Here is a 72089-nt window from a genome sequence, read left to right on the forward strand (position 1 = left end):
GAGACAAAGATTAATTGTATGGTTTTCCTTTAGCTTATAAACATTTTGGATGGTGATAAGTCAGTGAAGTTACAGAGAGGGTAGAGTGGTCTGGAGTAAGAGAATGACCATGCTGCAGATTATTATACCCAGCATCAGGAACCCGTCCCTGGGTAGATACTTGGTCCTGTTGGGGGTCCAGGTTGGTCCTCTGGGGCTGGGGGGGACTACAGGGAGAGAGATACTCATGAAACACACAGATTATATTTTACTGTATGAAAAGCAACCTAGTTGAAAGACAGGTGTACCTGTGAGAATATTCTGTTACAACAAGATCCTGTAATGAGAAATGCATATTATAATACTGTTTTAAACTTTTGTAATTAGACATTTTTATCCTAAACATTAATGAAAAAGTTAAATGAGAAATTATAAAAGTCTCACCTTTGGCTTTTTTATATTGACACAGCAGTACCAGGAGAATGGCCAGTAGAACACCAGCAACAACCAGGCCCACAACCACTCCTACTAGGACTGATGTAGAGGGTCCAGGAGTTACGCCTGGAGAGAGAACAGCAAATCACTATCAGACTCTGAGGTAGTTGTAGAAAATAAATAAAGTAGTGGACAAAGCAAAACATTACTACACATTTCTACACAGACATGTGAACACACACAACATCATTCACAGTGATAGTGACAGGATCACTGATGATTGATGATATGGATCTGGACTGGATCTCTCCCTGACACCAGTAGAGACACTGGTCAGACTCAGCAGCTCTACTGATGGTGAAGGTGGCTCATGTTTTAGTGTGTCTGTCAGACAAGGTCACTACTTTCTTAGTGTTGTCTTTGTACCATGTATAGCTCCAGCCACTGTCAGACCCCACTGAACATGTCAGAGTTACTGTCTTTCCAGTGTATGCAGGGTTTGGATTTACGGTCATTGTAATTTCAGGAAGAGGTAAGAAAACAAAGACCAAAATGTCAAATCTGATGCATGCTTGGTCATTTAAAATATTTTTTCTGTTGCAGTTAAGTTTTGTTGAAAGTTGAGTTTACATACTGTAGGGGTATGTTGACTCCATTCAGTTAGAATTTACAGTGTTTACAGTACGGTATTTACATTAACCAACCTTGGATCAGAATTCAGAAAGTCCAGATATTGATTGAAGATAAATAATGAACTCATCAGTGACGTTGATGTGGAGAGATAAGCTGAGATATGAATTTTGGTGCGGTCTTGTCCTTGTCCCCTCGCACTGGTACTGACCAGCCTGGTCAGAGAGAGAGATGGTGATGGTTTTACTGGTCTGACCTGAAATCTGTTCTTTATTTATAAACCAGTGGTAAGTCCAGCCTGTGAAGTCTGTCACAATGCAGCTTCTATCAGATACAGAGGTACCGTACTCTGGAATTCTTATCTTCACATTGTCAAAACCTCATCATCCCTCAATAACTTCAAGCGCAGACTGGGGGTCAGCCTGATGAACCAAACTACCCAATAATCCCCTTCATGTAGCCTAACTCTCACTCACACACACAAACATATAATCAAATATGTTTTGTCTTGTTTACTGAATATATTATGTACACTTATAATTAATATGCTTTGTTTAACTGATTTAACAAACATTTTTTTTTTTTACTTATATTTGTGGTGGTGTTTTTCATATCAGCCATTTTGGGCTTCTAACCTCAATAAATAAAAGACAGATAGACAGTGTTGGCCTCCCCTCAAACTGTTGCTAAGTGGCAAGCCTAGACAGCTAACCTTAGTTGTCCCCCCCCTCCCCCTAAAAACACAGAGTGTAGTTTAATTTTGCTTCACATCATTACATTTTGAAAACATGAATCCATAGTTTTTTTTTACTATTTACCTTGTAGTGTGTAGAGTTTACATTTACATTACATTTACATTTCAGTCATTTAGCAGACGCTCTTATCCAGAGCGACTTACAGCAGTGAATGCATACATTTCATACATTTTTTCTCCATACTGGTCCCCCATGGGAATCAAACCCACAACCCTGGCATTGCAAACACCATGCTCTAACAACTGAGCTACATGGGACTCTACATTGCAGATGAGCTGTCATCAATGACCTTGGACCACAGAAGGTATTTGCACTGGTGACAGACAATGCTGCAAACATGAAGGCTGCTTGGTCTAAAGTGGAGGAGTCCTACCCTCACATCACACCCATTGGCTGAGCTGCGCATGCATTGAATCTGCTCCTCAAGGACATCATGGCACTGAAAACAATGGATACACTCTACAAGAGAGCCAGGGAAATGGTTAGGCATGTGAAGGGTCATCAAGTTATAGCAGCAATCTACCTCTCCAAGCAAAGTGAGAAGAATAAGAGCACCACATTGAAGCTGCAATGCAACACCCGTTGGGGTGGTGTTGTCATCATGTTTAACAGTCTCCTGGAGGGGAAGGAGTCTCTCCAAAAAAATGGCCATATCACAGTCTGCCGATATGGACAGCCCCATCAAGAGGATCCTCCTGGATGATGTATTTTGGAAGAGAGTGGTAAGCAGCCTGAAACTCCTGAAACATATAGCAGTAGCCATTGCGCGGATTGAGGGAAACAATGCCATCCTGTCTGATGTTCAGACTTGCAGATGTAAGAGAAGAAATCCATACTGCCCTGCCCACTTTACTGTTGCTCCAAGCAGAGGAAACTGCAGTTCTGAAATACATCAAAAAGCATGAAGACTTCTGCCTGAAGCCCATACACGCCGCAGCGTACATGTATGCTGCCAAGAGCGTCCTGTCTGGTGCAGAGATCAACAAGGCCTATGGTGTCATCACTACAGTGTCTCGCCACCTTGGCCTGGATGAGGGCAAGGTTCTTGGCAGTCTGGTGAAAGCAAGGGCTTTGGGATGGAGATGCAATATGGCAGTCGTGCCAACATATCTCATCAGCCACCTGGTGGAAGGGACTTTGTGGATCTGAGGCTCTTTCCCCTGTTGCTTCCATTATCCTCCAAATCCCACCAACAGCCGCCGCCTCAGAGCGCAACTGGTCCTTGTTTGGAAACACACACAACAAAGCACGCAACAGGCTGACCAATACATGGGTTGAAAAATTGGTGGCCATCCAGGCAAATTTGAGGCTTTTTGAGCCTGACAATGAGCCATCCTCAACAAGGTTGGAAAGTGACAGTGAAGATGAGCCCTCAGAGTCTGATGTTCAAGAGGTGGACATTGAGGAGGTCAAGGGAGAAGACATGGAAGCCTGAGAGGAAGACAACCAAAGCTTTAGTTTCATTTTAAAGATGTATGTTGAAAATGTTTTTGGGAGATGCGATGGATCATTGGGGATCATTCAATATTCCATTTGTCTTGTTGTTCATCCAGTGAAGAGTCAACTCATTTAATTAAAGTTCAATTCGTAACACATTTTATTTTTATTTATATTGGAAGGATTTAATAATTTGCAATTATGTCTACATATGATAAGTTAAAAGGTTTATGTTTGTCTCGGTAAATATATCCAATGCAAAAAACATGTACATTTAAATGGTATTAATATTAATTTGCATATTCCCGTTAATTCCCAAGGAAAGTATCCACCTCTGAATATTCCCCATAATGTGCAACTCTAGACACACCTACTCATTCAAGGTTTTTCTTATTTTTTTTTTACCATTTTCTACATTGTAGAATAATAGTGAAGACATCAAAACTATGAATTAACACATATGGAATCATGTTGTAACCAACAACAACAAAAAGTTCAACAAATCAAAATATATATATATTTTTTGATTCTTCAAAGTAGCCACCCTTTGCCTTGACAGCTTTGCACACTCTTGGCATTCTCTCAACCAAAATCCACCAACGCTACACATAGTTTGAGACGCTGTATGAAGAAACAAGGTAAACATCTGGGGTTTCTTATCGCCCCCTTCAGGACAGACCTGTAACTACTCCACATTCTTGAGGAACACAATATAGAAACTAAGATGTGATTGGTAACATAGCAACAACATAACCCCTCAGTCTACTGGGTCTGTCCCCTTATTCCTTCCTCTCTCTATGTCATCATATTAGTTTATATTATATGTTTCTCAGGCTCATGCTACAACCTGATTAAAAGCTGTAGTGACCAACAACTCCATTACTCTGCAGTCGGTAAACACAGTGTAACCAAACAACGTCATCATCAGTTACCACATTTATTGTGCATATATGACATACTTCATATTCTATGAATGAAACATATTCTTGTCCAATAAAGGAAATAGTTAGCTAACAATATTCAAAATACAGAGAAATACATGAATCATCATCATCGCAGAGTTGCACATAAAGTGTACTCCATTCTAAGCCTCTGGCAAGTCTTCCGGACCCCTACAGTTCCTGTGGCTGTGACACGAATGGGGCTTTGACAGAATTAGAAAGGTACAGATGCTTAAAGAGAAACAGAAAAAATAGCATCTGATGTCATGTTCATCTCTACACAACTTCCTCTTACTGTAAAAGTAAATGGAAACATCAGCACGGTGGTCTTTCTGTGGGAGGAAGAGAGAACTATAGTATATATCAGAGAAAGAAACTTAGTGGGTAAAACATAGTTGTACAAAAAGTGAAGTCAATATTGCATTTATCATACCTGGTCATGTTCACATGTTCAGTACAATCTTTAATGTTACTAAGAGAGGTGTCAAAGGTTTGACGTCATGGCATGTTTATCATTTGGTTTATGTTGTAGCTATTTGGAGGTCAACTGCATGTAGATGTTCTTGAGTTACAATCTGTCAACTGTTCAAAGTAATAACCCAGGAAAGTAGTGATCGATCGAATGTAAAAGAGAAATGAATAAGTGAACTATTTGTAAGTCGCTCTGGATAAGAGCGTCTGCTAAATGACTTAAATGTAATGTAAATGTAACTACAGAAAATGTATGCTGAAAGAACATTGTCATTCTTCTCTCTGAAAAGGACAGAAATCCCTGCACAATTTTTCATGTGTACTCATCAGCCCAGGTTTTTGCGATATGAATTACAACCAATTCTCTATGTGACTCTCTCTGATCAAGGTGGGAAAAGACAGCTTCACACAGTGCCTTCCTTCACAAACCCACACTGCTAAATTTGAAGAGAGCAAACCATGACCCCTCAACTATGACAAACAAATTACCTAATGTGAAGTTCCTCAGCCTTTTAATTTCATACACTTTGCACTGGAAAAAGTCAAACTTAACCAATTGCTTATTTAGCGTTATTATGCAAGTTGAGTGGACTTAAAAATGACAAAAATTTGAGCCAAAGTGTTAGAATCTTTAATCAACAAACTCTGCTTGAAGTCAGTTGTATTTGAACAAGCTTGTTGAGTAAAATACAAAAGGAATCTTTGCTCAAAACAACTCAGAACAACACCAATCATCATCATTATCATTATTCCAGCATGATCTCTTGCAGGTTGATTTTCAGAATAGTTTGTTTCAATACCTGTGTATTTGTATGTACTATGATTGGTTGATTAATCTTATGCTACACAAACATAGATAACATAGATCTTTCTAAACTAATCCTATCTGTTACTAGTTGGACTTATTTCACACATTACTGATATGTTTGTTCCAGTTCATATGATTTAGATAGTCTCAATAATCAATCTTCTCTACCCCAGCAATCATTCTGAATGCAGGTTGTGTGTAACTGGAAGTTTAAATTGTTGGATATCCTAACTTTGGCTGGATTCCAATAGAAATGACACATCCCTTTGCAAGCCGGCATAATTTGACTAAACCAGGAGTTTCAGACCAGTGTGTTAGGGTATAACTAGGCCCTCAGGGGCTTTATGATATATGTAATGTGTTGTCATAATGAGTTAAATTTTAAAGATAACATATCCACTTAGACATTCACTTGGTGAAGGCTACAGTACTGAAAACCATTCAATACAACAATCGTGTCTCTGTCGCTAACAAATACAGTCGTGAGTGGTAATTACAATTCACTCTAAATGCAAGGCACTCAAGGTATGCAAATAAGGTAGAATCATTTGTTTTTCTCTGAACAGCATATTTTTTTAGAATGAACTGAATTCCATCTGGTTATTGGGACAGACATGAATGCCATTTTGGACATGCGGACAAATCAAATAAGACCATCTACAATCAAAACGCAACCAAGGCTCCTCAGCAAATACTCTCTGATTACAACTTCATTGATGCCTGGCGAGCACATAATCCTAACGCAAAAAAGAGTACACTTTCTATTCACAGGCATAAATCAACCTCACTAATCAATGTCATACTATTAACTAAAACTATTTTCTTTAATCTAGAAAATAGAAATTCGACATATGGGCTTGTCTGATCACCACGCCTTCTACAGCCTATTACACATTACCGAATCTTCTAATTGTATCTAGGCCTTCAAAGAAAGGTATAAGGCCTTATGACATACTGTATATATGACAATCATCAAAGGGAGAAGGAAATAAAGCAAATAGTGTAGGTTGTAATGAAATTTAACAGTAACATCTAGGCCTATCTACAGAATATACACGTGTAAGATGCAGAGGATGCAGAGGGTTACATATCTATGGAAGGCCCAGCCTATGACCACATCCTGTTCAGCTCACAGTACTTTCTGGTAGGGAGAGGAGGGTGTCTTCTGGAAGTCCAAATGTAATCTTGTCATACAGAGTCTACAGCTACATGTGACAGATAATCAAGAAGAAACTATTTCAGCATCAAGAAAGGTAGTGACTAATCTCAAAGTAGACTACATAGTCTTCCATTCAACCACAGACATTTTACCATTATGACCATTTATATCTTACCTTGTTCAATCTTGGGATAACCAGATCATTGACAGTTTCATAGATGGATATTGGGTATACCTGACTATTTGATCTTGTCTGGAATCAAAATACAGCCCATTACAATACAGTACATACAGCTTCCACACATTCAGATACATAATAACGACAATACATACTTACATCTCTAATTCTTGTGTTGTCCATAATATCAGCATATATTGCGTTATCAGTTTGATCTGCTGTGTTTTATAAGAACAAAATATCAACCAATCAGAAACATTTTATACAGGATATCAACAAACATACCCAGGAATTAATGAGGGGTCTCACTCTTTTTCTCATTTCTAGCAAATCCCCCCCAAAAATCATATCAGCTGAAGAATACTTCTAGAACAACCTGAAATGTCACTTTAAGTATAGCTGAGGCCCCTAAGCTGTACATACCTGTGTTACTTCGGCCCCTGCAGTAGCACACTGCCACTGCTACAGTGAGGATCATCACCACAGCTCCTCCTACTGATACTCCGATGTAGATGGTAAACCACACCAGTCCTGTCACATAATGTACAACACACATGATTAGACTATACAATATGATAAAGACTAAATGGCTCTATATCATATACATCCAATGTAATCACATGCATTACATATTATATTTGACAACATAAGCATATAAGCACACTGAAAGTGTATGGAAGGGATTATCATGATATCTAGGTACCTGGGGTGGTTGTGTCATTAATACACTTTACTGTCGTAGAGGCAGTTTTCCAACTGACTAGGTTGGAGGCGTTGCACTTTACGCTGATGTTTAACTCTGCTGGTGTGAGAGAGAAGTAAATCTGCTGGGCGTCCCCGTACATCTCATTGTCTCTCTCCCAGGTGTAGGTAATGTTGGGGTAGCAGGACACGTTGCACACCAGCTGTACCGTACAGGAGTGGTTGGCCAATAGCTTGATGTCTGTCTGGATCGCCACCTTGGATATAGGCTCTAACCAACCAGGAGAGAGACAGAGACTCATAATCAGTCTTCTAAATGAATCCCACCACAGCCATACCACCAGGAGAAAGACTTGAAAATGTGATGGATATTTAACAAAGCATGGTGAGTAAGGTCAGTATATAACCACAAAAGCTGTGTTATAGTTTAAAGATCATCAGCCATCGTTATGGATATAAATAACAATGATATCAAAATAGGATGCAAAAATGGTGACAACAGCCTACCGTGGACCTTCAGAGTGATGGTCTTACTGCCAATCTGACCTTTGTCCCCTTCACCTGTAAGTAGAAAATCCCCTGAGTCTTGCAGTGTCAGTTCTCTGACTGTTAAACTGAAGTTTTTGGTGTTCATCTTTAATCTCCCCTCAAACTGGGATCCAGGTGAATATACAACTTCTGAGTTGAATTCTGCAATATCCTTTCCCATATACTTCCACACCAAGGATTTGAAATGTCCCCTCTCTAAGTCTGCCAGCAGCTCCACGGAGTCCCCAACTCTCTTGTTGATGATCAGAGGAACACCTACACCTAAAACACACAAATACACACGTTATTCTGACATCAATCAATGGTTGCACACTATATTACAGTGATCTTATTACTGTGTATTTATTCATATAAGTACGATGTAGCAAGTTTTGTAATTACTCATTGTTACACTGTAATACTTGTTACAGTGTGCCTACGTGAGTAATTACACAATAATAAACTGCAATGCAGAGTCTTGCCTAATCAATAATGGATTTGGTTTTATATAGCACATTTCCAGGTTTCATTTATGCTGTACGTGGCACTTTTCATATTTTCACATTATGTCTTTATGTATCTGAGTGTGTGGGTCCTTTTTGACTTCATTAAAGTCCCATCCTCCCCCACATTCAGTAGAACAGGATGAGATGACAGGAAAAGAGAAGTGGAGGTGGATCTGATAACCTCTCCTCAGCTCACAAGTACAAATCCCACCGTTTACTGTGTAATTATTCACCAGAAATGCATGCAACATTATAATTACATATCAGTCTGAAGTAATGTTTTATTAACCCTTACAAAACAAATGTCAGTCATGAATTAAGACAAAAATACAGTTACAGTTCATTGAAGTATTTAAGACATATCTGCAGTTATCCTAGTCTGACAATGTTATGTAATAGAAACAATAATTTGATACAGTCCCATATCGCCTTAAGTTTAATGAGTGACAGCCATTAGGCACAGGGTCGTAAGATCTGTTGGGTTCTAGAAGTACTGCAACAGCTGCTGACTCAACCACACCATTGGAACTCATTCAAAACAGCAGAATCACTTCATCATGATATGTTCCTGAATATAGGTATTGTGTAGGTGTTATCACACATTAATAAAGCAAACACTTCGAGATATCCAACCAATCACTGATGACTAGGCATTCTACTGGCAACACACACCATGTAAAGACCAACAACGAAGTTAGAGAAAGAAACGGTTTTCCTTTCTTTATCATGCAAGCAAGCACATGCAATAGATCCTGTTTGGGGATGATTCTTCCCTCTTCGTTTCACATTAGAATAAGGAGACCGTTGAAAAGACCCTAAGCAGCTAACTGACTAAAGTCAGTAAGTGTTTATCCATTTAGGCAAGACAGAATGTATCCTGTTTGGTTCCAAACACAAAGTGAAAAACTCTCCAACTTCTCGGTCAAGTTCAATGGTGTAGCGATGAAGGAAAAATGCTCTGTTACATACATTGGGATGTGAACTGGACCAACACATGACATGCGAACTTGTGGCTCTGAAGGCCATCAGGGGTGTTCACTCCAGGACAAAGTTCCTGGATAGAGACACTTTGAGGACCCTGGCAACATCTCTGATACAGTGCCACTATGCTTGTATCTCATGGTGCAGAAGCGTAACAAAAAATCTGAAGGACAAACTTCAAACGGCCCAAAACAAACTAATGACAATTATACTCAAGCTCAGCCATAGAGACGCACGTTGGTCCTAATCATTTCAGGGAACTGAACTGGCTTCCAGTTGATCTGATGGTGGAGCAGATTAAACTGTTGATGGTTTTAAAGTGATACATGACCTTTCCCCCAGTTTCATTAGACTCTCATAGCCATCACACCAGAGCCAGTGTTGCCAATATGAGACCACAGCTCTATAGTAGCATGGCTGGAAAAAGCACTTTCCTTAACACAGGTACAGAGGAATGAAATGGTGTACCAACCATATAAAATCTATCAATAAGCTAGGGAGTTTTAAGATAAACCTTAAGACATGGTTTATGGGTAAAATGCTTCAAAACTGCTTAAGTCTAATTGTTTCAATGAACGTTACTTGGTAATCTATTTTATTCCTTTTACGGTTTCCTCCCTATTGATAAGATGTATTTGAGATATGTTTTGTTTTCATGTTATCTTGTGTATATTTTTGTTTTCATATATTTTCAAGAGGACCGCAATGGGGATATGTTTTTAAACAAGTGTCATCCTCATTGATGGTTGTATTGCAGTTGTATTGTGTTTAAAATGTTCAAATAAATAAAAATAGTTACAAAACTTACCATAGTGGAAGATGGAGACTAGGAGAAGTAGTGTTCCGTGTTTGGAGAAGAAGAAGAACGGACCACCAGACATCTCTTTAAGGCGTTGACTGTTTCCTCTGGCTGTATGTTCTTATCACTGGCACTGATAGCTAGCAGTTGACTAACCAAAACACACAGAGAAGAAAGAGGAGAGAGGAGAAAGATAAGAGACTTGCTTTTGAGGGCTATTGTTCTATTTAATTACTACTGTAAGTTAGTTGAAAAGGAAGTCACATTCTATTGTTGCTCTCTGAAAATAACCCTTCACTCAGCTTGAGCGTTAGAAGATGAGGTGTGGGTGTGTTTGGGGTCTGTCACTGTGTTGATCAGTCTGATGGTGGTGGTTTTGGAGCATGTTTCCTAGCTGCTGCTGGTTGTGTGGTTAATGGTCGTGGTGTTTCACAGATACCGGTAGCTTTGTTACTTTATGGGCAGACCACTCAATCTTTCAGAGAAATAGGGAGATAGGGGGCTCGGGACTAAAGAGAGAAAGACAGAACGATATTGAGACAGAGACAGCGAGGAAGAAAGACAGAGGGGAGAGAGAGCAAAAATGTCATAACAGTGTCTGCAGTTTCATCTTGGCTTCATATGCCTGCAGAAGTGTTTGCATGACTTATTCCGCATTCTCATAGGTCAGTGTGGCTGAGGGACATGAAACACTTTTTGAGAGGAAGTGATACAGTACCAGTACCAACCAGCTCCTCAGAACTCCAGCAGAGTATATCACATCATTAAACTGAGAAGAACTGTTATTTTCAGGCACACTCTTCCCCCAAAAGTCGTTCTGAAAATCTCAATGGGTCTTCAGCTGATGGGGTACGGCTTTTGAACTTTGCTCATGGTGCATTTATGTTATATTCAAGATTCAATGGGTACATATGATTAAGTCAATAGCAGAATGTTCCTTTAAATCACACATTGTGGAGCATATTATCTATACTAGGCTAAAAGGACCAAATTAGGTTGTATGGAAAAGTTGATGACAATATCCATTTACTGTAAGAAAGCACTAATTCCATCTGGTGGGTAAAAGACAGTTTATTAAGGAAGTACAATGCAAAGATATTGTAAAAGTACAGGCTATTAGAAGAAAACATGAATAATACTTACAATATTTTGGAAATTCATATACAAATATGTTATTCTATCATCTGAACGACAGACATAATAAATCAAATATAATACATTTTAATACATTTACAACAAAACAATATAATTCAATACACGACAAGTAGACAATTTCTGTAGCTGCAGATAAGATCCATCATTATTACACCATATAATTAAACAAAGCTGTTACATTAATACACTATTAAACCTTAACTAAATATATTTGTTGGTAAGTAAATCAATAAAAAAAATCCTTAATGTACACGATTGTATTGAGTTTTAGTGTGTATGCATGGCTGGGTGTGTGTTTGCGTGCATTGAACATGCATAATCCATGTTAAAGGGTTCCATCTGCTCCTCCTTTGATGGTGTCCCTGCCTCCCTCCAGCCATCCATCCCTCCCTACCTCCCTCCCTCAAGGACATGCAACATGTCACCACACAAAGTTGTTTAGGACATGCAGTCAAACAAACTCTTAAGAATCAAACAAAGATACATACTTTAAATAAATACATTATACTTTGATATCAGAGCATTAGTTCCTTATTAGTACCATATTAAATATCAATAGCATATGGCTATTATTCTTACCGGGGATATTCCAGGCTTCATTGAGAATAGACTGAATCTGCCTCAGGTAGGGTTGCAGTTTCTTTAAGGGCTCAGGATAACACAGTAATATAACAGTTATATACAGAATAATATACAGCTAGTCAATATGGGGTCAAAGAGGTGTGAGGTTATGATAGGGGGAATATGGGGGGATGGATGTCCAGTCTTACCTGTCTTCTTGGCTTTGGCCTTCTGTTTAAGGTCAACCTCAGCATAGGTCACATCAACAGGCCCAGTTGCTGCTATTTTTTGGTTGTTGAAATTTCCAGTCAACAACTTAAGGAATTAGTTCATTGCATATTATGCTTCTTCATCAAAACGCCAAAATCACAAATTTAGATTTGACTGACTGCCAACCTGTTAAATGGGTCTTACCTGTGGCATTCCCTGTCTTGACCTCAGAGTAGACTGGATTTTATTTTGGATCAGCTGTTTTTTTTAAGGGAGGAGAAGCAACTCCAATGTAAGTTTGTATTTAAAAAAAAAAATGTTTTACAAATGTTTAAGGTGTATCAACACACCCAGGTTCTACAAAGATACAGGTGTCCTTCCTAACTCAGTTGCCGGAGAGGAAGGAAACCGCTCAGAGATTTCACCATGAGGCCAATGGTGACTTTAAAACAGTTTTATGGCTATAATAGGAGAAAACTGAGGATGGATCAACATTGTAGTTACTCCACAACACTAACCTAAATTACAGAGTGAAAAGGAAGAATAAAAATATTCCAAAATATGCACATCTGCAATAAGGCAAATCCAACTCAACACATCAGAGTAACACTCTTTATATTTTCAAGCATGGTGGTGGCTGCATCATTTTTATGGGTATGCTTGTCATCGGCAAAGACTAGGGAGTTTTAGATTAAAAAGAAACGAAATAGAGCGAAGGACAGGCAAAACCCTAGAGGAAAACCTGGTTCAGTCTGCTTTCCAACAGACACTGGGAGACAAATTCACCTTTCAGCAGGACAATAACCTAAAACACAAGGCCAAATATACATTGGAGTTGCTTACCAAGATAACATTGAATGTTCCTGAGTGGCCTAGCAACAGTTTTTACAGAAATCGTCTTGAAAATCTATAGTAAGACTTGAAAATGGCTGTCTAGTAATATTCAACAAACAACTTGACAGAGCTTGAAGAATTTAAAATAAAATGTACAAATATTGTACAATCCAGGTGTGCAAAGCCCTTAGAGACTTTCCCAGAAAGACTCACAGCTGTAATTACTTGTCACAAGCGTAGAGAGGAGTAGGCAGGAGGCAGTTGCAGGTTTAGAACGAGGGAATTTATTAAAACACTGTATAAAAGCGGGACAAAACCCAAAGTGCAAAAATAATAAAGTACTCAGGGAAAATGTAGGCAAGATTCCTCTTAGGGAAAAAAAGCAGCATTTACAATGACCGACAAAGACAAATTACAGAGGGAGTATATATACAGTGATAGAGTGGGAATTGGAACCAGGTGTGTGTAATGATGACAAGACAAGTCCGGGGTTGATGAGTGAAGGGCGTTTGCCAGCAGCAGGTTCGGCAGCAGCTAGAAAGCGGGCGAGGCCGAACGCCTGAGCTGGACAGGAGGGGGAGCCAAAGCGAAGGCTGGTGTGACATCATTGCCAAAGGTGATTCTAACATGTATTGACTCATTTACTTATGGAAATTAGATGTTTCTATATTTCATTTTCAATAGATTTACAAACAGTTCTAAAAACATGTTTTCACTTTGTCATTATGGGTTATTGTGTGTAGATCGGTGAGAAAACAGATACATTTAATCAATTTTCAATTCAGACTGTAACACAACAAAATGTGGAATAAGTCAAATGGGTATGAATACATTCTGAAGGCACTGTACCTACCGACTCTCTAAAATGTCAGGTAAACAATACTTTCCTGTGGATATTTTCTCTCAAATTTAGAGTGGCTGAAGGACAAACCGCACAAACAACCGGTAGAGTAAGTTCAAATGTCATTCTATTCAACATTCTGGCTTGTAAGGAACATTTACACCATTTTGCACTCCAATGTTTCAGGCTGTATATACCAATGAAATTGTGTATTACAGTCTAATTAATCAGACTAAGGTAACCTCTGCTCCTCCTCGCCTATCCTCCAAACTCCACGCAGCTCTCTTTCCCTGTTTCTGAAGAAGAGGTGCCCCTGAGCAGCAGCACTGTGAGCAAGAGTGGAGCCCCTGTCTGGGGCAGGAGGACCCAAAGCCCACACAGATTAAACAGGAATATGAGGAACTCAGGACCAGTTAGGGGGAAGAGCATCTTCAAGTGCTCTTCGATTTGTATTATTACTGTGTGAAAACTGAATGTGATCAGGAGGACCTACTTTTGTCCTTGACTCTTCCCCAAACCCAGATTGTGGAGAACAGAGAGACTAAACCAGTGGATCTCACACCTTGTGACTCATGCTACTCCCTGTGACCCTCCAGACAATGTTTCCAACCACAACTCCGCCGTAAGCAGCGACCCAGTAGGACTTGACAGCAGCCCACCATTGGATCCCAGCCCACCATTGGATCTCAACCCACCATTGGGGGAACAATCTTCTAAACCCAACACCACATCTAGAAAAACTCACCACTAAAGTGAATGTGGTGAAATCTGACCTCCAGAGGCATGTGATTCTCCCCAAGAAGAGACCCAGTGAATGCCACTTCGGCAAAAGACGCTACAACTCCACTTGTAAACTGAAGGCCCAAGTTCGACTCTGTCATGGTGGGGAATCCTGCGCCTGCCTCTTTTGTGGCAAGACCTTCGAACAAAAAGGACATCTCTCCAGGAACATGAGGTTTCACACAGGAGAGAAAGTAATTAGCTGTGGTGAAAAAAGGCAGGATGTGGACAACACTCTTAGGGCGCTTTCACATACTGTATATTTTGTATCATCCAAGTCCATTTGGCACCCTTATCCACGTTATATGTGAAACGTCCATAGGCAAGCAAAGCAACTGGAATAGATGTGTGATGGATTTACCTTTGTAAAATGTTCTTTGTAAATAAAGTATTATATGTATGATGATGTAACGATCAAACAGTACAGAGTATTGTTGGAAGCTCACAGGCCAGCTGTTCAAAGCATGTACATTTCTTCAGGTAAGTAGAAACAGGAATTTCTGATTATTTGCTTTGGAATGTCTCTCAGGGTGATAAGAGAATGCTCAGACTGGCGTTATTGATCCATTAAAACGTATCATTTTCAGAAAAGATCTCCATCCCATTTGGCCAATAGTATTTCTCATGAATTTTGATCTAATGCCGCTTATTAATGGTATTGATTTAATCTTGTATAGGGTAACGATATACAGTTGACTCCTGATGAAGAATTGATTCTCCCACATCATCCTATACTTATGTTAAACACTGTTTGTGTACAGTCGTGGACAAAGGTTTTGAGAATGACACAAATATTAATTTTCTCAAAGTCTGCCGCCTCAGTTTGTATGATGACAATCTGCAAATACTCCAGAATGTTATGAAGAGTGATCAGATGAATTGCAATTATTTGCAAAGTCCCTCTTTGCCATGCAAATGAACTGAATCCCCCAAAAACATTTCCACTGCATTTCAGCCCTGCCACAAAAGGACCAGCTGACATCATGTAGCTCAGTTGGTAGATCATGGTGTTTGCAACGCCAGGGTTGTGGGTTTGATTCCCACGGGGGGCCAGCACAGAAAAAAAAGTATGAAATTGTATGAAATGTATGCATTCACTACTGTAAGTCGCTCTGGATAAGAGCGTCTGCTAAATGACTAAAATGTAAATGTCAGTGATTATCTTGTTAACACAGGTGTGAGTGTTGATGAGGACAAGGCTGGAGATCACTCTGTCATGCTGATTGTGTTCGAATAACAGACTGGAAGCTTCAAATGGAGGGTGGTGCTTGGAATCATTGTTCTTCCTCTGTCAACCATTGTTACCTGCAAGGAAACATGTGCTGTCAAAAAGGGCTCGCACAAAAAGGGCTTCACAGGCAAGGATATTGCTGCCAGTAAGATTGCACCTAAATCAACCATTTATCGGATCTTCAAGGAGAGCGGTTCAATTGTTGTGAAGAAGGCTTCAGGGCGCCCAAGAAAGTCCAGCAAGCACCAGGACCGTCTCCTAATGTTAATTCAGCTGCGGGATCGGGGCACCACCAGTACAGAGCTTGCTCAGGAATGGCAGCAGGCAGGTGTGAGTGCATCTGCATGCATAGTGAGGCAAAGACATTTGGAGGATGGCCTAGTGTCAAGAAGGGCAGCAAAGAAGCCACTTCTCTCCAGGAAAAACATCAGGGACAGACTATTATTCTGCTAAAGGTACTGGGATTGGACTGCTGGGGACTGGGGTAAAGTCATTTTCTCTGATGAATCCCCTTTCCGATTGTTTGGGGAATCCGGAAAAAAGCTTGTCCGGAGAAGACAAGGTGAGCGTTACCATCAGTCCTGTGTCATGCCAACAGTAAAGCATCCTGAGACCATTCATGTATGGGGTTGCTTCTCAGCCAAGGGAGTGCGATCACTCACAATTTTGGCTAAGAACACAGGCATGAATAAAGCATGGTACCAACACATCCTCCGAGAGCAACTTCTCCCAACAATCCAGGAACAGTTTGGTGACGAACAATGCCTTTTCCAGCATGATGGAGCACCTTGCCATAAGGCAAAAGTGATAACTAAGTGGCCCGGGGAACAAAACATCAATATTTTGGGTCCATGGCTAGGAAACTCCCCAGACCTTAATCCCATTGAAAACGTATGGTCAAGCCTCAAGAGACGGGTGGACAAACAAAAACCCACAAATGTTGACAAACTCCAAGCATTGATTATGCAAGAATGGGCTGCCATCAGTCAGGATGTGGCCCAGAAGTTAATTGACAGCATGCCAGGGCAGATTGCACAGGTCTTGAAAAAGAAGGGTCAACACTGCAACTATGGACTCTTTGCATCAACTTCGTGTAATTGTCAATAAAAGCCTTTGACACTTATGAAATTCTTGTAATTATACATCAGTATTCCATAGTAACATCTGACAAAAATATCTAAAGACACTGAAGCAGCAAACTTTGTGGAAATTAATATCTGTGTCATTCTCAAAACTTTTGGCCACGACTAATGTAGTTTAGTTATCGTTTCCATTTACTTCTGGTCTGTAGGCTGCCTTGTAAAGTAATAAACCCCCATCCAGCTGGCGGCGCTGTTGTATGTTTCTGCGTTCGCCACCCACCAGAACCAAGGAGTACAAAAAAAGACTAACACGGAAGTAGGATTGTAGAAGACTTTATTTTCCATTGCTTATGTGGAGAAAATAAGATCCCCTGGCTGAACGGAATAGGCTGCACAACTATAATTCGACAAAAAATGTCTAAACTACAGTTGTTGCATGTGTTTTTAAATGAGCGTTTAACGGCGGCTGTTGTGGAGATTGTCGGGGCAGTTGAGAAAACGGTAGCGGAGTACCAGGAGGAAAATGATCGGCTACGGAGAATGCTGCGGATCACACAGGAGATAAAACTATGTAAAATAGGTTCGTATGTAGATACACTGATAGATAGCTATAGTTATACTCAATTAATCAACTGTTTAACATATTAGTAATCACAATTTCATTGTTTTTTAACCCCTAAAGCTACCAACATAGTTTGATCCCAGGAATTTTTTTGGGGGAAAAATCAATCATAGCAAAAACATCTAATTATGTCTTATAAAACATAACTAGACATGTAATTAATGTTATCTGAAAACAAACTTGACTAAAACACTGATTTGATCAAAATTACAGTTCATTTGCATATTCTGTAAAACGAAAATAAGTTTCCTTTGCGCAGCTTTTTTCCAAAGTGCAATCCACATTATTTATAATAGTATCATTTCGTTTTCAGAACGTTTAAATACACATTTGGTCATGTTTGTGGTGAAAACCACTGCAGTAGACCCCCCCCCCCCAAAAAAAAACAATTCTAATAATATATGGCTTAATTTTTATTTATGCACTACCCCACTGCCAGCATTAGCATTGCTGTAAGTGAAACAATGGGAGTGGTATCAAAACATGACAAAATCCTCTGTCACTTCAAACCAAATGGTAAAGCACCCACAATATCATATCAAGTTGCACATATAGAATATTGTAGGATATTATAGAAATTGTATAAAATAAATCAGAGAATACACACCAATGCAACACGTGTACATTCAGAGTGTAGCTGGATTCTGTAATTTCAGTTCTACAAAGTATTTATTCACTTTCATGAATTGTTTTGACCGCAACTTAGCATATATCTAAGGTAGTTTTGTACACGCTTATACCTAGTTATAACCAGTTATATCCATAGGTGAGTACATAAGGTGCTCCATCTATGCAGGTGATCTGTCTCTATCAGGTCAAGATCACTGATACAGGTCCCCCTCCACCCTCTGACGATATTATGTGTAACTTATGTCACCAGAAAAACCTGTATTCAAATAAATACTTTTTTAGATTCACCCAAGAATAACTAGCCTGGTGGTGGAGGGCCATTTTTCTAAACTAACTTGTCGGCGATTGGATCACCGGCCTAGTTCAAAGCACTGTTTGATTAAGTTGGCCTAGGTTGCACCGGGCTATGGGAAAGGGGGATACCAAGTCAGTTGTACAACTGAATGCCTTCAACTGAAATGTCTCTTCCGCATTTAACCCAACCCCTCTGAATCAGAGAGGTGCGGGGGGGCTGCCTTAATCAACATCCACGTCTTCGGCGCCCGGCGAAGCCGGTGAGGGAGGGGAACCCTGCTCAAATCGAACAGTAATTGCGCCGCTCAGTCATATTGTCAACAATGCGGCGTGATGCATCGTCCAGAAACATACATCTCTTTTTTTTCGTAAAATATGTTTTAGAGTTTTCTAACTAGTTTTCATGTGGACGGCAGATAAAGCGTTTTTATCAAAGGCAATCACGTTTACATGTGAAAACACTGAATCCTATTCATTACTCCATGTGTTTAACCTACTTCACTTTTGTTTTGAGCCTACTTCTCCTTTGGCCACAGCAGGGAGGCAGCCCGGTTCCAAAACTAACGCAATCACTTTTCACCCGTTGCAAAGTCCGTCCACCCGGGCAGCCGGGCCATATTAATCAAATCCCCTCAGTGTTTGGCGAAGTGGGATTTTGTCCTAAACCCACCCATTATTTCTGAGAGGATGCTGATTGGACCTGTCATTTTCTAACATATTCCAAATGCCTAGTCTGATTAATCAGGCTGTTATACACAATTAGTTGGTATATACCGGCAGAAACAAATGACTGCCAAATCATGTAAATATTCCTCACGCCTCGATCAGACCGACAACTTGATTGCGTTTTGGTACACCGGAAGTACATTCATTTTCAATGGAACGCTGTGTTTGCCTTGCAGCATTGCGTTGCAGAAGCAGGTGCAGTGCATTCTTTATTTTGTATCTACGCTGTATGCGTAGATTTGACAGAGAGTGGCAAAAGGTGAATGCTTAACTTTTGTTGCACACACATGCACAAAAATATTTGGATTACATAATGAAAAAAGTTTGACTGCCGAATTTATTACGCAGCATTGATGCAATGAGGCTGTCGGTCTGATCAAGGCGTTACAAATGAAATTGTATTAGTCACATGAGCCGAATACAACAGGTGCTTACTTACAAGTGCTTACTTACAAGCCCCTAACCAACAATGCATAAAAATAATAATACGAATAAGAAATAAAAGTAACAAGTAATTAAAGAGCAGCAGTAAAATAACAATAGCGAGACTATATACAGGGGTACAGAGTCAATGTGCAGGGGCACCGGTTAGTTGAGGTAATTGAGGTAATATGTACATGTAGAGTTATTAAAGTGACTGCATAGATGATAACAACAGAGAGTAGCAGCGGTATGAAATGGGGGGGGGGGGGGGGGGTCAATGCAAATAGTCTGGGTAGCCATCTGATTAGATGTTCAGGAGTCTTATGGCTTGGCGGTAGAAGCTGTTTAGAAGCCTCTTGGACCTAGACTTGGCGCTTCGGTACCGCTTGCCGTGCGGTAGCAGAGAGAGCAGTCTATGACTAGGGTGGCTGGAGTCTTTGACAATTTTAAATGCCTTCCTCTGACACCGCCTGGTATAGAGGTCCTGGATGGCAGGAAGCTTTGCCCCAGAATGTTTAATACATTTATATTTGAATTTACTCTACCGGTTGTCCGTGGTGTTGGTCCTTAAGATGGTCAAAATTGTTGACAAAATATCCACAAGAAAGTATTGTTTACCCGACTGTTTATAGTGCCGATACTGAAGTTGGCATTTCTATCACACATGCACAAAACCATGTAAACACCTGCTGACTTCAGTTAGTATGCATGCATTGCGTGCATGTACTTCCATCTTGTGCACGTGTCTTCGGTCATGAGCAAACACAGTGCGTGCGATTTATGCATGCATACTAACTGAAATCAGCAGGTATTCACATGGTTTTGAGCATGTGCCAGGTGATAGAAATGTCAACTTTAGTACCGGCACTCTAAAAAGTCAGGTAAACAATACTCTCCTGTGGATATTTTATCTTAAATTTCAAGCGGCTGAAGGACAACCCCACAGGCCACCAGTAGAATAAGTTCAGATTTAATTGTATTCAACATTCTGGCTTGTAAGGAACATTTACAAGATTTTGCATTCATTAGCTTCAGGCTGAATATACCAATTAATTTTGTATTACAACCTGATAAATCAGACTACCAAATGCCCATCGATTGGAGAAAGGTTGTTGAATAAACCACTTTGGGCTTTGAGCAAAAATAAGAGCTCAACTTGAGGGTTTAAAAACAGTTATCTACTGTAACTTTGACCGTGCATGATAAAAAAAGTTGTCTTTGTCAGGAAAAGCTGATTGAAATGGGATATAGGCAGGGGTGCAACTTAGTCCCGCTTCTAGATCGACATTGTATGTTGATTGTATTTCGGTCTAGCAGTATAAAACTAGCTCACCGTGTGACTTATTTACCGACCTATGTCTGCACCTGTTTGGCAATGCTTTTCCCACGTTGGAGGCAGAGTGGGAAACTAACTTTTTGGTCCACCAGCTACTGTTTCAGGTAGATGAAAAATCTACCAGCCACTCCGATTTCTTACCAGCCACAGTATTTTTTTCAGACATAATTACACAGCAAATCACACACAAAAAAACGGATGAGCATGCTTTGTAATGTTTCTTAAACAAGAAATGTATTACTAGTATAGTGCATTTGGAAAGTATTCAGACCCCTTCACTTTTTCACAAGTTATGTTACAGTCTGATTCTAAAATGGATGAAATTGTTTTTCCCCTCATCAGTCTACACACAATACCCCATCATGAAAAAGCAAAAACATGTTTTTAGAAATGTTTTCTCCTTCATAATAGAAAAAGCTATACTCGAGTATGTTGGCATACTATAGGCCCCTCAAACTCAACTCTGGACCTCGAGGCCAGCTCCACTGCATTTTTTCCCATTGTTCCCCTCTAATCAGGGACTGATTTAGACCTGGGACACCAGGTGTGTGCAATTAATTATTAGCTTGAACAGATTGTGATTTATCTTCAATGCTCTTAATGGTGTACTATGCAGAAATCACCCCTCCATTTCCTGGTTGCTAAAATTCTAATAGTTCACTTAATTTCAGTTTATGTGACAAAACAAGCAAGTGTAGTGTAGAGAATCATTGTACCATCTAAACCGCTGTGAAATATATTTTCCATAATCAAAAATATAGTATTTTCAGCTGTTTGAAGCTGGTGTACAAAACTGAAAGTAAAAGATGCAAGAATGAAACTTAAAGAACGGGAAGCATAAAAATAGCGCACATAGAACAGATCTACCGCTTTTTAGACCTGCGTTCAATGAGAATGACATCTATAACTCACATCTCTATGTGAATTCGGGCGCATCGCCCAAAAAGTTACATATTGCAGCTTTAAATAATTTTATAATATAGCCTAAAATTCATTATCTTCTTAATCATGATATATGGCTGGCTGGCTATGTGGCTAGTAGCTTGTGTGGATATTTTTGTATATAGCTAGAGTCTAGACTACCGGTGTTCAGTGCTTAATTTGTAAATCGGGAGGCGCCAGAACAAAAAGTGAGCGCAAGAGTGGGATGACCCGAGAAGCTCTGAGATTATTATTTAAAAAATTATAGTAGAGGCACTTACAGAAGTCGCACAAATGGGACCATTTTTAGTAGCCTAGGGACCTGGAAAAATGTGGCCTTTTATAAATGCATTTCATGCAATTCTACGTAATTTTACATGACTGGAGACTTTGGCAGAATGTTTTTTAATACCACACAAATTATTGAAATTACAGGCTACTTTGACACTGACGAATTGAGAATCTGAGATAAACAAAACAACCTTTTCTTGAATCCATCATTAGCCTAGACTTAGGTGTGTGGAGACACATATTGTAGGCTACATTATGAGCAGTAAATTATAGTCCTAAAAATGATATCCAGTTTCCAGTAGTTATCCATGGGTACAACCCTGGGGAAGCCAAGACAGAATAAAAACAACCATATTACAACCTATGTGTTGTGATAATTGTGTTGTTTGCTCTATAATCTGTTAATGTTGTATTATATAGAAAATCACCATCAACTGAATGAGGTACCATTTAAACTCATGGACTGCACCAGATTTGCCAGTTCTTGCTGTGAGATGTTACCCCACTCTTCCACCAAGGCACCTACAAGTTCCCGGACATTTCTGGGGGGAGTGGCCCTAGCCCTCACCCTCTGATCCAACAGGTCCCAGACGTGCTCAATGGGATTGAGATCCGGGCTCTTCGCTGGCCATGGCAGAACACTGATGTTTCTGTCTTGCAGGAAATCACGCACAGAACAAGCAGTATGGCTGGTGGCATTGTCATGCTGGAGGGTCATGTCAGGATGAGCGTGCAGGAAGGGTACCACATGAGGGAGAAGGATGTCTTCCCTGTGACGCACAGCTTTGAGATTGCCTGCAATGACAACCAGCTCAGTCCGATGATGTTGTGACACACCGCCCCAGACCATGACGTACCCTCCACCTCCAAATCGATCCCACTCCAGAGTACAGGCCTCGGTGTAACGCTCATTCCTTCAACGATAAACGCGAATCCGACCATCATCACTGGTGAGACAAAACCGCGACTCGTCAGTGAAGAGCACTTTTTGCCAGTCCTGTCTGGTCCAGCGACGGTGGGTTTGTGCCCATAGGCGACGTTGCCGGTGATGTCTGGTGAGGACCTGCCTTACAACATGCCTACAAGCCCTCAGTCCAGCCTCTCTCAGCCTATTGCGGACAGTCTGAGCACTGATGGAGGGATTGTGTTTTCCTGGTGTAACTCGGGCAGTTGTTGTTGCCATCCTGTACCTGTCCCGCAAGTGTGATGTTCGGATGTACCGATCCTGTGCAGGTGTTGTTACACATGGTCTGCCACTGCGAGGACGATCAGCTGTCCGTCCTTTCTCCCTGTAGCGCTGTCTTAGGAGTATCATAGAACGGACATTGCAATTTATTGCCCTGGCCACATCTGCAGCCCTCATGTATCCTTACAGCATGTCTAAAGCACATTCACGCAGATGAGCAGGGACCCTGGGCATCTTTCTTTTGGTGTTTTTCAGAGTCTGCATATTCATTAATTGTTTATGGTTCATTGAACAAGCATAGGGAACAGTGTTTAAACCCTTTACAAAGAACATCTGTGGAGCTATTTGGATTTTACGAATTATCTTTGAAAGACAGGGTCCTGTATATTCACATATCCAGAGAGCACCCTCTGTTCGGTGAAGTCCACAAAGCATATTGCATGTAACAAACAGTTAGATGACCTACAATATTGTCAAACAAGTTGATGTTTACTACATTTTCAGACTACTAAACTATTGATTTAGAACCAAAGAGAGTTACAGCAAGTCGCAAAGAAAACAGGAGCTGCCTCCACTATTCCAGCACCATTTCAAAGTCAACATTTTAATATCATCAAATCACCTAATTCTTTGTCTCATACTGTGTGTGTGTTTGTGCGTGTGTGAGCTTGTGTTTAAGTAGAAAAAACATGTTGACTCACCCTACTTGTAGAGAAACGCCAATGCCATCCTCCTTTCTCATGTTGACGAAACGGTCAATGACTGTCATACAGTACACGCTTTTAGTTTTTGTTGTCCTAGGCTACCTGCCTAAAATGTTTGCTCGCTAGCCTAACTTCCTTTCATGGGCAACGATGAGCCAGCTAGTTAACATTAGACTACTGCATCTAGCTACATGTTGAACTTCCATCCTCTCAGGCCAGGGGCACAATGTATGAATTTATGGTTGGATCAGAATCGCTGTTATAATCATTGTCCAGTACTAAAAATGAAGTAAAACCACAAGTCCAAATCCCTATCTCCATCCATGGCTCATTTAGGAATAGGGCAATTTTAGCTAGTTAGCCACAGGAGGACAACAACACAACAATTCAAGTTTTCTGTCAATGACGTTTTGCACTCGATGTGATGTGATTGGTGTGAAGCCAAATCCAAACTGGCTTCCCTTGATACTTTTGTTTGGTGCACCAGGACCATTCACAGTTGAGCTCACTCGGTTTAGCTCAACGCTTGATTCGTGATTATTTAATACTTTTTTTTATCAAGGGAAGCCAAATGCTCGCTGGCTTCCTTTGCATTCAATGCTACGGGCGGCGACGATGTCATACTATTTTTGACCAGACAGCATCAGATAGATGGGCTACATATACAGAGACAGAGGGGAGCTGTTTCCCCTCACGCGGATGCTTTCTCCGGTGAGATACATTCATCCTCTTGCGAATTCAAGGAAAATTATGAAATACATGTTTAGTTTTTTTGTTAGTAATTATTTTGGGGAAGACTGGCATCCCTTGGCATCTATGAATACACGCCACCGCCAGTTTCACTGACTCACCCAACGATGCGCAGCTCACTCACCAGCTATGGCCGATGTGCTCATGCCAAAAGCCTAAGCCTCTCTTGTTTTGCATTGTAGCCTACAGACAGATTAGTCTTTGATTTTCAGCAGGAGCCATTTGCTTTCCAACCTGTGTTTTCCTGCCATTGTTTTTGAAATATTGTGAAAGGCCTGTTTTTGGCTGCATGCTGTTCACTGTCATACCACACGTTCCCAACTGTAGTGTATGCTAATGTGATAATAGTGTAATAGCTTATAGTTTTCTTAAAATCTGTTTAATTATTGTGATAGGCTCATGTTTTATGGGTATGGCGTACCCCCACTATTTATTTTACCAGTACTCCGTACCAGACCGTTCTGCCTTACTTTCACCCCTGGGAATCACTTTAGCTTCCTTGCATGCCAGTAGACACACTCATTTAGGCTTTGGTTAAATTTATAGCAAATAGGCGTGGCAATACAGTCTGCTACCATTCTCAATAGTTTGCCATCAAGGTTGTCTGTACCTGGTGGCTTATCATTGTTGATGATAACAATTGTTTTTCCACCTTTCCCACACTAACTTGACTAAATTCAAAACAGCAAACCTTGTCTTTCATTATTAGATATTTTATACAAAAATATGATGGTTCCCTGTTCAATGTTGTCATGTCACTTCTGGTAGCTAAACTATGTAGCTAAGCTTGGTACACACACTCGACCGGTGACCGTATTTCAAGCCATGTATGTTTGGGTACCGTACGCACGCAATCGCCGTACAGAGCAGACTGGGGGAAAAGGCACAACCCAGCTTCATACAGGGCGGACCAACAGACGGGGTAGGGGTGGCGAACTTGACGACATCACAGTGACTTGGGGGCAGTGGGATCAGAACAACAACGACAAAAACTGTACCAAAAAATATATTTTATACCACCACCGAAAAGGGCTTTTGGCGAGTAGGAGGGAAAAGGGGCAGGTGCTCGGGCAGAGGTAGACCCCCATCTGTGCACGTACCTAGATGCTATCACCCCACCTCCAAATCAAAACCAAACATGGATTCCATGTTGTTCTTCCTTTGTGAACACACCTGTCTGTGTTTCACACCTATTTGCCCTAGCTAATCAGCCTGGCAATACGGGCACCATGCTGCTGCAGACAGGATGTAGAACGAAGCGTGTTTTCACATCCTGCGCAAACATTGACATCCATGTTTGGTTTTGAATTGGAGGTGGGATGTTCACGTCTAATAATTGGATTGAATTATTTCCTGGGCACCACTCTGTGATGCAAAGGGAAGGGATCACTGCTGCTACCTCACTTTCCAACCAAAATGCATGAATTAAGTCGAAATCTGAGGTAGAGAGGATATTCGGCAACACTTAAAGGACAATGGAATTACATTTGAAAAAGCATCTTTATTGCTAAAAGTAGAACCAACGCGTTTTGGCTTTTGGCCTTTTATGAATGAGGCTTTTATACATATATGAATAAAAGCCATGATGTGATTGATAAATCAGTGGTAGAATGACCAACAAATAGATTGTGAGTACATGTTGCGCTGACCAATGGAATATGTAAACACAAAAATAACAATATGATAGGTCTAGTTGTGGCCGCAACCGGACTAGATTGTGAACAACTCTTGGCGGAATGCATTGCTTGACTGCCGCGAGGGTGATAAGCACAATGTCTTTTGTGGACTGCAGAACCCCAGACGATTTACTCTCGCGTTCGAGTTGGTTGAGGAAAGGCTGTGTGTGTTTTGGTTCAACAAAGCTGTGTCCATCATAACATTCAATGATCAATTAATTGCATTAATTATTGCACCATGCGAACAATTATCAGTTCTAAACATGTATTTTTTTTATTCTCTATGCTGCCTGCAGCACGATCTATTTTGCCAGCGCGCATATATTCCATACAGTTGTTGTTGTAAACACGTCACTAGAGGAGCGCGTATTAATCCTGCTGTAGAGTTCATTGCCCAGCAGGTCAAACGAACGACTAAAATGAACGAGTTACTCAGAAAAACGAATCATGACTCTCGAGTAGGTAAAAAGAGTCGTTCAAAAATAAGGAATCGTTTGCGAACTGCACATCACTACTTTGAACGGGGCACCTGGCTCTGGCTCACAGCCGGGAGGCAGCCCGGTTCCAAAACGAATGCAATTTTTCACCCACTCCTCCCATCGGTGTAACCTGGGCCAGATAATCGAATCCCCTCATAGGTAAAACAGACAATATTACAACTTGACAATGTAAATAGACACTCATGATAAATAATTTAAAAAATAGTAACTTACTAAAGGAAATCCTTTATAATAAATTCCTTATTCATACCACTCGGCGACGCATTCCCGTCCGCTGACAATGGAAGTACCGTTTGAGCGTCATCAAACATGCACAGATACAGGTCGGTAAATAAGTTGCATGCTGGGCTAGTGTTATACTGCTAGACTAAGATACAATCTCGGTCTAGAAGCTGGCCCTAGCTATCTGCCCTCAGGCACGTCTAATGGCTGTATAGATCATAGAGATCTATAATTCACCTGTATGATTCAAGTGTTCTATTTCATTCTGCTCTTCCTCTCCTTCCCTCCAGGCTCCCTGCCTCTCTCTCTTGCTGGATCTGAAGAGGAGGTTCCCCCTGAGCAGCAGCACTGTGAGCAGGAGTGGAATCCCAGTTTGGGGCAGGAGGGCCCAAAGCCCACACAGATTATAGAGGAAGAGCAGATTCAAGGGCTGGAGCCTGATATCATAGAGTTCAAATTCACTCCTTCCTGTGTGAAAAGTGAATGTGATCAGGAGGACCCACTTTGGTCCTTGACTCTTCCTAAAACCCAGATTGTGGAGCACATAGATATTGACTCTAAACAAGTGGATCCTGAACCTTTTGCCACTGTGACCCACCTAAAGGGTTTTGAAATTTCCTGTGACCCTCCAGATAATCAGAACAATGCCTCCATCCACAGCTCAGCCATAAGCAGCAACCCAGTAGGACTTGACAGCAGCCCACCATTGGATCCCAGCCCACCATTGGCTCCAACCCCACCAATGGGGAAACCCTGCAACTTCCCCTTTTATGGCAAGACATTCAAACAAAAAGGAAATCTGTCCATGCACATGAGTATTCACACAGGAGGGACACCATTTAGCTGTGGTGACTGTGGGAAGTGCTTTATTCAGAAGGGGGACCTAAGAAGACATATGCTGACTCACACAGGAGAGAAACCATTTAGCTGTAATTTTTGCAGTAAAAGCTTCAATCAGAAGGGGGACCTAAGGAGGCATATACTGACTCACACAGGAGAGAAACCGTTTAGCTGTGGTGACTGTGGGAAAAGCTTCAGTCAGAAGGGCGACCTAAGGAGGCATATACTGACTCACACAGGAGAGAAACCATTTAGCTGTGGTGACTGTGGGAAAAGCTTCCGTCTCAAGGGGAACCTAACCACTCATACACTCACTCACAAAGGAGTGAAACAACATGGCTGTGCAGTCTGTGGTTTAAGATTCACTCATAAGGCGTATCTGCTGAAGCATGTGCATAAAGTCCACAAAGAAAGAAAACAGGATGAAAACTGAAAGGAAAGACAATTAGGACAAAGACATCTGTCAGAAGATGGGAATAAAAAAACAGGATGTGTATAACACTCCTAGGAAAGCAAAGCAACTCTGGATCATTCATGTTCTGCGTTACAGATAAATAGATGTGTGATTCATTTACTTTTGTAAAGTCTATGTAAATTCGAATCCCCGAGCTGAAAAGGTACAAATCTGTCGTTCTGCCCCTGAACAAGGCAGTTAACCCACTGTTCCTAGGCCGTCATTGAAAATAAGAATTTGTTCTTAACTGACTTGCCTAGTTAAATAAAGGTAAAATACAAATAAAGTTTGATATGATTTGAATGATGAGGTAATGATCAAACAGTAGTACACTGTATAATGGGAATCTAACAGATCTGAGGGCTATACTAATCAAATCAAATATATTTGTAAAGCAGTTTTTTTTCAGTAGATGTCAAAGTGCTATACAGAAACCCAGCCTAAAACCCCAAACAGCAAGCAATGCAGATGTAGAAGCACGGTGGCTAGTATACCCCTTTGCAGTACAAACAACAACAAAGTGGACACCCCGCCACTTTCGGTAAACAGCTGAGGGAGAAAGAAATGTAAAAACACTCAAATTCAGACAGATCTATGGATGGAAGGACTGGCCACTCATGAGATCAAAATTATATTTTGAACCATCTTTTGAGGCTATATAGTGTTTGTTTGCAATTACATTGTTTACAAACAATGGAGTAAAACAAGCTTAGCATTTTAGGTTCTGATGTTTTGTGATCTGATGTGGTGACTGTTGAACTGAGCTCATGAGGCATTTATAAGTTGCCTTCTTCAAGAATCAATGGGTATACACACTATATGACCAAAAGTATGTGGACACCAGCTTGTTGAACATCTCATTCCAAAATCATGGTCATTAATATGGAGTTGGTCCGCCCTTTGCTGCTATAACAGCCTCCACTCTTCTGGAAAGGCTTTCCACTAGATGTTGGAACATTGCTGTGAGGACTTGCTTTCATTCAGCCACAAGAGCATTAGTGAGGTCCGGCACTGATGTTGGGCGATTAGGCCTGGCTCGCAGTCGGCACCCCAATTCATCCCAAAGGTGTTTGATGGGGTTGAGGTCAGGGCTCAGTGCAGCCCAGTCAAATTCTCCCACACCGATCTCGACAAACCATTATGGACCTCACTTTGTGCACGGGGCCATTGTCATACTGAAACAGGAAAGGGCCTTCCCCTAACTGTTGCCACAAAGTTGTAAGCACAGAATCGTCTAGAATGTCATTTCATGCTGAAGCGTTATGATTTCCCTTCAATGGAACTAAGGGGCCTAGCCCGAACCATGAAAAACAGCTCCAGAACATTATTCCTCCTCCGCCAAACTTTACAGTTGGCACTATGCATTGGGACAGGTAGGGTTCTCCTGGGCACATACAGTTGAACGGACTTAGTAAGGCCATTCTACTGCCAATGTTTGTCTATGGAGATTGCATGGCTGTGTGCTCAATTTTATACACCTGTATAGCTGACTCCACTAATTCAAAGGGGTGTCCACATACGTTTGTATATAGTGTACCAAAGATGAGGGACTGTTGATATTGCAACTACACAACTCAAATGCCGGTTCACCAGTATGTACTAAATCGCAAACAGCTTTTTTTGTTCAAGCCCTTAAGAACTGTTGTCTGCTGAAGGTGATAATCTGTTTGCATCTGCCAATTTATTGGCTGTCCAGTATCCAGACGACCTGTCCCCAGAGCTTCATATACACCTAATCTCTTTCCATAACGTGTTGAGACCAGCAATTAAGGAGGATGAGTGGCTCAATTAAAGATGTTACAGAACTGCTGTAACTCCCTTCTGCCCAGTTTCCCTGATGTTGCTACCGCTATCAAGCTGTTTTTCAGTGGTGGAAAAAGTACTCAATTGTCATACTTGAGGAAAAGTAAGTAAAAGTGAAAGTCACCTAGTAAAATACTACTTCAGTAAAAGTCTAAAAGTATTTGGTTTTAAATATACTTAAGTATCAAATGTAAATGGAATTGTTCAAATGTACTTAAGTACCAAAAGTAAAAGTAGAAACCATTTGAAATTCCTTATATTAAGCAAACCAGAGGGCACAATTTATTTTACTTTAACATTTTTATTGAAGGACAGCCAGAGGCACACTTCAACACATTTACAAACAAAGCATTTGTGTTTAGTGAGTCCGCCAGATCAGAGGCAGTAGGGTTGACCAGGGATGTTCTCTTTGTAAGTGTGAATTGGACTATTTTCCAGACAAAATGTAAGAGTAGGTGTCAGGGAAAATATATGGAGTAAAAAGTACATTATTTTCTTTAGGATTGTAGTGAAGTAAAAGTTGGCCAAAAAAATAATAGTTAAGTAAAGTACAGATACCCCAAAAAACGACTTAAGTAAAAATACTTTAAAGTACTACTTAAGTACTTTACACCACTGCTGTTTTTACCATCCCTGTAACTGTCGCTTCTGCGGAAAGATCGTTTTCTCAACTAAAACTCATAAAGAACTACCTAAACAGCATTAGGCTCCCGGCCTGATATGCGTTTTTGAACACCTGAGTACAGTAGTCCGGTCTCGAGATCACCTATGTCTCTGTGTCAGATACATTTGTACTCGGTCTCGGGCAGTGAGGACTCGTCATTTCTTCCCGAGACCAGCGGAGTAATCCGCCACCTCATCAGGAGCATGCCCAGGCGTTGTAGCGAGGTCATACAGGCACGTGGAGGCCACACACACTACTGAGCCTCATTTTGACTTGTTTTAAGGACATTACATCAAAGTTGGATCAGCCTGTAGTGTGGTTTTCCACTTTAATTTTGAGTGTGACTCCAAATCCAGACCTCCATGGGTTGATAAATTGGATTTCCATTGATTTATTTTTGTGTGATTTTGTTGTCAGCACATTCAACTATGTAAAGAAAAAAGTATTTAATAAGATTATTTATTTCATTCATTCAGATCTAGGATGTGTTATTTTAGTGTTCCCTTTATTTTTTTGCGCAGTGTATATACACTCCTTTCTTGAAACATTAATACAGTATCTTAACAGCCTTATTGTCTATTATAGACATGTTTGCGCCGTGGCGAACCTAAAGGCCTTCAGTGTGTGACATGTTCGTGATTATGAAATGACAGCAACTGTATTACTAGCACACTCATGTAGGAGAGTGCACTTTTTATAAAACACAAAGGGCCAATGGTGTAGTGGAGGGTAAACGCTGGAATAAGCCGTATACCCACTTTTTTTCAGTGGGCATTGCGTTAGGATATACTTAGTTCTTAATCCCTACTGATGCGTATTAAATTAGTGTAGTGGAAGTATACGATTTATCATGAATGTAGTAGTACAATAAAGAAATCATGCACAAAGTAGCCTACACAATCGCAAAGCAAGTGAAATATATTCACATGCGTGATGCACACAGCGGAATATCATCTGCAGGCAGCAAGAGTGCAGCTCTCAACTGGCTTTGGCATGGAGCAGCTCACAGAAGAATGACGTTAGCTGGTAGGGTAGGAAATTAATTTCTCTTTGATAACACCTGCTGCAGCTGCTGCAAACTAGCCGACAACAAAAGCTAGCTAGCTAGACCATGGGAAAACTACTGCTCGCTATTGCACAGTGACCTGTTGGCCTTCAAGAAGGTAGAAGTTTCCATAAGTTTTTGTAAAAAACGGTCCCACCCATTAAGTCAAAATGTGATTGGTTGATTTCACTGTCACTCCAAAATCTTCGACTAATACTGTTGAATTGGCAGATGCCTTTATCTAGCATCTGATGGCCCCTAGCCAATGGCTGACTTAGCTAGCTATATTTATGCCCCCAGAGACCAGCAAAGAAAAATCTTGATTGGATATTTTTTTTCTCTTCAATGTTAACCCTTTCCAACAAAAGCTGACGAGATAAAATCAGAACATTATTGAAAATCAATTATAATTTGTATAGTGGCTCTTTTGCCTCAGAATGCATTTTTTCACTATTTTGAATGTCTAAAGAACCTATATGTTTTTCTGAAATATGAACACAGAAATACTGGACATTTTTAACTCTTATTATGGTGATGATTTGACAAAATTACCATCGTGGTCTTGAATTGGACATGGTCTTGACTCTGTCTCTCCCCCTCTCCGGTCTTAACTCGGACTCGATTTGCTCCGGTCTTGGTCTTGAATCGGTCTCGCTTTAGGTGATCTCGAACACAACACTGCCTGAGTAAGCTTCACTCTGCACTGGCACCGTCGTAGCCTTGACCAGTGCATTTGTTCACTGATATTTTTTTTCTTCTTCACTTTTACAGTCACATTCCTGAAGGCCAAGAAACAAACACTTCCAATACATATGAAAATTAAGAAGGTTTATGAATGACTTTTTGTTGGGTTGCTGTCAAATTATTTATTATTTATTAAATCAATAAAAAATACAGACGTCTTGACAGGCGCATGGGCCCAAGAGCTCGTGGGATCACCCTGCCTTGCGGGGGTGTCTGGTACGCCAGTGGTTGGTGGGTGATCGCGTGCCCACTGGAGCCGCTCATTCTTGGTTTTAGCTGATAGGAGTGATACCCGGTCTGGTCGTCTGCTGCAATAGCCCATCCGTGACAAGGACCGATGAGTTGTGCGTTCCGAGATGACGTTCTTTACACCACTGTTGTACTGAGCCATCATTTTCCTGTTTGTGGCCCGCCTGTTAACTTGCACAATTCTTGCCATTCTCTTCCGAATTCTCATCAACAAGCTGTTTTCTCCCACTGGACTGCCACTGACTGAATGTTTTTCTTTGTTGCGCTATTCTCTGCCAACCTTAGACACTGTTGTGCGTGATATGCCCATGAGGCTGGCCTTTTTCTGAAATACTGGAGGCACGGCGTCCAGTCCCGCTCCATGGCCAGAGCCTTCCTCTGCGCCGGTGCCCAGTCCAGGCACGGCGTCCAGTCCCGCTCCATGGCCAGAGCCTTCATCTGTGCCTGTGCTCAGTCCAGGCACGGCGTCCAGTCCCGCTCCATGGCCGGAGCCTTCCTCTGCGCCGGTGCCCAGTCCAGGCACGGCGTCCAGTCCTGCTCCATGGCCGGAGCCTTCCTCTGTGCTGGTGCCCAGTCCAGGCATGGCGTCCAGTCCTGCTCTATGGCCGGAGCCTTCCTCTGCTCCGGTGCTCAGTCTGGGCACGGTGTTCAGCCCGGCTTCAGGGCCAGATCCGCGGTCCGAGCGGAGGCTACATCCCGCACCGGAGCTGACACCGACGCTAGTTGCCCAGCCTAACCCTCCCCATCTAGGTTCAGGTTTTTGCGGTCGGAGTCCGCACCTTTGGGGGGGGGGGGGGGGGTACTACTGTCACGCCCTAACCATAGAGAGCCCTCTGGGTTGTATAGGTCAGAGCGTGACTAGGGGGGTTTCTAGCGTTTCTATTTCTATGTTGGTATTTGTATGGTTCCCAATTAGAGGCAGCTGATTATCGTTGTCTCTAATTGGGGATCATACTTAAGTTGCCCATTGTTCCCACCTGTGTTGTGGGATATTGTTTTCAGTTAGTGCCTTAGTGCTCTCTGTACTGGACGTTCGTTGATTTCTTTGTTGTTTTTGTTAAGTTTCACTTTGTAATAAAGTATGTGGAACTCAACTCACGCTGCGCCTTGGTCCACTCATTTCGACGATCGTGACAGTAAGGATTGAAAATCTGAAATCAGAATAGTAAAACCTTTTACAGTGAATGAGATACAGCTGTTTTAGTTAACAGTGGTATTTTTCTAGAATTCTATGGATGTTCCGTGATCAGACACTTTCTTATCTGGATAGTGTATTAATGCTGCATAATGTACGTTTTTGGGCGACCTGACCAAATTCACATAGAAATGTGTGTTTATAGATCTGTCATTCTCATTGAAAGCAAGTCTAAGAAGCGGTATTTGTGCTATTTCAATGCTATTTCTATTCCGTTCTTTAGTTTACTTTTTGTGTCTATTACTTTCGGTTTTGTACACCAGCTTTAAACAGCCGATAAAAATTTTTGGGTTATGAAAAATATATTTTACTGCAGTTTAGGTGGTACAATGATTCTCTACATTAATCTTGCTTGTTTTGTCACATGAACTGAAATTAGGCAAACTATTAGAATTTTTGCAACCAGGAAATGGCGGTTCGATTTCTACCACAGGAGTTTGGTGGCATCTAAATTGGAGAACACGGGCTCATGGTCATGGCTGGAGTGGAATAGTATCAAACACATGGTTTCCAGGTGTTTGATGCCATTCCATATGCTCCGTTCCAGACATTATTATGAGCTGTGCTCCCCTCAGCAGCCTCCACTGATTTCTACATAGTGCATCTTTAAACACTCATCTTTTCAGTTCGCTTGCAGCTAGTGACTGGAACCAGCTGCAACAAACACTCAAACTGGACAGTTTTATCTCAATCTCTTCATTCAAAGATTCAATCATGGACACTCTTACTGACAGTTGTGGCTGCTTTGCATGATGTATTGTTGTCTCTACCTTCATTCCCTTTGTGCTGTTCTGTGACCAATAATGTTTCAAATCTATTTTTATGTCACATGCGCTGAATACAACCGGTGTAGACCTTACATTGACATGCTTACTTACAAGCCCTTAACCAACAATGTAGTTTTTAGAAAAAAAGCAATAAAAGTAACAATAAAAGAGCACCAGTAAAATAAAAATAGTGAGGCTATACACAGGGGTGTACCGGTACAGAGTCAATGTGCGGGGGCACCGGTTAGTCGAGGTAATATGTACATGAAGGTAGAGTTATTAAAGTAACTATGCATAGATAATAAACAGAAAGTATCAGCAGCATAAAAGAGGGGGGGGGGCAATGAAAATAGTCTGGGTAGCCATTTGATTAGATGTTCAGGAGTCTTATGGCTTAGGGGTAGAAGCTGTTTAGAAGCATTTTGGAACTAGACTTGGCGCTCCGGTACCGCTTGCCGTGCGGTAGCAGAGACAACAGTCTATGACTAGGGTGGCTGGAGTTTTTGACTATTTTTAGGGCCTTCCTCTGACACCGCCTGGTATAGAGGTCCTGGATGGCAGGAAGCATGGCCCCAGTGATGTACTGGGCCATACGCACTACCCTCTGTAGTGCCTTGCGGTCGGAGGCCGAGCAGTTGCCATACCAGGCGGTGATGCAACCAGTCAGGATGCTCTCGATGGTGCAGCTGTAGAACCTTTTGAGGATCTGAGGACCCATGCCAAATCTTTTCAGTCTCCTTAGGGGGAATAGATTTTGTCGTTTCCTCTTCACGACTGTCTTGGTGTGCTTGGACCATGTTAGTTTGTTGGTGATGTGGACACCAAGGAACTTGAAGCTCTCAACCTGCACCACTGCAGCCCCGTTGATGAGAAAGGTGTTCCTTTTCCTGTTGTCCACAGTCATTTTGTCTTGATCACATTGAGGGAGAGGTTGGTGTCCTGGCACCACACGGCCAGGTCTCTGACCTCCTCCCTATAGGCTGTCTCGTCGTTGTCGGTGATCAGGCCTACCACTGTTGTGTCATCGACAAACTTAATGATGGTGTTGGAGTCGTGCCTGGCCATGCAGTCGTGAGAGAGCAGGGAATACAGTAGGGGACTGAGCACACACCCCTGAGGGGCCCCGTGTTGAGGATCAGCATGGCAAATGTGTTGTTACCTACCCTTACCACCTGGGGGCGGCCCGTCAGGAAGTCCAGGATTCAGTTGCAGAGGGGGTGTTTAGTCCCAGGGTCCTTTGCTTAGTGATGAGCTTTGAGGGCACTATGTTGTTGAACGCTGAGCTGTAGTCAATGAATAACATTCTCGCATATGTGTTATTTTTGTCCAGGTGTGAAAGGGCAGTGTGGAGTGCAATAGAGATTGCATCATCTGTGGATCTGTTTGGGTGGGATGCAAATTGGAGTGGGTCTAGGGTTTCTGGGTTGATGGTGTTGATGTGAGCCATGACCAGCCTTTCAAAGCACTTCATGGCTACAGACGTGAGTGCTATGGGTCAGTAGTCATTTAGGCAGGTTACCTTTGTTTTCTTGGGCACAGGGACTATGGTGGTCTGCTTGAAACATGTTGGTATTACAGACTCAGATAGGGAGAGGTTGAAAATGTCAGTGTAGACACTTGCCAGTTGGTCAGCGCCTGCTCGGAGTACACGTCCTGGTAATCGGTCTGGTCTTGCGATCTTGTGAATGTTGGCCTGTTTAAAGGTCTTACTCACATCGGCTACGGAGAGAGTGATCACACAGTCATCCGGAACAGCTGATGCTTTCATGCATGCTTCAGTGTTACTCTCCTCGAATCGAGCATAGAAGTAATTTAGCTCGTCTGGTAGGCTCATGTCACTGGGCAGCTCGCAGCTGTGCTTCACTTTGTAGTCTGTAATAGTTTGCAAGCCCTACCACATCCGAAGAGCGTCTGAACCAGTGTAGTTCAATCTTAGTCCTATATTGATGCTTTGCCTGTTTGATGGTCATAGGGAGATTTCTTAAAAGCTATCGGGTTAGAGTTTACACTCCTTGAAAGCGGCAGCTCTACCCATTAGCTCAGTACGGATGTTGCCAGTAATCCATGGCTTCTGGTTGGGGTATGTACGTACGGTCACTGTGGGGACAACATCATCAATGCACTTATTGATGAAGCCAGTGACTGTGTACTCATCAATGCCATCGGAAGAATCCCGGAACATATTCCAGTCTGTGCTTCATCTGACCACTTTCTTATTGACCGATTCACTGGTGCTTCATGCTTTAGTTTTTGTTTGTAAGTGGGAATCAGGAGGATATAATTATGGTCAGATTTGCCAAATGGAGGGCGAGGGAGAGCGTGGTACACTTCTTTGTGTGTGGAGTAAAGGTGGTCTACAGTTTTTTTCCCCCTCTGGTTGCACATTTAACATGCTGGTAGAAATGAGGTAAAACGGATTTGAGTTTTTCTGCATTAAAGTCCCCAGCCACTAAGAGCGCCGCCTCTGGGCGAGTGTTTTCCTGTTTACTTATGGCCAGCTCATTGAGTGTGGTTTTACTGCCAGCATCGGTTTGTGGTGGCCAACATTTTGAGAATGACACAAATATTAATTTCCACAAAGTTTTCTGCTTCAGTGTCTTGAGATATTTTTGTCAGATGTTACTATGGAATACTGAAGTATAATTACAAGCATTTCATACATGTCAAAGGCTTTTATTGACAATTACATGAAATTGATGCAAAGACCTACATTTTTGCATTGTTGACCCTTCTTTTTCAAGACCTCTGCAATCCGCCCCGGCATGCTGTCAATTAACTTCTGGGCCATATCCTGACTGATGGCAGCCCATTCTTGTATAATCAATGCTTGGAGTTTGTCAGAATTTGTGGGTTTTTGTTTGTCCACCCGCATCTTAAGTATTGACCACAAGTTCTCAATGGGATTAAGGTCTGGGCCATGGACCCAAAATATCGATGTTTTGTTCCCTGAGCCACTTAGTTATCACTTTTGCCTTATGGCAAGATGCTCCATCATGCTGGAAAAGGCATTGTTCGTCACGAAACTGTTCCTGGATAGTTGGGAGAAGTTGCTCTTGGAGGATGTGTTGGTACCATTCCTTATTCATGGCTGTGTTCTTAGGCAAAATTGTGAGTGAGCCCACTCCCTTGGCTGAGAAGCAACCCCACACATGCATGGTCTCAGGATGCTTTACTGTTGGCATGACACAGGACTGATGGTAGTGCTCACCTTGTCTTCTCCGGACAAGCTTTTTTCCGGATGCCCCAAACAATCGGAAAGGGAATTCATCAGAGAAAATTACTTTACCCCAGTCCTCAGCAGTCCAATCCCTGTACCTTTTGCAGAATATCAGTCTGTCTCTGATGTTTTTCCTGGAGAGAAGTGGCTTCTTTGCTGCCCTTCTTGATACCAGGCCACCCTCCAAAAGTCTTCACCTCAATGTGCGTGCAGATGCACTCACACCTGCCTGCTGCCATTCCTGAGCAAGCTCTGTACTGGTGGTGCCCCGATCCCGCAGCTGAATCAACTTTAGGAGACGGGTCCTGGCGCTTGCTGGACTTTCTTGGTCACCCTGAAGCCTTCTTCACAACAATTCAACCGCTCTCCTTGAAGTTCTTGATGATCCGATAAATGGTTGATTTAGGTGCAATCTTACTGGCAGCAATATCCTTGCCTTTTTGTGCTAAGCAATGATGACGGCACATGTTTCCTTGCAGGTAACCATGGTTGACAGAGGAAGAACAATGATTCTAAGCACCGCCCTCCTTTTAAAGCTTCCAGTCTGTTATTCGAACTCAATCAGCATGACAGAGTGATCTCCAGCCTTGTCCTCATCAACGCTCACACCTGTGTTAACAAGAGAATCACTGACATGATGTCAGCTGGTCCGTTTGTGGCAGGGCTGAAATGCAGTGGAAATGTTTTTGGGGGATTCAGTTCATTTGCATGGCAAAGAGGGACTTTGCAATTAATTGCAATTCATCTGATCACTCTTCATAACATTCTGGAGAATATGCAAATTGCCATCATACAAACTGAAGCAGCAGACTTTGTGAAAATGTATAGTTGTGTCATTCTCAAAACTTTTGGCCACGACTGTAGACAGCTACGAAAAATACAGATGAAAACTCTCTTGGTTTATAGTGTGGTCTACAGCTTATTGTGAGATACGTTACCTCAGGCGAGCAAAACCTCGAGACTTCCTTAGATTTCTAACACCAGCTGTTTACAAATATACATAGACTATCACCCCTTGTCTTACCAGAGTCCGCTGTTCTATCCTCCGGAAAAGCTTCAAACCCACCAGCTGTATGTTATTCATGTCGTCTTTCAGCCAAAACTCGGTGATACATAAGATATGACAGTTTTTAATGTCCCATTGGTAGGATATACGTGATCATATTTAGTCTATTTTATTATCGATTGATTGTACGTTGGCTCATAGGACCGATGGTAAAGGTAGATTACCCTCTCGGCTTCGGCTCATAACAAGGCACACGGATCTTCATCCATGATACCTGCGTCTCTTGCTTCTGCAAATTACGGGGATGAGGGTGAGTATGGGGTGAGTAATCGCTGTCCTGATATCTAGAAGCTCTTTGCGTTCATAGGATGTGTGTTGCTGCCATGCTATGTTGTTGTCTTAGGTCTCTCTTTATGTAGTGTTATTGTCTCTTGTCGTGATGTGTGTTTTGTCCTATATTTTTATTTAATACATTTTTATTTGTAATCCCTGCGTCCGTCCCCGCAGGAGGCCTTTTGCCTTTGGGTAGGCCGTCAGTGTAAATAAGAATTTGTTCTTAACTGATTTGCCTAGTTAAATAAAGGTTCAATAAAAATAAAAATAGAAAACGCATACAGTACCAGTCAAATGTTTGGACACACCTACTCATTCAAGGGTTCTTTATTTTTACTATTTTCTACATTGTAGAATAATAGTGAAGACATCAAAACTATGAAATAACACATTTCAAATCACGTAGTAACCAAAAGTGTTAAACAAATCAAAATATGTTATATTTTAGATTCTTCATAGTAGTCACCCTTTGCCTTGATGATAGCTTTGCACACTCTTGGCATTCTCAACCAGCTTCACCTGGAATGCTTTTCCAACAGTCTTGAAGGAGTTCCCACATATGCTGAACACTTGTTGGCTGCTTTTCTTTCACTCTGCAGTCACACTTATCCCAAACCATCTCAATTGGGTTGAGGTTGGGTGATTGTGGAGGCCAGGTCATCTGATGCATCACTCTCCTTCTTGGTCAAATAACCCTTACACAGCCTGGAGGTATGTTGGGTCATTGTCCTGTGGAAAAACAAATGATAGTCCCACTAAGTGCGAACCAGATGGGATGGTGTATCGCTGCAGAATGCTGTGGTAGCCATGCTGGTTAAGTGTGCCTTGAATTCTAAATAAATCACAGAGTGTCACCAGGAAAGCACCATCACACCACCACCTCCATGTTTCACGGTGGGAACCACACATGCAGAAATCATCCGCTCACCTACTCTGCGTCTCACAAAGACACGGCGTTTGGAACCAAAAATCTCAAATTTTGACCTATCGGACCAAAGGACAGATTTCCACCAGTCTAATGTCCATTGCTTGTATTTTTGGGCCAAAGCAAGTCTCTTCTTATTGGTGTTCTTTATTTGTGTTTTTTTTTTGTTGCATCTATTCGACAATGAAGGCCTGATTCACGCAGACTCCTCTGAACTGTTGATGTTGATGTGTCTGTTACTTGAACTCTGTGAAGCATTTATTTGTGCTGTATTTTGAGGCTGGTAACTCTAATGAACGTATCCTCTGCAGCAGAGGTAACTCTGGGTCTTCCTGTGGCAGTCCTCATGAGAGCCAGTTTCATCATAGCGCTTCATGGTTTTTGCAACTGCACTTGAAGAAACTTTCAAAGTTCTTGACATTTTTCGCATTAACTGACCTTCATGTCTTAAAGTAATGATGGACAGTCGTTTCTCTTTGCTTATTTGAGCTGTTCTTGCCATAATATGGACTTGGTCTTTTACCAAATGGGGCTATCTTCGGTATACCACCTCTACCTTGTCACAAGACAACTGATTGGCTCAAACGCATTAAGGAAATCAATTCCACAAATGAACTTTTAACAAGGCACACCTGTTAATTGAAATGCATTCCAGGTGACTACCTTATGAAGCTGATTGAGAGAATGCAGAGTATGCAAAGCTGTCATCAAGGCAAAAGGTGGCTACTCAAATATATTTTGATTTAACACTTTGTTTACTACATGATTCCATATGTGTTATTTCATAGTTTTGATGTCTTCACTATTGTTCTACAATGTAGAAAATAGTAAAAATAAAGAAAAACCCTTGAATGAGTACTGTAGGTGTGTCCAAACATTTGACTGGTACTGTATATGCACTAACACATATTATGAATGGCATTTATGATTCTGTTACAATATGCCAAATTATTCTCATATTTTGCAACTTAAAGGCATATTGTAACAGAATCCCCCTCCCGAGGGCGCTGTGGAACAAATGTACAGCGTGTATGTTGTTTATGTCTGGCTGGAGCCTGGTAGTCTAGTCCTGCAGTCCAAAACACGTCATTTTTAACCCGGAAGCCCTTGCACAAGCCACTTTCCCTCGGGGGAATCCCCGTCGAAACTGGATGCAGTTTCATTACCATCTTAAGTGGAGGTCCAATTCACATACGTTGCCCCATCGGCCCTCGATTTAGCTTGAGGGTGAAGTGAAAACTTTGGTCACTTGCGGGGTTGATATGACCCACAATTCAATGCAAACTCTACTCACATGTCAAACTCCGTTGGCCGTGAAGTGTCAAATCTAATATAAAAGACTGCATTTTCTGCATGTCAGAAAAAATTATGAATCTAGCTTGCTACTGGGTAACTGTAGCTAGCTACCTGACAGGAGTGCTAGCTAGCTACGTTAGCTTATGAGGTACATTAATAGCTTTAGGTTGGTTGTTTTTAAGCTCAACTTCAAGATTTCCACCAAGGATGTTGCGTCTCTGATCGTCACTCTCCCTCGCTTGGGAAAGGGACATTTAAGGTACTCACCCTAGCATATGTTAACATTGTCTACTTGTTGTATGTATACAGACTTTTCTACATTGGTAATAAAAAATAAGGTACAATCGGATGTGACGATGTAAAACGTCATTCAAGGGCTGAGAGTTTAGGGCCAAGGGCTGTCTACTTTTGAGTTTGAAAGCAGTCCAGCTCTCCCCTCCTGTTAGAGATTTCGATCACCTCCAGCTCGGGGCTTCAGCCAATCAGACTGTCCCCATATGCACCCCACACTTTGCCCATGAACTAATCATGCATCTAATAATAACAGGACTGAGAACTACATAGAATACTGCTACTCTAGCACATACTACAATGATAACAACAGCACAACATAATTTGATAACGCATCCCATGCACACATCCACCCACATCATCAGACAAGAAAAACACTGACCAGGCCCGGCTAATACTTATACGCTTGAGAGAGCATGCAACGAACCCGACTGGCCAGTGCTGAGCTAGCTAGGAGCATCTGACCAATCACGAGTCCTGCACCTATTATTAAGCCCATGTACCCATTAAGCCCACTTCCATCTTTGGATTCAAATAATAATAAATAAATAAAGTTATTCTGTTTTAATGTTTCAACCAATTCATCTGGTTGTTATATCAGTTTTTATTCTAAGCCAAACCAATGTTTTATTGACAGTTGTGTAAGTTCCCAAAATGTTCACAGCTGCAAAAATACTTTAGGAAACCCTCAGATAATAAAAATAAAATAAGATATTTTTTGTACCTTTTCAGATAAATGATCATACTTTATATCAAATTAAGAGATGAATGTACTGATATATGCACATGATAGCATATATCAGGGAAATTAATTAATATTTATTGCCAATTGAAAAGATAGGTTTTTCATGCAGTCGTGTCTGCATGTCACAGTCAAACAGTAGCAGCATAACTTGGTTAACCACAGCAAGATAATAGATTTCAGGCATTCACAGCTTACATTTTTAAATGAATTTTTCTTATTTTACTGTTAAATGAAACTTGCATTGTTACAGTGCATTTGGAAAGTATTCACACCCCTTGACTTTTTCCACATTTTGTTACGCTACAGCCTTATTCTAAAATTGATTTTTATTATCCCTCATCTACACACAATACCCCATAATGACGAAGCGAAAGCAGATTTTTAGACATGTTTGCTAATTTATAAAAATAAAAAAACGAAATACCTTATTTACATAAGTATTCAGACCCTTTGCAATGAGACTTGAAATTGAGCTCAGGTGCATCCTGTTTCCATTGATCATCCTTAAGGTTTTTCTTCAACTTAATTGGAGTCCACCTGTGGTAAATTCAATTGATTGGAGATGATTTGGAAAGGCACACACCTGTCTATTTAAGGTCCCAAAGCTGACAGTGCTTGTCAGAGCAAAAACCAAGCCATGAGGTTGACGGAATTCTGTCAAGGCACAGATCTGGGTTAGGGTACTTAAACATTTTTGCAGCATTGCAGGTCCCCAAGAACTCAGTGGCCTCCATTATTCTTAACCTCTCTTGGGTAGGGGGCAGTATTTTCACATCCGGATGAAAAGTGTGCCCAAAGTAAACCGCCTGTTACTCAGGCCCAGTAGCTAGGATATGCATGTAATGGTAGATTTGGATAGAAAACACTGTAAAGTTTCTAAAACTGTTAAAATTATGTCTGTGAATATAACAGAACTGATATTGCAGGCGAAACCCCGAGGACAAACCATCTCCCCCCACAAAAAAAATTCAGCCTACCACTGTTTTCAATGGCTGTCACTTTTATTATAAGGCAAAATCGTCCCAGATTGCAGTTCCTAGGGCCTCCACTAGATGTCAAAAGTCTTTAGAAAGAGTTCCATGCTGGTTTTAGGAAAAATTAGCCAGAAATGGAAGTTTTTCTAGGTGGCTCCCATTTCGGCTGTAGTGTTTCCAAGGGCGTGGAAGAGAGCGCGTTCTTTGGTATTTTTCTCCGGCAAAGACAATAACAATTCTCACTTCTTACATTTTATTGTTTATTTACGTATTAGGGTACCTAAGGTTTGATTATAAACGTTGTTTGACTTGTTTGGAAAAGTTTATTAGTAACGTTTGGGATTCATTTTGTATGCATTTGATGGAGGGAAACTGGGTGGATTATTGACTGAAGTGCGCCAGCTAAACTGAGTTTTTATGGATATAAAGAAGGACATTATCGAACAAAAGGACCATTTGTGATGTATCTGGGACCTTTTGGAGTGCCATTAGAAGAAGATCATCAAAGGTAAGGCATTTATTATATCGCTATTTCTGACTTTCGTGGCACACCTGCCTGGTTGAAATATGTTTTTTCATGCTTTTGTATGCGGGGCGCTGTACTCAGATAATCGCATGGTGTGCTTTCACCGTAAAGCCTTTTTTAAATCTGACACAGCGGCTGGATTAACAAGAAGTTACTCTTTATTTTGATGTATTACACTTGTGATTTTATGAAAGTTAAATATTTATAATTCTGTAGTTTAAATTTTGCGCTCTGCAATTTTACCGGATGTTGGCCAGGTGGGACGGCCAGGTGGGACGCTACCATTCCATCTGGCCATAAGAAGTTAAATTAAAGAAGTTTCGAACCACCAAAACTCTTCCATTTTGTCTGCCCAGCCAAACTGAGCAATCAGGGGAGAAGGGCCTTGGTCAGGGAGGTGACCAAGAACCCGATGGTCACTCAGAGCTCCAGAGTTCCTCTGTGGAGATGGGAGAACCATCTCTGCAGCACTCCACCAATCAGGCCTTTATGGTATAGTGGCCAGACGGAAGCCACTCCTTAGAAAAAGCCACATGACAGCCTGTTTGGAGTTTGCCAAAAGGCACCTAAGATTCTCTGGTCTCATGAAACCAAGATTGAACTCTTTGGCCTGAATGCCAAGTGTCACGTCTGGAGGAAACTTGGCACCATCTCTACGGTGAAGCATGGTGGTGGCAGCATCATGCTGTGAGGATGTTTTTCAGCGGCAGGGACTGGGATACTAGTCAGGATCGAGGGAGAGATGAACGGAGCAAAGTACAGAAAGATCCTTGATGAAAACCTGCTCCGGAGTGCTCAGGACCACAGACTGGGCATAGTTTCACCTTCCAACAGGACAACGACCTTAAGCACACTGCCAAGACCACACAGGAGTGGCTTCAGGACAAGTCTCTGAATACCCTTAAGTGGCCCAGCCATAGCCCGGACTTGAACCTGATCTAACATCGCTGGAGAGATCTGAAAATAGCTGTGCAGCGACGCTCCACATTCAACCTGACTTGAGATGATCTGCAGAGAAGAATGGGAGAAACTCCTCAAATACAGGTCTGCCAAGCATGTAGCTTCATATCCAAGAAAACTCGAGACTGTAACCGCTGCCAAAGGTGCATCAACAAAGTACTGAGTAAAGGGTCTGAATACTTATGTAAATGTGATATTTCAGTTAAAAAAAATTATACATTTGTAAACATTTCTAAAAAAGAAAACATGTTTTTATGGGGTATTGTCTGTGTGTGTATATTGATGATCGAAAAACAACTTTTAAATCCTTTTTAGAATAAGGCTGTAATGTAACAAAAGGTGGAAAAAGTCAAGGGGTCTGAATACTTTCCGAATGCACAGTCATTTTCCTAACCTGCTACGTTAATTCTCCTAACCTGCTGCTTAAGTACTAAATTCTTACAAAAGTAGAGATGGTGGATAACAAAAAATAAATAAAATGCAACATTGTTTTACTGGTCATAGAGCCAGACAACAAGGTTTAGACAAACCCCAACTATTGTTAACTGAATGCTAGGCTAGTAGTAGCATGGGGAAGTATTGTCTAGACACTTTTTTCCAAGAGAGATTATAAGGCTGTATAAGTAACCTCTGCTCCCTCTCTCCTTCCCTCCAGACTTCCTGCAGCTCTTTCTCGCTGTCTCTGAAGAGGAGGTTCCCCCTGAGCAGAATAACTGCGAACAGGAATGTTGCCCCTCTCTGGGGCAGGGGGACCCAGAGACCACACAGATTAAAGAGGAACAGGGGGAACTCTGGACCAGTCAGGAGGAAGAGCAGCTTCAAAGGCTCTTTCATGCCAAAGATCCCATATTCGCTCCTCCCTGTGTGAAAAGTGAATGTGATCAGGAGGACCAACTCCACAAGGCCATACTAGCTGAATGCCCAACTCTCAGTCGACTGAAAATGTCTAAACTACAGTCGTTTCGTATGTTTTTAAAAGAGCTTTTAACGACATCTGCTGCAAAGGAGATTTTCAGGGCAGTTGAGAAAACGGTAGCGGAGTACCAGGAGGAGAATGATCATCTACGGAGACTGCTGAGGATCACACCGGAAATAAAACTATGTAGAATAAGTTTGCATTTAGATCTGTTGATAGCTAGCTATAGTTCTACACAATTAATAAACTGTTTAGGCAGATTGCATCACAATTTATAATTTAAAAAAAACGTATTATTCTACCTGCCTAGTTATTCATTGCTATCTCCATTGTTTCTCTTTATACAGTGACTTCAAACTTTACTTTTTCCACATTTTAATGTGCTACAGCCTGAATTTAAAATGTAGTAAATTTAGATTTTTTTTGTCACTGGCTTACACACAATAGCCGATACTGTCAAAGTGGAGTTACGTTTTTAGAAATGTTTACTAATTCATAAAAAATGGAAAGCTGAAATGTCTTGAGTCAATAAGTATTCAACCCCTTTGTTATAGAAAGCCTAAATAAGTTCAGGAGTAAAAGTGTACTTAACAAGTCATATAATAATTCTCTGTGCAATAATTGTGTTAAACATGCTTTTTTAATGACTACCTCATAACTGTACCCCACACTTATCTGTAAGGTCCCACAGTCGAGCAGTGAATCTCAAACACAGATTCAACCACATAGACCAGAGAGGTTTTCCAATGCCTCGCAAAGAAGGCCACCTATTGGTAGATGGAGGAGAAAAAAAAGAAGACATTGAATATCCCTTCGAGCATGTGAAGTTATTAATTACACTTTGGTGGTGTATCAGTCACTACAAAGATACAGGCGTCCTTTCTAACTCGGTGAAGGAAACCGCTCAGGGATTTCACCATGAGGGCAAATGGTGACTTTAAAACAGTTACAGAGTTTAATGGCTGTCATAGGAGAGAACTGAGGATGGATCAACAACATTGTAGTTACTCCACAATACTAACCAATTTGACAGAGTTACAAGAAGGAAGCCTGTACAGAATAAAAATATATATTCCAAAACATGCATCCTGTTTGCAAGAAGCCACTAAAGTGAAACTGCAAGAAATGTGGCAAAGAAATTAACTTTATGTCTTTAATATAAAGCGTTATGTTTGGGGCAAATCCAACACATCACTGAGTATTCTCAAGCATGGTGGTGGCTGCATCATGTTATGGGTATGCTTGTCATCAGCAAGGACTAGGGTGTTTTCTAGGAAACCTGGTTCAGTCTGTCTTCCAACAGACACTGGGAGACAAATTCACCTTTCAGCAGGACAATTACCTAAAACACTTGACCAAGTATACACTGGAGTTGATTACCAAGACGACATTGAATGTTCCTGAGTGGCCTGTTTATAGTTTTGACTTAAATCGGCTTGAACATCTATGGCAAGATTTGAAAATGTCTGTCTAGCGATGATCAATAACCAAATTGACAGAGCTTGAAGAATTTTACAAAGAATAATGTGCAAATATTATACAATCCAGATGTGCAAAGCTCTTAGAGACTTACCCAGGAAGACTCACAGCTGTAATCGCTGCCAAAGGTGATTCTAACATATATTGAATCAGGGGGTTGAGTACTTACCTAATCAAGATATATTAGGGTTTAATTTTTATAATTATTATATATAATATATATTTTTTTTACAAATGTTCTTCCACTTTGACCTTTGACTTTCTGAAGGCATTTACAGCAATTCAGCATTTAGTTGCCAATGTGTAGTGGAAAGGAATCAATAAACAATTCATATATATGATTAAATAATTGTCTGTGTCACAAAACCTTTTAAAATTACATTGTGCACTCAGGCATGTCTAAAGGCTGTATACTGTAGTTAACCTCTGCTCCTCCTCTGTCACGTCTGTGTGTAGAGAAGGACCAAGGCGCAGCGTGCTCTGAGTTCCACATTTTATTATAGTGAAACTTTACAGACGACGACGACGAAACAACCAAGAAACCGTGTCGACAGAGGTGCTACATGCACTGACTCAAAATAAGATCCCACAAACAACAGGTGGGAAAAGGCTGCCTAAATATGATCCCCAATCAGAGACAACGAGATACAGCTGCCTCTGATTGGGAACCATATCAGGCCAACATAGAAATACAAAACTAGAGTACCCACCCTAGTCACACCCTGACCTAACCAAAATAGAGAATAAAAAGGATCTCTAAGGTCAGGGCATGACATCCTCTCCTTCCCTCCAGACTCCCTGCAGTTCTCTCTTGCTTTCTCTGAAGATGTTCCCCCTGAGCAGCAGCACTGTGAGCAGGATTTGAGCCCCAGTCTGGGGCAGGAGGACACAGAGCCCACACAGATTAAAGAGGAACAGGAGAAACTTCAAGGGCTCTTTGATTCCAAAGATTCCACATTCACTCCTCCCTCTGTGAAAAATGAATGTGATCAAGAAGACCCACTTTGGTCCTTGACTCTTCCCCAAACCCAGACTGTGGAGAACAGAGACAGTGACTCTAAACTAGTGGATTTCCAACCTTTTGGCACCGTGACCCACCTAAAGAGTCTCTATAATCCCTGTGACATTCCAGATCATCAAAACAATGCCAGAACAACAGCAAAGTACCTTGTGAAGATGCTGGAGGGAACAGGTACAAAAGTATTTATATCCACAGTAAAACGAGTCCTATATCGACATAACCTGAAAGGCCGCTCAGCAAGGAAGAAGCCACTGATCAGCCATAAGCAGCAACCCTGTAGGACTTGACAGCAGCCCACCATTGGATCCCAGCCCACCATTGGGGGAACACTTTTCCAAATCCGATCATATTCGGACTCAGGAAAGAAACCATTTAGCTATGGTGAATGTGGGAAAAGCTTCAATCAGAATGGGAACCTAACCATGCATATACGGACTCACACAAGCAAGAATACATTTTACTGTGGAGACTGTGGGAAAATCTTCAATCAGAAGGGGCACCTAAATGAACATATACAGACTCACACAGGAGAGAACCATTTAGCTGTGTTGACTGTGGGAAAAGCTTCAATCCCCGAATGGGGATGCCGTCCCTGTCACTTCGGCATGGCTTTAGGTGTGTTACTGAAGCTACTGTCACGGTGGAGGAGTTTCTGGTCGCCGTGGGAGAGAAGGTAGGATATGAGAATGTTGCTTATGCGTCACGGATGAATAAAGCGGTGGTGGTTTTTCTTAAAGAAGAGTGTCTTGTTAATCGTATGGTTGAGCACGGCGTACTTCTTAAAGGAATGTTTATTCAAGTTACGCCGCTTTTTTTCTCCGTCAACAAGGGTAACGATTTCAAATGTACCGCCGTTTATTCCAAATGAGCTATTGGAGCGCAAGTTATTGCGCTTTGGGAAGTTTGCAAGTTCAATTAAGGTTGTCCCGTTGGGTTGCAAACACCCGGCGTTGAAACAGGTTATGTCTTTTCGGCGACAGGTGTTTATGTTTTTGGACTCACCGGAGCAGACTTTGGAGTTAGCGTTTAAAGTCAAGTATGACAATAGATTATATATGGCTTATGCTAGTACGGGTAGTCAACGGTGTTTTGAGTGTGGGGATGTTGGTCATAAGCGACATGCTTGCCCGAAAAGGGAGAAGGCAGAGGGAGGGGCGCAGGTGGTCCTCATAACGCCTAGGTCCATTTGATGTAGGGAGAGGTGGGCCGACAGTGGTTGAGCAGCCACAAGCACCTGCTGCTGAGGAACAAGTTATCCGTGTTGAGGACACGGAGTTGCAACTTGTGTTAGAGGGAAATGTTATGCAGCAGAAACATTTTGTTGTAGAAAGCAAGGATAGATCTGAAGAGCCAGTTCCTCAGACTGGTGAGGAGGTGCCCAGTACGAGTGTTGGGGTACAGGAGGGGGTTCATATGGAGCTAGTCTCCCAGGTATTGGAGGAGATGCCCACTATGAGTAACGGGGCTCAGGAAGGGGTTCATGTGGAGCTAGACTCCCAGGTAGTGGAGGAGATGCCCACTACGAATAATAGGTTTCAGGTGGAGCTAGTCTCCCAGGTAGTGGAGGAGATGCCCACTACGAGTAATAGGGTTCAGGTGGGGTTAGTTTCCCAGGTAGTGGAGGAGATGCCCACTACGAGTAATAGGTTTCAGGTGGAGCTAGTCTCCCAGGTAGTGGAGGAGATGCCCACTACGAGTAATAGGGTTCAGGTGGGGTTAGTTTCCTAGGTATTGGAGGAGATGCCCACTACGAGTAATAGGTTTCAGGTGGAGCTAGTCTCCCAGGTAGTGGAGGAGATGCCCACTACGAGTAATAGGGTTCAGGTGGGGCTAGTTTCCCAGGTAGTGGAGGAGATGCCTGGTAAGAGTGATGGCCTGCAAGTGGGGAGTGATGAAAGGGATGTGTTAGAAGCGAGTCAGGGGTCTGTGGCCTCAGTTGAGGAGGAGCAGGATATGGATATCTCTATTGGTATGATAGCAGCTGGTGACGACTCAATTTATGATCTAGAGGAGGTAAATACGTTTTTGGATCAGACTTTTGGGAAATCTGTCAAATTGGCAGAATATTTTGATGTTGATAAGTTTGTGAGGTCAGCTGTGATGTTACAGAAGACGGTGGGGTTAGACCAGTTAAGTGAGAAGAAGCGGTTTCGCTTGAGGAAATGTGTTACTGCTGTCACAGCAGCAAAAGGTGGTGGGAAACGTGGTCAGGGTAAGAGAAAATGTAAACAATGATGTTGATCATGCTTCATAGGGTGTCTTCTTTTTTCTCTTTGGTTTCTTCTGCTTTTCCTTTCTCTTTTCTATATGGAGGTACTAAGGGTAGGTTCTCTCAATATTAATGGTGGAAGGGACAGGAATAAGAGGGCTTGGGTAGTAGAAGTAATAAAACTGAAAAGGCTTAATGTAGTTTTTCTACAGGAGACACAGTGATGAGGAAAATGAGGTTGACTGGGGTATGTGGTGGGAGGGGCAGCATATACTCAGTCATGGTACAAATTTCAGTGCTGGGGTGGCAATCTTGTTTTCTTCAGGCTTAGGGGTGACTGTGGTATCTACAACAGAGATTGTCAAGGGTCGGGTTTTATTGGTCAAGGCGGAGGTTGTTGTTTTTTTTAATTTTTATGTTTATGCTCCTAATGAGGGTACAGAGCGTGTTGTTGGTTTTGATAAAATAAAGGAAACTTTAAGACAGTGTGACCAAGAGGGTTGTATGGTTTTAGGGGGGACTGGAACTGTACAGTGGATTTTACTGTTGATCGCACCGCTGAAGAACCTCACCTGCGGTCAGCCACTTGCCTGTCTGGTCTACTAACTGAGTTTGAGCTTTCTGATGTGTGGAGAGTCAGGAATGCAAAAGTTAGGCAGTACACATGGCTAAAAGTTAATGAAGGTCGTGTCAGTGCAGCAAGGTTAGACAGGTTGTATGTATCTGATCAATACTGTAGTAGGGTTGGAAGGTGTGACATTACTCCTGTGGGTTTCTCTGATCACCATTTTGTTACTATTGATATTCATTTGTCCTGTCCACGAAGGTCATCATCTTACTGGTATTTTAATGTTAAATTGTTACATGATGTCATGTTTTGTGAAAGGTTTTTGTTGTATGGGAAAAATGGAGGGTTACAAAAGGAAATTTTGAGTCCTTGAGACAATGGTGGGAGGTTGGGAAGGCCCAAATACGATTATTTTGTCAACAGTATACTGCTCTGTCTCGAATTGAAGTCAAAGAGACTATCAAGGCACTTGAACAGGACATCAAATCTATTGAATTGAAGCTGCTCACTCAGAACAACCCTGGATTAGTCATGAATTTACAGGACAAGAGACATGAACTGAGATTGTTTCTGCATGAAAGAGTGAAGGGTGCCTTGATTAGGTCTCGTTTCGCTTCTCTCAAGGATATGGATGCTCCTAGCGCTTTCTTTTTTAACCTAGGACAATCGACACTGCAACGTAAACAGATGGTCTGCCTTCATCTCCCTGATGGGAAGGTGACCACGGATGACAGTGAAATGCGTCAACATTCCGTAGATTTCTACTCTGCCGTCTATAAGGCGGAGGATTGTGACTCTGTGTACTGAACAGTTGCTACACGGTCTTCCTCAATTGGGACCTGAGCAGAGAGTCGCATTGGACTCTGACATTACACTGCAAGAGCTGTCCACAGCAGTTATGCAGCTCTCAACAGGCCGAGCCCCTGGCATTGATGGTTTACCATCTGAGTTTTATAAACACTTTTGGGGGTCTATTGGAGAGGATTTCTATGAGGTGATGTGTGAATCTTTTCATGGGGGCTCTCTTCCTGTATCCTGTCAACGTGCAGTGCTTTCATTATTGCCAAAAAAGGGGGATTTGGCTCTCATAAAAAATTGGAGACCTGTTGCTTTACTGTGCGCAGAATATAAAATTGTTTCTAAATGTCTCTCAAACAGGTTGAAAGAGTATCTGGGATTGTTGGTCCACAAGGACCAGTCTTACTGTGTACCTGACCGCTCTATTGTTGACAACTTGTTTCTGATAAGAGATGTTTTAGACATTTGTAAACTGTCTGATGTAAATGTGGGTTTACTTTCTTTGGATCAGGAGAAGGCTTTTGATCGTGTGGACCACCAGTACTTGTTTAAAACAATGAAAGCCTTTGGGTTTGGGGATGTTTTTTTGTCGTGGATGAATTTACTGTATGCTGGGGCCTGGTGTATGGTAAAGGTGGGGGGTGGTTTGAGCTGCCCCATCCCCAATTTCAGGGCAGTTATACAGTCTGGCGATTGAACCAATGCTTTGTTTTTTAAGAGCGAAGCTTACTGGTTTCTCTGTGCCAGGTGTAATGAAGGGTCCCACGATAGCACTGTCTGCGTATGCAGATGATGTGACAGTTTTTATTAAAGGGGCTGAGGATGTTAAGGTTCTCTCAAACGCTTTAAAGGTGTATGAGGGGGCCTCCTCAGCTAGAGTAAATTGGGGAAAGAGTGAAGCGCTGTGGGCAGGTCAGCTTCAGATGGGGTCCGCTCCACGGTTACCAGGGGGGCTTCAGTGGGGCAGAGATGGGATGAAGACTTTGGGGGGTTTTCTAGGCTCTGATGTCTTTCAGAAAAAGAACTGGGAGGGTGTAGTGGAGAAAGTGTGTGCCAGACTGTCAAGATGGAAATGGGTGCTGCCCCAGCTGTCTTATAGGGGAAGGGTACTGGTAGCTAATAATCTTGCTGCCTCTACCCTGTGGCACAGACTAATGATTTTACAGCCACCAAAGGGTCTGATTCAAGAGGTTCAGAGGACCCTTGTCAATTTCTTCTGGTCTGGACAACACTGGATAAAAGCTGCAGCCCTGTACCTGCCACTACACGAGGGTGGGCAAGGCTTGGTGGATATTTCCTCTAGGATCATGGCTTTCCGGCTTCAAGCAGCCCAGGGGCTGTTGTACAGAGACGGTTCTAGCTGGGTCGACACAGCCTATACATTGATGAGGAGAGTGGGCTGTTTGGGCTTAGATAAGCACCTTTTCCTCTTAAAGCTGGAGGGAGGTGATTTGCCTGGCCTGACTCCATTTTATGAGTCTGTTATGCAGGCTTGGAGAGTTTTTGTCAAGTCCCGTAAGGCCGGCACGCCACCAGGGATGTGGCTTTTTGAAGAGCCTCTTTTTCACAACACTGCCATCCAGTCCCGTGTTCTGGGTTCAGCTAGCCTACGTTCATGCCTGTTAGGCGTGGGGTGTACTAAACTGGGTCATCTGATGCGGAACAGGAATAGATCGTTGGAGGAGCTGGGAGAAAGAGCGGGGATCCGATCATCTCGCCTACTGAGGAAGGCCGTCGCTGAGGTCTGTGACTCCCTGCCAGTGCTTCATCTGCAGTATGTGACTGACATTTCCAATTCTGATCGGTGGAAGGAGGGTCTGGATTATGTGTTCCCTGCACTGATTGTTAGTGCTGCAGCGGGGGTATTCGAGGAGGACGTGGGGATGCTGCTTTCTTTCGATACCCCGGAGGTGGGGGAGTTCAAGGAGGTGGGAAAGAAGGCCATGTACAGAGTATGTGTAAAGGTGTCCCTTGCCTCTTCCCTGGAATGGGTAAAATCGACGAGGTGGGTGTGCTTGGTCCAGGTGCCTCCCCAAAAGGCTGTTGGCGATCACTGTACAAACTGCCTATTGATAAGAGGACAGCTGACCTCCAATGGAGGATAGTACACGGAGCTATAGCCACTAACATGCATCTGGTACACCTGGACCCTACTTTTGGGGAGGGGTGTCCATTTTGTGCTGAGTCTGAAACTCTGGCACATCTGTTTTTACAGTGTCCCAGGTTGGTCGGGATGATTGACCTGATCAGAAATTGGTTCTCAACGTTGGGAGAGGTTTTTTCTGTATATATTTGTATATATACAAATGGCCCAAATATATATATATATATATATATTTGGGCCAAAGTACAGGTTCAGACGAAAGGGTGTAGTTGTGTTGCTTAATTTTGTGTTAGGGGCAGCAAAATTAGCGATATGGAAGACCCGAAAGAACAGTATTCGGGACAGGGGTCTGTTGATGTGGTGGGAATGCTGGAGGGAATGTTGGCAGCGAGACTGAGGGTTGAGTTTGCCTATTATAAACTGGTCAACAATATTGATCTGTTTTATGAGTATGTGGGGTATTCAGAGGCTGTTGTGTAAAGTTACTGTGGAGGAGGAATTGGAGTTGTGTTTTTAATTGATGTGTAACTGGTTTTGTATGAGTATTTATTGTGTGGTGGGCTCCCAGACCCAATAAAGATAATTTAAATCTCTCTCTCTCCCTCGCTCTCTCTCGCTCTCTCGCTCTCTCTTTCTCGTCACACATTTTAAATACTTGGGGACAATTTTAGACCACAAACTTAGCTTACAGGAAAACACTCACAGCTTATTTTCCTACTTAGGAAGCTATTTTAATGCAAGTGAACACACACTGACCATGGTTTACAAATCCCTGATCGAATGTTCTCACTTTCAACATCCCCTCCTGGTATTGGAACCTTTCAGTAAGGTACAGGAGTAAACTGGCACAACTTGTCTATCAGGCCAGCAAAACTATCAGCAGCAAACAGCCACAACTCCAAGAACTGTACCCAGAACATCACAAGGAAAGCACTCCAGGTCTTCAACAACAACACCCACCCACTCACGCATCCTTCCAAATGCTGCTGTCCAGTCAGAGACTAAAGTTGCCACTAGCAATGAAGAATGGCGTAAATATGTATTTTATCCCCTCTGCCGTGGCAATCTTCAATAAGACTGATGAAGGGACATGTAAATGTTTCAAGTATTTGTGTATGGTTTATGTCTGTTTTTATCAATTTATTGTAACTCAGAGCACCAAAGACTAATTTTCATTCTGTGTAAACATAATGGACAATAACGTTTTTCTTATCCTTTTATCTTAAAGCAAAGCAACACAGTGTTATTCATGCAATGGGTCTCAGAAATAGACGGATGGATTTACTTTTGTAAAACATGTAAATCAGGTTTGATTTGGTTTGATTGATGGTAATGATCAAACAGTACAAATTATGATAAGGATTCCAGGATCTGAGTACCTCCCTGACCCTTCACCGAATGCAAACACATTCAGGGCCATCTGATTGGTCCAGATACCCCTGGGTTGGGCCAGAGCCGGAAAACACTTGGGTAAAGTGGCGATTTGAAAATTCTTCATTGGCTTTGATACTATGATTCTTTAGAAATCATCCAATTGCTGTTTAATTTGTTTTGTACAATGCCCATCTTTTCCTTCATCACACAAACAACTAAAGTATGTAGCGAACGACAGCGCAGCAGAATCATTTAGTGTGAGACGTCAGGCTATTTATAGACAAGTTGGCTGACAACATCATGAAAATGATGCGCAGTGTGTTACGATTCTGAATGGTCAAATATATAGCAACAATGACAAGAAGCTGCCATGTGGAGAATCGTTGGTGGCTCTTTTCAGCTAGTTTTATTTTGTTCTTGATACCATGTCTTGTTTTGAAGTTTTTTGATTGATGTCACATTTATTCTAATATGGCTAAAACAACAAGTGCTCATTGTGAACATTTATATTTTGAATAAACATTTGGAGAGTAAATATAGTTTACATGTTGACAACAATCTAAGCCAACCACGTCTGTATGCCCCATAGTTGCGCACTCATCGGTTTTGTTGCAAAACAACCAACCAGTCTATTGGTATATTAAAATGTACTTTTTAATGTAAATATCTCTTTCCATCTAAGAGTATTTGTCATCCATTTTCATGATATTGTTCGAATATTTTGGTAAGTAATTATATGTAATCGACACCTGATAAGTGCATTTTGTAGAAGCGAAAACTCTGTTTTATATGAACTACAATGCTTTTCTATTCCCAATTCAATAACATTATTTGTAATCGCTCTTGATAACTGTATTATTTGGTTTAGTGCACGCTTTTACGTCAGTCCTAAGCCGCTGAAGTTACCAGGAGTCACTTGTACAATTTTTTAGAGAACAGGCTACTCTGGCGAATGGTGCTTGTTTAATAAAGTTAGATCAAAGCTGAGTCTATGTCTGCAAGATCACATAAGGATAGTATTCTACATAACACAACCAAATATAATAGCATAGTATAACATTACTGGAAGACAAAAACACCACCTCGTTTTGTACTGTATGAGGTTTTCAGATCATTGTGTGAATGGTCGCATTTTTGTGGCCAAAACTCAACAGCGCGCCCCATTAGGTCAAAATTAATGAGAAATACTATAGTACAAATACATGTTTTCTTGAACATACAGTATATTTGAAATGTATCAATATTTTTATTGTATCAAACCTGTGGTTTTACTTCAAGGTACAGAGACCATTGATAATGGAAAAAGGTTACGGTTACAATAAATAAATATGGACTCCGAATCCTACCGGCTGGGGTTCCGGGGGCTTCTGTGCATGTGCAGGATTCGCTACTTTGCGCACAATCTCTGCTCTAAGTGTAGATGACCTCCCCTCAAATTTCTCACTGTCAATAGTGAATGATATGCATACAACCATTTGATCTCAATCAGTTTCATAGGGATATGCATTTAGATCTTCTTGAGTTATAAGCTACAGTTTCGATGTAGCCTACAGTGTTGTTTTGAATTATGTGCAGTGAGGTGAGATGGTTGTAACTGCAGCATAGCTAAGCCTACCTGCATTTAGTTTAAATCAAAGCACTTATTTTGCTTATTCATGATAATTATTTAATCCTGTATAGAGTAATGCAATACATTCGACTCTTAATGAAGAATGGATTCTCCCAAGTCATCCTTTACTTGGGTCATTTTGTTAAAAATTGTGGCTTTTTGAACAGCCAACTTTTACACATTTTTATACTTTTGAAAAAATCTAAACTTAGTTAGATAATAGGTAACCCCTTAACATTATACATCAACATAAATGACAGCTTAACATATTTTTATCTTTTTACTACATTACATAAAAATTGCTTGTGCTGCCTTTTTGTCAGTGGTGTTACTTATATTTTAGATGACAATTCAGGCTTTCTAGAATGTAATTTCAGTCTTTAATTTGCATATATAATCAAAGACAGAAAAGGTTAATGATAATAGTAAGAAATTGTTTGGATTAGTAATAATTGACTTTAAACATGTGTGTGTAAAGTTCTATTGTCTGACATTTTTCCATTTATACTATTGTCTGTTTTTGTTGTAACATTAGACATATTTGAGGTTGAGTCATCAAAATTGAATGATCATATCCTTAAAATGTTTACTAATGAATGTAGCAACAGTTAAATTGGGAAACTCTGATGCCAGAACACCAATATATCATACAGTAATACCAGTGAGGCAATGTAACACCAGTGACACAATGTGAAACCAATGACAAACATACCATTATTTCAAACAAATTTGATCAATTTATTAGTAATATTTTTTATTACAAATAATTTCAGATTTCATAAGATGGGTTGATTTAATATGAACAATACAATTAGGGTTATTGGTCAAAGATTAAGACCAAAAGATGAAGCCTATTGACTAAAATGAACAGGTAAACATAGCTTCATGAAGCTAACTATTTTAGTTGATTACCAACCAAATAATTATTGAATCACAAAGCATAACAAAAAATGTCATAGCATTTCTTACCTCTCTTTTGGTGTTGATTTTTCCACAACCAAAACATCTACAGGACTACCTCAGGTTCCATCGAAATCAGTCTCCACCAGTATCTCCCTGAGAAATAAATGTTTGTGTGATGTTACTGTACACAATTTTATAGCTAGATGGATTTTTTGGGGTGGTCCTGGGATGAAAATGCTTTCGACCACCTAGGTAGCATTATCATCTACAAACCAAACACACCATCATGTCAACAATCTGCATATCTAGCTTTAGCTAGCTAGCTAGCTAACGTTGGCTAGTTGAAATTAAGGCATTGTGCATCTTATGGGGTTTATGCAGTGTAGCTAGATGATGTAGCTACCGTTAGATTTCTTTGAGTACAAAACAGTTGGAATACAGAAGATGTTAGCTAGTTAATCTATGAGAACGGTGGTCATTTAGGTGTCAGTCTTCCAATGTTTATCCGGTTTCTGGATTGGTCATGAGCAATCTTTTTTTATTTTGGGGTTGAGTTGATTCAGATATAAGAACCAAGAAAGATGCTTGTTTCTGTCGACATTTTCTGACAACGTCCCTGCTACCAGAACAGTTGATCTGCAAAGAAATTAGCTAGCTTGTTGACTTTGTCTGCTCCGTGTTTGTTTATAACTCCCTTGTACTTTGCTTGAAAAAAGGAAAATAAATCAACAAATACCCTACCATCTAACCCTAAACTCATTGAAAACCCACCACCCTACTCCACTATTTAAACCTATCAAGTCCTACCAGGCCAACAGCCTGAAAGGACATGACACCACCACTCAACACACCCTGTAACTCTTCTGACATCAAATCCCATACACCCAAATGCTTCTCTGTAGCAGCCACCACAACCTCGATTTTCTCCGACTTACATTCCATCCCTGCAGTACAGTTGACAACCATTGCTATGAACGCTAAAAATACCAATCTTACTGAAGCATCTATCAGTCATTGGCCTATCCGGCTGTACTGATACAGATCCACTAATCACAAGAATCCTCTCAGGATCCCTCCCCCTTGACCTATCTTCCTCAACTTTCTTCATTTCCTCAGCATATGACACCCTCTGCTGTAGTCTAACCCTGGTAACCTGAACCTTTCTTGCACCGGACATTTCTGATCCCCAGCCCCATGGGCACCACTACAATTAAAACATATCACTTTTCCCCCCCAATTTCTACACCTTATTTTGTCTCATGCCCTTTTGCGCACACTTTTCACACCTAGGAACCTCCCTCCTACACACTGCTGCCACATACGCATGAGTTTGACACCCATGACAACGTAATGTATTCGGCACATAAGCTTGTACGGAATAACTGAGATACCCTAACATCACTTTGTCGAGCAGACATTGACTCTTCTGTTTCACCACTCACGCCACCATGTCTGCGTTGCACCAAATGACAAGCATCACAAACCCTTCAGTTGGTCCACTTTCACATTCACCGCTACCCCAGTAATCACTCCTTTCAATTGCACACTTTTTTGGAGAGCAAAATGAGTCACAACTCTTGTCCCAATACACCTCTTTCTTGCCCTCTCAAGGGATGCTATTTTCTCCATCCTCCCTCGGGAAAAAATTGTCTGCTTTCTCGTCTTGTTTGTGTTTTAGCATTTGAAACAACCGTAGACATGCATGATGCTAAGAATCATTGCCCTTCCAGAGAGTCTCCCGGGTCAAGGCTCAACCCCCTTGTTTTCTTTCAAAGTGAAAACACAAGAAATGGGTAGACATGGGGGTGCCCACGACCTGCGAATTTCATCCTTAAGGGGCACAAAATGAGCAATGACGTTCCTCTGGTTGTAAACTGTGGATTTTTTTTCAGTATAGAAATAGTTGTAATTATTCTTTGTATGACAACTAGTATAAAATATACTGATCAAAAATATAAATGCAACATTTAAAGTCTTATGTTTCATGAGCTGAAATAAAAGATAGCAGAAATGTTTCACAGGTAGAAAAAGCTTATTTCTCTAAAATGTTGTGCACAAATTTGTTTACATCCTTATTAGTGAGCATTTCTGCTTTGCCAAGATAATCTATCCATCTGACAAGTGTGGCATATCAAGAAGCTGATTAAACAGCATGGTCATTACACAGGTGCACTGTCACGTCCTGACCATAGTAAGATGTGATTTTCTGTGGTAGAGTAGGTCAGGGCGTGACAGGGGGTGTTTTGTGTTTTTCTATGTTTTCTATTTCTATGTTTAAGTTCTAGTTCTATTTCTATGTAGTTTTTTTGGGTTGATCTCCAATAGGAGGCAGCTGGTCCTCGTTGCCTCTAATTGGAGATCATATTTAAGTAGGGGTTTTTCTTCCTGGGTTTTGTGGGTGATTATCTTTTGAGTAGTGTTTTGTTTCTCTCTGCGTCACGGTTTGTTGTTTTGTAAATTCAGTTATTTATGTTTTGCAAAGTTTCACGGATTTAATAAAATGTGGAACTACAACCATGCTGCACTTTGGTCCGATCCTTTCGACAGCCGTGACAGAATCACCCACCACCAAGGGACCAAGCAGCGTGATATGGACCTCCGGACATTTGAGGAGATAAGGAGGAGTATATCCAGGGCTTTGTAGGATTTAGGGGCAGGAGAAGAGCGCCTCCCAGGGGACCAGGTATTGGACAGATATCGAAGCCTGCCGGGGAAGAACGAGAGGCAGCCCCCCATTTTTTGGGAGGGGGGCCACATGGGTAGTTTGGCGGGGTCAGGGGTGAGACCTGAGCCAACTCCACGTGCTTACCGTGGGGAGCGTGTGACGGGGCAAGCACCGTGTTATGCGGTGATGCGCACTGTGTCGCCGGTGTGCACTCACAGGCCGGTGCGATCTGTGCCTACGCCTTGCAGTTGTCGAGCTGGGTTGAGCAACCAGCAAAGACGGGTTGTGCCAGCCATAAGCTCCAGACCTCCAGTGCGCCTCCATAGCCCAGTACGTCCTGTGCCTGCTCCTCGCACTCTCCCTCCAGTGCGCCTCCATAGCCCAGTACGTCCTGTGCCTGCTCCTCGCACTTTCCCTCCAGTGCGCCTCCATAGCCCAATACGTCCTGTGCCTGCTCTGAGCACTCTCCCTCCAGTGCGCCTCCATAGCCCAGTACGGCCGGTGCCTGCTCTGAGCACGTGGTCCTCAGTGCGTCTCTCCAGTCCAGTGAGACCTGTTCCAGCTCCACGAGAAAAGCCTCCAGTGATAATCTATGGTCCGAAGCCTGTAGAGACAGATGATCCATGGCACGAAGCCTGTAGGGATTGTCCATGGTCCGGAGCCTGTAGGGATAATCCATGGCAAGAAGCCTGTAGGGATAATCCATGGCCCGGAGCCTGTAGAGATGATCCATGGTACGAAGCCTCCAGTGATGATCCATGGCGCGGAACCTGTATTGATGATCCATGGCATGGAGCCTGCAGCAACGCTCCCCTGTCCGGAGCCTCCGGCGACTCTCCTCAGTCCGGAGCCTCCGGCGACGCTCCCCTGTCCGGAGCCTCCGGTGACTCTCCTCAGTCTGGAGCCTCCGGCGACGCTCCTCAGTCCGGAGCCTCCGGCGACGCTCCTCAGTCCGGAGCCTCCGGTGACGGTCTGCAGTCCGGAGCCTCCGGCAATACTCCTCAGTCCGGAGCCTCCGGCGACGCTCCTCAGTCCGGAGCCTCCGGCGACACTCCTCAGTCCGGAGCCTCAGGCGGTGGTCTGCAGCCCGGAGCCTCCGGCAGCGGTCTGCAGCCCGGAGTCTTCAGCGGCGGCCTGCAGCCCAGAACCTCCAGCAATGATCTACAGTCCGGTTCTTTCGACGACGATCCACGGTCAGGTGGTAATACAGCAGAAGGATCAGCGGGTGGAGTGGGGAGTACGCCCCGCACCGGAGCCGCCTCCTCTGCTGGAGGTTAAGGTTATGTGGACTGAATTTGAGCCGCCATAGACAATTGTCACCCTCCCTACCCTCCCTTTTTGTTTTGTGGTTTCTTTTGTTGTTTTAGGTGCGTTCGGAGTCTGCACCTTCTCTACAATAAGCTGCCTCCAACATCGTTTTAGAGATTTTGGCGGTACGTCCAACCAGCCACACAATCGCAGACCACGTATAACCACCCCAGCCCAGGGCTTCCACATCTGGCTTCTTCACCTGCAAGATCGTCTGAGACCAGCCACTGGACAGCTGATTAAAATGTGGGTTTGTACAAACGAAGAATTTCTGCACAAACTGGGAAGCTCATCTGCATGCTCGCCGTCCTCACCAGGGTCTTGACCTGATTGCAATTTGACGTCGTAACCAACTTCAGTTGGCAAATGCTCACCTTCAATGGGCACTGACACACTAGAGATGTGTGCTCTTCAAAGATGAATCCCAGTTTCAACTGTAGCGGGAAGATAGGAGACAGCATGTATGGCGCTGTGTGGGCAAGCGGTTTGCTGATGTCAACGTTGTGATCAATGTGCCCCATGGTGGCGGTGGGGTTATGGTGTGGACAGGCATAAGCTACGAACAACAAACACAATTGCATTTTATCAATGGTAATTTCAATACACAGAGATACCGTGACAAGATCCTGAGGCCCACTGTCATGCCATTCATCCGCTGCCATCCCCTCATGTTTCAGCATGATAATGCACGGCCCCATGATGAAAGGATCTGTACATAATTCCTGGAAGCTGAAAATGTCCCAGTTCTTTCATGGCCTGCATTCTCACCAGACAGGTCACCTATTGAGCATGTTTGGGATGTTCTGGATCGACATGTACCACAGCGTGTTCCAGTTCCCACCAATATCCAGCAACTTCGCACAGTCACAAACAAAAGCCTGATCAACTCTATGCGAAGGAGATGTCTCAAGCTGCATGAGGAAATTGGTGGTCACACTAGATCCTGACTGGTTTTCTGATCCACGCCCCTGCCTTTTTTTAAGGTATTTGTGACCAACAGATTCATATCTGTATTTCCAGTCATGTGAAATCCATAGGTTAAGGCCTAATTAATACATTTTAATTGACTGATTTCCTTATATGAAACGTAATTCAGTAAAATCTTTGAAATTGTTGCATGTTGTGTTCAGATTTTTGTTCAGTGTATTATTAATTATTCATTTATAAAGTCCACAGGTCAGGGCCCGGTCAGTTGAAGAAGAAGATTCCCGTTGTCTGTGACACCCGCCATCTATTGCGACAGAGACCCGGTGGAGAGAGTGGTGAAACAGAAGTCACTGTCTGTTCTTTTGAGTTTTGATGTTGAGTCTTTACCCTACAAAGTAATGTTAGGATATAGCAGTTATCCAGTATGAGCTTTTGTGCTGAACCCGGTACGGTGTTTCAGGTGCTAAGTGTATGGTCATGTTGCAGCAGTGTGTAGGAAAAATTTGAGAAGTGTACATGAGTGCATGAGTCAAAGGAGTGTGTAATATCAGTCAAAGAAGTGGTGTGTGTAAACTGTAGGGGTGCCCATGTTGCTGAGGATTCAAAGTGTCTGGTGCGAGAGAGGCAGGTGGAGGTTACCAGGGTCAGAGTTGGAGAGGAGGTGTTGTATGCTGAGGCAGTGAAGAAAGTTGAGGAAGAGGGGTCAAGGGTTAGGGATCCTAAGAGGCTCCCAGTGAGTAGTAGAATTTTGCCAGTACAGAGTAATAGGCCTACGAATTAAATGTGCTTCAGTATTGTTGGCTTTTTAGCATTCCTTGCTATGGTTATCAACTGTACTGCAGGTATGGAACGTAAGTGTTTGAAAATAAGTGTTGTGTTGGCAGCGGCAAAGAAGTACTTGGGATTACCATATTTAACTGCAGAAGACTTACAAGGCCATTTGCCTTGTGTTGGAGCAGACAGGATCAATGTAGTGGAATTGGGGTGGGGGGGTTTAAATGAGTGTAGGGTTAGTCGGAAGGGTGGTTTTCATTCCCCTTTTCGTTTCACAAAGTGTAATGGATTTACACTCCTTTCCAGTTGATGGCGGTAATGCATCATTTGGTTGCCAACCACCATTTAAAAACCACATCATCATAATAATAATAATAAGATGGGTCCAGGGCGAGGGATACTAAGTGGCTCCCTGTGAGTAGAGTGGGGGCCAATAGCGACTGATAGGAATAACAGAAAACTGCACGGAGATCAAATGTTACATCAATGACAAAAATGTGCAGAATGTCAGCCAAAATCCATCTCGCTCCATCTTCTCCCACTGCCGGCCACTGGGCTTCCTCATCACCATATTTGGTAGCAGTGGCGATTTTAGCATTTAAATCTTGGTGGGGAAAACGCAACAACAACAAAAAAACGATGCATTCCAGCAAAGCCACTACACAACACAACCCTAAACAATACATTCATTGCACTTTAACGGTGACAACAGCAAAAAAAAAAAAAAAACCTCGCAAGATCAACTGGAATTACATGGGTGTATTACCAATTTGAATAGGAAGAGACTGTTATTGGCAAACATGGTTATAGACCCAACAACATTATATAATATCCCTCCTCATGACGAAAAGCACATTAGCTAATTTATACATACAAGACTATTTTGGACTCACCGGTGTTGTGTTGTGCTCACTTGAACAGGAAGGTGGCGGTCCTTCTTGTGGGCAGATTTTGTCATCAAAGGTGCTTTTGAGGGGTTGGGTTAAATGCGGATGACACATTTCAGATGAATACCTTCAGTTGGACAACTGTGTCGTGTCTTTGGCTATGCCGGATTAAGTGATATGACATGCTATCCTATAAAATCCTTTCTCTGCAATTAATATCACCTGATTAGCTAATCATGTAAATGTAATTAACTAGAAAGTCGGGACATCACGGAAGAGTGTTTATAGAGCCGTTATCTTCCGAATAAACTCTTAGACTTAGTAATATTTTACATCGATAGCAGTCATTATTAATCTTCATCTTATTTTCAGTCTCATATGAAAGTTGTAAATTCTTGGTTATCTTCACGAACCCTGGCTAACAAGTTGAATCAGCAATACAAAATTGGGTTTAATTATTTATTTACCAAATACCTAACTAATCACACAGAATTACATATACACAGAATACAAATTATGTCATACAGAAAACGTCCCTGGTGGACGGAACCTGTATGAGGCTTGTTAGACAAAGAAAGGGGGTTGGGCTTGAATGAAAGAGCGGGAAGACTGAGGAACAAAGACTGCAGCTATGCTATCGTAAATACAGTATTTTATGCATTCTAAATTACCGCCCATTTGGAAAAGGAAAATGCAATAAATATTTACTCTGAGCTGCGCTTCGGTAGGTTGGTCATAGATGCTGGCTGTGTTGGCCAACAGAGATTTTCCTGTCCTTGGAAGAATGTCACTGGTGGTAAATTGGATATGTTGTAGTATCTTCGTTGTGCGTTAGACTGGATACGTCGTCCGTCCTTTCCTAGCCCACGTTTACAGCGGCCGCTGCTAACTCAACGGCTAGGAAGTATCACTTCTGTAGTGAATAAGAGTTCAAAGTTCATACCATTCGCAACCAAAGCTCACACTGAGGTTGGCTTAGTTCTGTACTTGACATGTGAGTCCTTTTAACACAGAGGCTGCAGACCTCACGTACCCGGAACAGGCTGATTACATTTTGTCTCTGGCTTATATAGTGGCGAGGGGAGAAGGGTGTGTTTCATCGTTTATAACCCCTGTCTCTTCACAGGGGCGGGCCACTGATTGGTCAGGGCTCTTTCCTTATGAAAACCCAATTCTCTCAATTGGAAGCTAAATTACATTTAATCTCCTAACAAACAGTTTCAATATCAAACATTTAAATTGCACAACAATTCCATGTGAATCTGATAACTAGAATGTGTAGACTTTCCCAGGTACAGTTTATGTCGTCCTGTCATCAGTCATAATGTCTCAGATGACAACCAAACTGACATCCATACTCATTAAGTACCTGGTATATTTCCAACTGGTTCTATTACCGAAATATGGTTCCTTTCCCCCCACTTGTTTGATGTTCCCAGACTCTCTATATTTAACAGAGGCTATTCAAAAGTCCTTCAGTAGGGTCAGAGAGAGAGGGGAAGGGAGAAAGGTATTTATGGGGGTCATAAACCTTACCCACAGGCCAATGTCATGACAACTGACTAGGTATCCCCCTTTCCCTTTTAAGACAACTGGGAAAAAAACAAGGTTGAATCATGATGTCAGAAAGAGGCCCAAGTTCCCGGTTTGGAATTCCTAGTTGGATGACCATTCAAAACATATTTTCCCAGTCAGAGTCCTTTCTTTTCCCGAGTTCCCAGTTGTCTTGAACTGAAGTCTGAGATTTCCCAGTTCCGAGTGTCCAGTTGTTTTGAACATGTAAAAAGTCATGAATTCAACCTTTTTTGGCCCATGGTGTTGCGAGTGAATGTTATCATTTTAAGCTTGGAAAAGAGACCATTACAGACAGATGTTTTAAATCCTTAAACCCAGACTTGGACCACACACCATCTCCAGTGAATAGCAGGCAGGCAAAGCAAAATAGTGATTCCCTTGCAACGCTTGCAGGTAGCCACTGATTCCTTCCAAACCACTCATTGTTGAATTTGCGATTTCCGACTTCTTTATGTCCAATTGCCGATGAGCACCGATACCTTTTATCTATAATTTATCTTCATATGAAAAGGATTAAAAACGATTTGCCAGTAGATTGTCGACGTGATTGACGATGATGACTGCTTGTCTAGCTTGCTAGCTAAGATTTTGAAAGTAACATGATCAGTCCAATCAAAGCTATGGTAGATATAACATGATTTGACATCATTTTATCTGTGGCCAATGACCTTCAGCCTTCTTGGATGGGCACTTCTAATGGCAGCACCCAAAGGGGCTTGAACTTGCCTCGCTCTCCCTGTAGATTATGCGGTGATGTAGTGTCCCCATGATTGACAGAACACTGAGCCAATCATGGTGTAACTAAAGAAGATTACCAAAGCCTACACTCTGTATATTCCGCTGGCTGCCCCTCCACCACAGAAAACACTGGGCGAGGCTGAAACACCTGCATTTTGAAGCTGCCTTACTCAAGAAAGAGACCATGCTTGTATATATAATATGTACGTTTTACATTGTTTGCAAACTGATATGTGACATGGATTAATGCCAATATAACATGCAACATAACAATATAACAGATTTTACTGCAGAGGAATTACAAGGTGTATTGACCGATAGTGTCCTGTCCTCCCAGGCAACAAACCTGGTGTAGGATCAGATAGGGCCAAGTAGTGGATATAGTGGTGAGGTTTTAATGGGTGTAGGGTTAGTTGGTATGGCAATTTTTCTTCCCTTTTCCCCTCCCTTTATTTTGTGTCACAAGGTGTAATGAATTCACACTCCAGAACAGTAGGGGGGGACAGCCCACATAGTGGGTGGCGGCATGCACTTCTAACAAATGTTTGCAGACTGCTATAATACCATGATGATGGAGATTCCCTCCCGGAATGAGTAAAAGATGGTAGAAGCGGATGCTGATGTGGAGCATGAATATAATGGCTGGGGAATCAAGGAGAATTGAACAATTGTCCAAAAGAATAGAAAACAGAGCAAAGTAGCATACAGTGATGAGGATTTCCCTTCTTATCCTGTAGAAGAATGTTTTGTTAATGAGGAGCAGCTGATTGGATTACCAATTTTGAAAAATGCATTTGATCTATCTTAACTGGTGGAGAGAGTGCTGGGTAAAGTGAAGGCTGTGAGGATCATGAGAGGCAGGCTTATTTCGATTTTTGTTGAGGATCAAATCACATCAAATTTTATTGGTCACATACACATATTTAGCAGATGTTATTGCGGGTGTAGCGAAAAGCTTGTGTTTCTAGCTCCAACAGTGCAGTAGTATCTAACAATTCACAACAATACACACAAATCTAAAAGTAAAAGCAAAATAATGGAATTAAGAAAAATATAAATATTATGACGAGCAATGTTGGAGTGACTGACTAAAATACAGTAGAATAGAATACAGTATATGAAATCAAATCAACAATGCAGTTAAAAAAAAGACAAATAAGAATAAGAAATAAAAGTAACAATTAATTAAAGTAAATTGTAAAATGACAATAGCGAGACTATACACAGGGGTGTACCGGTACAGAGTGAATATGCGGGGGCACCGGTTAGTTGAGGTAATATGTACATGTAGGTAGAGTTATTAAAGTGACTATGCATAGACTATAACAACAGAGAGTAGCAGAGGTGTAAAAGAGGGGGGGATGCAAATAGTCTTGGTAGCCATTTAATTAGATGTTCAGGAGTCTTATGGCTTGAGGGTAGAAGCTGTTTAGAAGTCTCTTGGACCTAGACTTGGCACTCCGGTACTGCTTGCGGTGAGGTAGTAGACAGAACAGTCTATGACTAGGGTGGCTGGAGTCTTTGACAATTTTTAGGTTCTTCCTCTGACACCGCCTGGTATAGAGGTCCTAGATGGCAGGAAGCTTGGCCCCAGTGATGTACTGGGCCATTCGCATTACCCTCTGTAGTGCCTTGCGGTCGGAGGCCGAGCAGTTGCCATACCAGGCAGTGATGCAACCAGTCAGGCTGCTCTTGATGGTGCAGTTATAGAACATTTTGAGGATCTGAGGACCAATGCCAAATCTTTTCAGTCTCCTGAGAGGGAATAGGTTTGTCGTGCCCTCTTCATGACTGTCTTGGTGTGCTTGGACCATGTTAGTTTGTTGGTGATGTGGACACCAAGGAACTTTAAGCTCTCAATCTGATCCACTACAGCCCAATCGATGAGAATGGGGTCGTGCTCTGTCCTCTTTTTCCTGTAGTCCACAATCATCCTCTTTGTCTTGATCACGTTGAGGGAGAGGTTGTTGTCCTGGCACCACACCACCAGGTCTCTGACCTCCTTCCTATAGGCTGTCTCGTCGTTGTTGGTGATCGGGCCTACCACTGTTGCGTCATCAACAAACTTAATGATGGTGATGGAGTCGTGCCTGGCCGTGCAGTCATGAGTGAACAGGGAGTACAGGAAGGGATTGAGCACGCACCCATGATGGGCCCCTGTGTTGGGGATCAGTGTGGCGGATGTGTTGTTACCTACCCTTACCACCTGGGGGCGGCCCATCAGGAAGTCCAGGATCCAGTTGCAGAGGGAGGTGTTTAGTCCCAGGGTCCTTAGCTTATTGATGAGCTTTTAGGGCACTATGGTGTTGAACGCTGAGCTGTAGTCAATGAATAACAACCTCACATAGGTGCTCCTTTTGTCCAGGTGGGAAAGGGCAGTGTGGAGTGCAATGGAGATTGCATCATCTGTGGATCTGTTAGGGCGGTATGCAAATTGGAGTGGGTCTAGGGTTTCTGGGATAATGGTGTTGATGTGAGAAAAGTAGTATGTAAACATTAGTAAAGTGACTAGTGTTCCATTATTAAAGTTACCAGTGGTTCCATGTCTATGTACATAGGCCAGCAGCCTCTAAGGTGCTGGGTTGAGTAACCGGGTGGTAGCCGGCTAGTGATGGCTATTTAACAGTCTGATGGCCTTGAGATAGAAGCTGTTTTTCAGTCTCTCGGTCACAGCTTTGATGCACCTGTACTGACCTCGCCTTCTGGATGATAGCAGGGGAACAGGCAGTGGCTTGGGTGGTTGATGTCCTTGATGATCATTTTGGCCTTCCTGTGACATCGGATGCTGTAGCTGTCCTGGAGGGCAGGCAGTGTGCTATCAATGATGTGTTGGGCAGACCGCACCACCCTCTGGAGAGCCCTGCGGTTGCAGGCAGTGCAGTTGCTGTACCAGAAGGCGCGTGTGCTGCGTCTCATCAGATTTGAGAAGTTTGATGTGTCCTGTGTGTCTCTTCGGAACAGGGCACCCCTCAATGGGGGTAATATCTGGCGTTTCGTGGGAAGTTGATGTTGCAGGGATTAAAAATATTCCTGGAGTTATTGATGCTCGTCGGATGAATCGTGTGGTGAATGAAGAAAAAGTGAAGAGTCTGTTCTCGCCCTACTCAAGTGTAGACTACAAAGTCAAAGCATTTGTTCCAAGACCAATGCAGTGTTATCATTGTAAAGCTTTTTGACATGTTTCAAGTGTTTGCAGAAGGGAGAAGACAAGATGAAGAAGACAAGAAGACAAGTTGTGGAAAAGATCTTATCATGTGTTTTAAAAGTGATGAAAATGTGACATGTTGCAATTGTGATGGGAACCATGAAGCCACGTCTTTGGAATGCCCAACAATGGTGAAAGAAAATGAGGTGGCCAAAGTCAGGGTCTTCCAGAGTATTTCATATGCAGCAGCTGTTTAAAGGGTTGAGGGTTTGATTGGTGCTCCTGAAGAGTCCATGGTGGTGGATAGGCATTCACCGAAGGCTGCAGGGGTTATCATTTAACAGCAGGACCCAGATATGTTAAAGGTTAAGAAGGTGGTCTTTGTGGCCTTTATAGCTATGATGATTAATGGCATTGCCAAGGGGGAGAGGAACTCCAGAAAACAGATATCATTGTGGATGCAGCCGAACGGTTCCTGGGACTGAAAGTCTTCTCGGCGGAGGAGTTGCATAGATTATTGTCTCAAGCCATACCACCCTCTCAGGTTATAGAGCTTGAGAAGGGAGATATGGAGAATTAAAGGAAGGAAGAAGTGGGAGTTTTGGGGTTTTGTTTTTGTCAATGGGTTTTTTTATTGTCTTATTTTGGGTGGATTAAGTTAGTTTTTCCTATCACGTATGGGTATTATTTTTACCTTGTTTTTTTCAACCCTGTCCAGTTGGTGGCAGTAATAAACCATTTGGATTATAGTCTGTCATAAAACCCACAGAAGAAGAAGAAGCCAGAGTAGCATGTCGACTGACCTGTATGGTGGATGGAGAAAATAAATTCACATATAAAGTTAGGATTCATGAGATACCATGTAAGAGCTTTTGTGCACAAGCCCCTTCAGTGTCATGAATACAAAATATTTGTTAATGTGTCAAGTGTGTGCAGAAGGGAAGAGTATTGTATGCCAGATTAAATGAAATGCTGCAACTGTGGAGGTGAACATGCACCTGAATTCCTGGAGTGCCCTTTTAGGGTGAAGGAGAATGAGGTGGCAAGGAAAAGGATTGTCCAGCGTGTCTCCTATCTGGAGGTGGTGAGAAGATTGGAAGGAAAAAGTGGTGGGGAAGAAACAATGGTAGTAGAGCCACCATGACCAATGCTACATGTTAAAAAGGTGGACTTTGTATTATTTATTGTAATGGTCATAAACTGTACAGCACAAGCGGAGAACAAGTCTAAGAAAATTGGAATCATTGTGAATGCAGTTGAAAGTTTTTTGGGTCTTCGTGATTTCACAGCCGAGACCGTGTGTAACAGTGTAGGTTCCGTCCCTCTCTTAGCCCCAACCCGGGCTCGAACCAGGGACCCTTGCACACATCAACAACTGACACCCACGAAGCATCGTTACCCATCGCGCCACAAAAGCCGCGGCCCTTGCTACGCAAGGGGAAACCCTACTTCAAGTCTCAGAGCGAGTGACATCACCGATTGAAATGCTACTAGCGCGCACCACCGCTAACTAACTAGCCATTTCACATCGGTTACACGTGCAAGAAATACCTGAGCCTGTGTAGGGATGTATTTTGTAGTGGACTGTGATTAAAGAAGTGGGATGGATTTTGTTAGTTGACGTGTTTTATTTTGTATGATGTCGTTTCCCCCCTTTCCCGCAATGTTTTTTTGTTGTTGTTTCTTATTCTACACCCTACCCAGCTGGTGGCGGTAATGCGCCATTAACATTGGGTGCTATTCGCCGTTAAACCCCATCGAAGAAGAAGAA

The 72089-nt window shown here is 42.1% G+C and overlaps 3 protein-coding genes and 1 long non-coding RNA gene across 5 annotated transcripts in view; 3 read left to right on the forward strand and 1 right to left on the reverse strand.

Annotated features, from left to right (window-relative positions):
• Window positions 1-5256: 5256 nt before the first annotated feature.
• LOC115198487 (natural killer cell receptor 2B4-like) lies at window positions 5257-10636 on the reverse strand. Of its 2 annotated transcripts, XM_029760460.1 has the most exons (7): window positions 10319-10636; window positions 8003-8305; window positions 7497-7766; window positions 7217-7324; window positions 6953-7011; window positions 6791-6868; window positions 5257-6661 (listed from the first exon to the last, which is right to left on the reverse strand). In XM_029760460.1, the coding sequence occupies exons 1-7, from the start codon at window positions 10389-10391 to the stop codon at window positions 6656-6658; spliced, it is 897 nt and encodes a 298-aa protein (XP_029616320.1). In that variant the 5' UTR covers window positions 10392-10636; the 3' UTR covers window positions 5257-6655. The 2 variants fall into 2 exon arrangements, with proteins under 2 accessions (XP_029616320.1, XP_029616319.1); XM_029760459.1 differs by lacking the exon at window positions 5257-6661 and having other exon boundaries at window positions 6680-6868.
• A 6657-nt stretch (window positions 10637-17293) lies between these two features.
• On the forward strand, window positions 17294-28609 carry LOC115198482 (zinc finger protein 853-like). Its single transcript, XM_029760452.1, has 2 exons — window positions 17294-17583; window positions 27575-28609. The coding sequence occupies exons 1-2, from the start codon at window positions 17418-17420 to the stop codon at window positions 28555-28557; spliced, it is 1149 nt and encodes a 382-aa protein (XP_029616312.1). The 5' UTR covers window positions 17294-17417; the 3' UTR covers window positions 28558-28609.
• A 12920-nt stretch (window positions 28610-41529) lies between these two features.
• On the forward strand, window positions 41530-46746 carry LOC115198506 (uncharacterized). The gene is made up of 2 exons (XR_003879244.1): window positions 41530-42081; window positions 45974-46746. It is a non-coding gene; the product is annotated as an uncharacterized LOC115198506 (long non-coding RNA).
• Window positions 46747-72044: 25298 nt separating this feature from the next.
• The window catches only part of LOC115198478 (oocyte zinc finger protein XlCOF8.4), a 13324-nt gene continuing 13279 nt past the window's right edge, over window positions 72045-72089 (forward strand). The window contains exon 1 of the mRNA XM_029760446.1: window positions 72045-72089. This exon is cut by the window's right edge and continues 265 nt beyond it. The gene's annotated coding sequence lies outside the window, so the exon portion shown is untranslated.

The sequence above is a fragment of the Salmo trutta genome, chromosome 8 (assembly GCF_901001165.1).
Source record: "Salmo trutta chromosome 8, fSalTru1.1, whole genome shotgun sequence".
Taxonomy (NCBI): domain Eukaryota; kingdom Metazoa; phylum Chordata; class Actinopteri; order Salmoniformes; family Salmonidae; genus Salmo; species Salmo trutta.

Excerpts from the sequence above, each read along its gene's own strand:
- LOC115198487 (XM_029760459.1), bottom strand. The coding sequence starts at position 10,391 with ATGTCTGGTGGTCCGTTCTTCTTCTTCTCCAAACACGGAACACTACTT. Across the intron at positions 7,767-8,002 it reads CATCACTCTGAAGGTCCACG|AGCCTATATCCAAGGTGGCG; the intron begins GTAGGCTGTTGT and ends CTGGTTGGTTAG. Across the intron at positions 7,325-7,496 it reads TAATGACACAACCACCCCAG|GACTGGTGTGGTTTACCATC; the intron begins GTACCTAGATAT and ends ATTATGTGACAG.
- LOC115198482 (XM_029760452.1), top strand. The coding sequence starts at position 17,418 with ATGTCTAAACTACAGTTGTTGCATGTGTTTTTAAATGAGCGTTTAACG. Across the intron at positions 17,584-27,574 it reads GATAAAACTATGTAAAATAG|GCTCCCTGCCTCTCTCTCTT; the intron begins GTTCGTATGTAG and ends CCTTCCCTCCAG.